Source organism: Salvia hispanica, chromosome 4 (genome assembly GCF_029641045.1).
Source record: "Salvia hispanica isolate PSC_SH4W2 chromosome 4, Shi_PSC_v1, whole genome shotgun sequence".
NCBI classification, from domain to species: Eukaryota; Viridiplantae; Streptophyta; class Magnoliopsida; order Lamiales; family Lamiaceae; genus Salvia; species Salvia hispanica.
In genome coordinates this window covers 43,998,940-44,060,764 of record NC_142695.1, presented here as the reverse complement: position 1 = coordinate 44,060,764, position 61,825 = coordinate 43,998,940, and the positions used below count along the sequence as shown (strand labels likewise).

General features: G+C 37.7%; 8 protein-coding genes and 1 pseudogene across 16 annotated transcripts; 4 read left to right on the top strand and 5 right to left on the bottom strand.

Annotated features, from left to right (window-relative positions):
* Nucleotides 1-19,293: 19,293 nt before the first annotated feature.
* LOC125194067 (uncharacterized) lies at nt 19,294-22,030 on the top strand. Its single transcript, XM_048092073.2, has 6 exons — nt 19,294-19,413; nt 20,211-20,561; nt 20,637-20,717; nt 21,079-21,159; nt 21,230-21,352; nt 21,433-22,030. Exons 2-6 carry the CDS (start codon nt 20,276-20,278, stop codon nt 21,477-21,479), a joined length of 618 nt encoding a protein of 205 aa, XP_047948030.1. The 5' UTR covers nt 19,294-19,413; nt 20,211-20,275; the 3' UTR covers nt 21,480-22,030.
* A 783-nt stretch (nt 22,031-22,813) lies between these two features.
* On the top strand, nt 22,814-25,806 carry LOC125191843 (G-type lectin S-receptor-like serine/threonine-protein kinase SD1-1; annotated as a pseudogene). The gene is made up of 7 exons (XR_016137821.1): nt 22,814-24,106; nt 24,188-24,322; nt 24,405-24,529; nt 24,641-24,851; nt 24,939-25,176; nt 25,241-25,391; nt 25,455-25,806. The product of XR_016137821.1 is annotated as a G-type lectin S-receptor-like serine/threonine-protein kinase SD1-1 (transcript).
* Nucleotides 25,807-26,402: 596 nt separating this feature from the next.
* Nucleotides 26,403-29,679, top strand: LOC125193875 (G-type lectin S-receptor-like serine/threonine-protein kinase At4g27290). 2 transcript variants are annotated; one of them, XM_089069712.1, is made up of 7 exons: nt 26,403-27,834; nt 27,921-28,064; nt 28,152-28,276; nt 28,356-28,566; nt 28,652-28,889; nt 28,968-29,118; nt 29,215-29,679. In XM_089069712.1, exons 1-7 carry the CDS (start codon nt 26,592-26,594, stop codon nt 29,512-29,514), a joined length of 2,412 nt encoding a protein of 803 aa, XP_088925838.1. In that variant the 5' UTR covers nt 26,403-26,591; the 3' UTR covers nt 29,515-29,679. The 2 variants fall into 2 exon arrangements, with proteins under 2 accessions (XP_088925838.1, XP_047947761.1); XM_048091804.2 differs by having other exon boundaries at nt 26,405-27,834; nt 28,646-28,889.
* A 2,467-nt stretch (nt 29,680-32,146) lies between these two features.
* Nucleotides 32,147-35,256, top strand: LOC125193873 (G-type lectin S-receptor-like serine/threonine-protein kinase At4g27290). 2 transcript variants are annotated; one of them, XM_048091802.2, is made up of 7 exons: nt 32,147-33,497; nt 33,583-33,714; nt 33,793-33,917; nt 33,997-34,207; nt 34,306-34,543; nt 34,623-34,773; nt 34,835-35,256. In XM_048091802.2, exons 1-7 carry the CDS (start codon nt 32,222-32,224, stop codon nt 35,150-35,152), a joined length of 2,451 nt encoding a protein of 816 aa, XP_047947759.1. In that variant the 5' UTR covers nt 32,147-32,221; the 3' UTR covers nt 35,153-35,256. The 2 variants fall into 2 exon arrangements, with proteins under 2 accessions (XP_047947759.1, XP_047947758.1); XM_048091801.2 differs by having other exon boundaries at nt 33,790-33,917.
* An 895-nt stretch (nt 35,257-36,151) lies between these two features.
* Nucleotides 36,152-42,828, bottom strand: LOC125193876 (putative sugar phosphate/phosphate translocator At1g06470). Of its 5 annotated transcripts, none has more exons than XM_048091805.2 (13): nt 42,685-42,828; nt 41,763-42,385; nt 41,508-41,674; nt 40,752-40,837; nt 40,094-40,143; nt 38,992-39,059; nt 38,582-38,682; nt 38,427-38,439; nt 37,971-38,155; nt 37,652-37,738; nt 37,219-37,313; nt 36,595-36,749; nt 36,152-36,506 (listed from the first exon to the last, which is right to left on the bottom strand). In XM_048091805.2, the coding sequence occupies exons 2-12, from the start codon at nt 42,023-42,025 to the stop codon at nt 36,611-36,613; spliced, it is 1,254 nt and encodes a 417-aa protein (XP_047947762.1). In that variant the 5' UTR covers nt 42,026-42,385; nt 42,685-42,828; the 3' UTR covers nt 36,152-36,506; nt 36,595-36,610. The 5 variants fall into 5 exon arrangements, 4 of the variants coding, with proteins under 4 accessions (XP_047947762.1, XP_047947764.1, XP_088926044.1 ...); XM_048091807.2 differs by having other exon boundaries at nt 41,790-42,385; XM_089069918.1 differs by having other exon boundaries at nt 41,763-42,400; nt 42,685-42,812.
* Nucleotides 42,829-43,160: 332 nt separating this feature from the next.
* LOC125192474 (heat stress transcription factor A-4c-like) lies at nt 43,161-45,909 on the bottom strand. Of its 2 annotated transcripts, XR_007171405.2 has the most exons (3): nt 45,169-45,909; nt 43,933-44,949; nt 43,161-43,398 (listed from the first exon to the last, which is right to left on the bottom strand). XR_007171405.2 is itself a non-coding variant. In XM_048090060.2 (2 exons), the coding sequence occupies exons 1-2, from the start codon at nt 45,382-45,384 to the stop codon at nt 44,014-44,016; spliced, it is 1,152 nt and encodes a 383-aa protein (XP_047946017.1). In that variant the 5' UTR covers nt 45,385-45,909; the 3' UTR covers nt 43,673-44,013. The 2 variants fall into 2 exon arrangements, 1 of the variants encoding a protein (XP_047946017.1); XM_048090060.2 differs by lacking the exon at nt 43,161-43,398 and having other exon boundaries at nt 43,673-44,949.
* Nucleotides 45,910-47,442: 1,533 nt separating this feature from the next.
* On the bottom strand, nt 47,443-51,509 carry LOC125192653 (Peptidase C13 family). The gene is made up of 11 exons (XM_048090275.2): nt 51,294-51,509; nt 50,837-50,878; nt 50,568-50,712; nt 50,055-50,284; nt 49,865-49,922; nt 49,613-49,690; nt 49,371-49,459; nt 49,165-49,246; nt 48,630-48,818; nt 48,376-48,524; nt 47,443-47,818 (listed from the first exon to the last, which is right to left on the bottom strand). The coding sequence occupies exons 1-10, from the start codon at nt 51,440-51,442 to the stop codon at nt 48,378-48,380; spliced, it is 1,209 nt and encodes a 402-aa protein (XP_047946232.1). The 5' UTR covers nt 51,443-51,509; the 3' UTR covers nt 47,443-47,818; nt 48,376-48,377.
* Nucleotides 51,510-52,512: 1,003 nt separating this feature from the next.
* Nucleotides 52,513-53,888, bottom strand: POR (C-CAP/cofactor C-like domain-containing protein). Its single transcript, XM_048095975.2, has one exon. The coding sequence runs from the start codon at nt 53,773-53,775 to the stop codon at nt 52,747-52,749; it is 1,029 nt and encodes a 342-aa protein (XP_047951932.1). The 5' UTR covers nt 53,776-53,888; the 3' UTR covers nt 52,513-52,746.
* An 842-nt stretch (nt 53,889-54,730) lies between these two features.
* On the bottom strand, nt 54,731-61,180 carry LOC125195785 (Leucine-rich repeat transmembrane protein kinase). The gene is made up of 25 exons (XM_089056725.1): nt 61,060-61,180; nt 60,841-60,978; nt 60,590-60,764; nt 59,765-59,836; nt 59,548-59,616; nt 59,382-59,453; nt 59,175-59,246; nt 58,999-59,070; nt 58,695-58,766; nt 58,524-58,595; nt 58,370-58,441; nt 58,218-58,289; nt 58,055-58,126; nt 57,880-57,945; nt 57,710-57,766; nt 57,584-57,622; nt 57,443-57,495; nt 56,984-57,375; nt 56,707-56,902; nt 56,484-56,627; nt 56,268-56,386; nt 55,980-56,190; nt 55,668-55,908; nt 55,441-55,591; nt 54,731-55,358 (listed from the first exon to the last, which is right to left on the bottom strand). Exons 2-25 carry the CDS (start codon nt 60,944-60,946, stop codon nt 55,014-55,016), a joined length of 3,012 nt encoding a protein of 1,003 aa, XP_088912851.1. The 5' UTR covers nt 60,947-60,978; nt 61,060-61,180; the 3' UTR covers nt 54,731-55,013.
* Nucleotides 61,181-61,825: the final 645 nt, after the last annotated feature.

The window sequence follows — 61,825 nt, the reverse complement described above, 5'->3', positions numbered from 1 at the left end:
TTGCAGGATAATAACAAGAAATACACCAGCCCCAATTAAGGCTCACGAGTACATACTCCATAAACCACCAAAAATGGCTAAAAAAGAGCCAAAGAGTTTCAGTTTTGACCTCTGCCAAAACCCCAACAAACTCCAATATATATATACACATACACCTCCCAATTAGTTTCACAACTCCACCACATATCAGTTTTCTCACAACATCGAGAGAGAGAGCTAGAGAGTGAGAGGAAGTTTGTTTAATTCCAGCAAGAAGAACTACAATCTCAGCTCTATCCAGAGAGGAGGTGTGGACTCAAGGCTTTGAGAGCTGAAGAATTCGAGTAACTGTCATTTTTTTAAGTGGTAATACAAATTCAATCCCTTCCTCCAAACAACTTTCCACAACATCATGTAGTAGAGAAAACAAGCATGCTCCCCTTAGTTCAAAATCAGAAACAAGTTAAACAATTTAAACTCTTTCCAGTAGGCAGAATTTCACAAGATCAAGGCTTGAACATATTGGATATTTTAGTGTAATTGGGTTAACTTGATTGATCAGTATTATCATAATGATACTTCATATAAGTATGGAAGTGCGGAATGCACGCTTATTTGAATTCATTATGATGGACGGGGGTCCGGGGGCAGCGCCCCTGGGTAGCGGGGTCCAAGGGGCAGAGCCCCTGGCTGGGGTCGAGCTGATGCACTGATCCAAGGGGCAGAGCCCAGGTCAGCTTGGAAATTTTTTATTTCCAACGAAGTTGCTGTATAAGAAATTCATCCGAAAATGTAATTTCTGAAATTCAAAGGACTAATTTGCAATTTTGGAAACTTTTTGAAAATTAGTTATTTTCAGTTTTTTTCCCAACAGATGCACTGGTTCATCAGCAGATGCACTGGTTCGTCTTCTTCAAAATCTGATCGATTCTTCTAGTTCTATTCTCTCTCGAATAACAACATATTATAGTTCTGAATCTTCTGAATTGTATCCGATCAAATATTTTGGTAGAACCATCGAAATTGATTTGATCTGAAAGTGATTTATCACGATTTTCAGATTATCCGTTTTTGTTCAATATTCTAAATCTCCCTAACAGAACACAAACGCCTTTAAATCACACAATTTCTGCCGGAAATTCAACAAATTAAGCTAAGTAATAGAAGAAGAAAAACTTAACTTAGGCCGATTAGTAGGCAGTTGGAAGCCGGGGCTTAAGGTCGAAAGGGGCCGAGCCTGCCTGAGCTATGACGGCAAGCTCAAGCTCCCGAGATAACAGCAGCGGCTCTGGCCATCGCGCATCGCGTGCAGCCGAGACCCGGAGGAGAGCTGTTGGCGACGGTGCTATGTGTCGGCGTGTGAGCAGCGTTGACACCGAGAAGCACTCGGAGACGACGACAGAGTGCGATGAGGACACTACGACGCCGGCGACAGAGCGCCGGCGATTGGGTGTCCCGACGTGACGGCAATTTCGCCGGAGAAGATGAAGCGGCGAGAGGGAGAAGGGAAACTAGGGTTCCTAAATTTGGGGATTTCTTTGTGTTGGAGTTTTTGATTTAGGATGTTTGAGGAGAAGAAACGAGAGAGATAGACGATGGGCATAGGTAGTGGTGGTGTTGGGCCACTAATTAAATTAAGCTTGGGCCTAGAATTTTAAGTGGAATGGGCCTCTTTTATTGTTTTGAGAACTAAGCCTACAGAATGACCTTATTGCTTGGGCTCGGTAACTAGTTTTATATGGGCTATGAACGAGTAATAAGATTTGAGTTTAATTATTTAATTCCCAGACCTTAGCTTAGAGCTCGAATAATTAAATGTCAAGAAATGGTACACTAATTAATTTTGGAATAATGAGTAGACCTTGGATTATTCCTTTTATGCTTGAATAATTTACATAGGAGGTAACGCTCTTCCGTTAAAAGGATAACTGGTAGACCTCCTGATACGATCATGGAAGCCGTGCGCCAAGGATTTCAACTACAGCTGGATTCAACCAGAAATCGTCCTATCGAGATGATATCCGAAAGCTATGAAACTACCACCATCGTCTTCTTCTTGGAAACAGCTTCGCGTCGGTATCTTGCACATCTCAATCAGAGTCCGAATGAGGGAGTTATGGTGGTTTTACAGAAGTCGCACAGAACTGGCGAGGGAGTCTAGAGAGAACACCCGGGCGGGTGTTTTGCACCCTGCAATTCACCCGACCGGGTGAATCACCCGATACTTAGTTTTTGAGGGCCTTTTTCCACATTTTGGGCCCTTAGTATAAATACCTTTTGGTGTCATTTTTCATTCTAGATTGAGATAAGATTGTGATTGAAGTTATCTCCCTAGTGAGTTTTTCCTCTTTGAGGAATGTATCCAATTCCTTCCTTGAAGGTTGCTTGTTTCAATTTCATAGATTGATTCAAGTAGAGGTATGCATCAATGGGGTGTATCCATTGAGTAGTGGATCCAAGGGGTGATAGAGCTATTGAAAGTTGTCTAGGGTTGTTTCCATCCTTTTGGTCAAGGTCGTATGGTCATAACACTTTTATCTCATCATTATACACATGTTTTCCATTCCTAATCTTCCATCCATTTTTGTTTAGATTCAATTTTTGTTGGTTGGATCTTTATTATCTTTTGCCTTGTGTTGATAAATTGAAAATCAATATCACAAAAATAGTTAGATCAAGCATCATTAAATGGGTAATCCTTGGGAAATGGATCATAAAATACATGGATCCTTATCATTTGGTATCTAGAGCCTAGTACCCACTAGGTGTTTGATCTATTGTTGCTTTGGGTTGGGTTATTTCCTTTTGTTCTTTGTTTTGACTCTGTTTTTGTTGGGATGATCGGATTGATCAATTGTGCCTAGATTAAGCGAAATTTGGTGTGTAAGATCTATGTTATCTTTCCTAGCTATCTGCAAAATTTCATCAAAAATTTCCTTCGTTTGCCTAGTTAACTGTGGAGATTAATATCATTGCCCTGTTTTGGCATAGTTGGGAAAAACCATACAAAACCTATCAAATTATCAAATCTGACTATATATGGCTATTTTTCCCTTGATCTAGAGTTGTTTGGTTATCTATCCACTAAAATTCATCCAAATGGGCGCGGGGATCAATACCAAAAAAATTCATAAAGATCAGCTAGATTTCAGCAAAAAGCTTCATCCCATGTCTTGTGTTCGTTAGTGTGTGTGTTTGCTCTAGGCCTAGTTTTCCTTGCTTTCATATGTTTAATCATTATTACTTTGGTATTTACTACTTGGTGTCCATATGTTCTTGAGGTGTATACCTTGATTGAGTTGTCCGGGCGCCAACTAGTAAGAATTAGATCGAGAGTGTGTGATACTAGCCCCACTATATTCTAAACCTACCGAGTGACATTGGTGAGTGACTTGGGGGGGTGTTGGGATACTACATTGGGGTGAGTTAGCTTCTTAAATATCTCTTTCTTAATTTTACTAATCTCTAAGACTAGTCCCTAGTCTTTGTTTTGTGTTTGTAGGAAACTTTGATGCCTCCTATGACTCGATCCAACAAAATGGTGGACATCCACGAGGAGGAAGTCGAGAAGGGCGCGGGCTCAAGTAATTCCAAACCCGAAGGGATCTAGTGAGCATGATGTCCCAAATGATGAAAGATTTTAGTCGTGATCTCAGATGAGAGAATGGGATGCCCGGATGGATGCCCGGAGGAAGGAGTTCGAGACCCGATGGAAATCCAATCAAAACACATTGGTTGGAGCCTTAAAGGAGGTTCGTGCATCAAGATCCGTCACTCCTAAAAGTGACCATCTACATCTCAAAGATTCTGGCATAGAACATGTAGTGTCGAGGGGTAATGGAGCCAATAGGCGGTTTGGAGGAGGAAATGAGGAGTATGGTCGTTTTGGGGTAGGAAACCAACATGGAGGGGTGGAGTCTTGTGGGGAAATTGAAGGAGGGAATATGGCAAATCGGGATGAGAATGGAGGCTATGGTAGATTTGGGATGGGCAATCAACAAGGGAAAGTTGGGCTCTATGGTGATGATAGAGGTGACTATGAATCAAGGTACCATGAAGATGGACTTGATAGGGGAAGTCGTAGGGAACGAGTTCCAAAGTCTCATAGAGAGTGGCATTTTAGGAGGGTGAGAGATCATGTTAGCCATAAGGGGTTTGAGAGGCCAATTGAAGAAGAAGTCTCATATAGAGCTCGATTGAGGCCTACCTACCTACATGGTGGTGTTGACACGAACCAAAGAGGTAACTCATCAAGTCAATTTGACTACATCTTCTTCTTCCCATTTCTCACATAAGCCTCATGATGTATATGGAAATGTCTCCTCTTCGATGAGCTTAAACCAAATTAGTAGAGAAAAACAACGAGAGAGAGAGAGAAAAGGCTTGAGAGTGAAAGTGAGTCTAAAAACCAAGAGAGCGTGATAAAAGACAAGAGTGTGTGGTTCAAAAGTCAAGAGAGAGTGGTGGGGGTGAGAGAAAAGAAAAATATCAAATGAGAGAAAACACACAAGCACAAGTGAGTAAAGGGTGCTTGTTAGATTCTAAGGCCAACCTTGGGTGGGCACCAAATGATCTTTTGCCTCTTGCCCTTGGTGAGGAAAATAAGCTCTTACCCACAAACACTTCTTCTATGTCTTTTTGTGTTGATGAATGTGTAGGAAATTTAATTAAAGACATGGAAGTGAAGTATCAAATTGCACATGGCTTGGAAAGTATGCCCCCGGAGAAGGACCAAGAGGAACAAGGGCAAGTTGATGAACTCCTTGCCCAAGGTTCAAGTGCACTATCCTTGTCTCCTTGTGATACTCCCTTGCATATGATTATACTAGAGAAGTCTCTTTGTGTTGATAGATTTGTTATTAATGACTTGTGTAAAGAGTGGTCTCATGAGCTTAAATCTTTAAATGCTAAATTTACCTTTGCACCATATATTGATCCTTTCTTGATAAGCCCAAGCATTGAGAGACATGGCATTTCTCTTATGGATTCTACCTTGAATGTTGGAGTGACTTCCTTTTATGCTAAGATTCCTAAACTTTCATTTGTTGGTAATTTTGAGCTTCATGAGTGTGCGACTGAGAATAGTAGGACCAAGAGGAGTGACATGGATAGTGACTTTAGAACTTGGTGTTTGCTATGTTTTCATTTCAAGGTGGTTAAACCCTTCAATGGGATTGGAGTGTTCTATAGCCGTTTTTTGAAGGATTTTTCCACTCATATGTCTCTTGAGGATGATGTTGTGAATATGAGCATAAAATTGCATTGTTCCCATAATTGTGTTCTTGTTTTTATATTGTTGGAGGAATTGTGTAAGGCATATTTTGATAAAAATCTTATGATGTGTACTATGACTTTACACAAGTTACATATGCATGATGCTGTGCTTATTATGATCCATGTGGAGCAAAAAGATTTATGGATACATTGTGCATATGCTTTTGACCACTTTTTGAAATTGTTGAAGCAAGTGAGTGAAATCCATTGTGATGAACTTTGTTTGTTGAATGGTAATCCTTCTTGCAAACTTGATGTGTGTTGTGATGAACCACCTCTATATTTTGACCAAGAGTTTGTCAATTTGTGGAAGAGAACTTATTTGAGTAAGAGTGTTGTGTTAATGATTGAAAATGATTGTCCATTGCATGAGTGTGAGAATAAAATTTTTATGCTTAAACCTCTCTTTATAACTTTCCATTTTGCACCATATGAGGACCCTTTCTTGTATATGCCTAGTCTTGTTGGGAATGCCAAATCTTTTGTCAAGATGTTCAAGAATTTGGAAATCATTTGTATGAGGATGGTCAAACCAAATAGAAACAAGGTGCTTGGGGCATGTGTGTTTTGGCATGTTGATTGCTTTTATTGCATGTCCATCAAACCATTCAATGGAGTTGGGATATTTTATGGTCTATTTGTGAAGAACTTTATATCTAATGGCTTTGTTTGGGACTACATTGTGAAGGAATGCCTATGTTTATTTGCACCCACATCTTGTACCTATATTGTGAGATTGTTTGAGTTTTGGTATGAAGGGTATCTTGATGAGTTTGTCTTGATTCCTTATGGGTGGGATTTGGACATGAAATGATTCATTAATTTGTGTTCTCATATTTATTGTGACTTGGCCTTGAGCTTGAGGAAACATGAATTTGGAGGTCCATACAACGTCTTTGGTGTAGTATTGTCTCTTAGAGCCGTTAGTGGTCTTAATCCTTTTCATCATACTTTGATATTTGATTTACTCTTTTTCCATTTCATAGGTGTGCGGAATCCGGATTTGAGGGCAAATCCTTTCCAAGAAGGGGAGAATGATATGACCATGAGTGCTAGACATCAAGTATTTTCACCTCGACGTGAGCCATGGATTGATTGGGGTCCAAGAAAGAGAGTAAAGACGTGCCAAGGATTCAATAAAGCTAGAGGGTCTCCCGAGGATAGGAGGAATAGAGAAGGCTTGGATTTGAGGACAAATCCTTTCCAAGAAGGGGAGGATGATACGATCATGGAAGCCGTGCGTCAAGGATTTCAACTACAGCTGGATTCAACCAGAAACCGTACTATCGAGATGATATCCAAAAGCTATGGAACTACCACCATCGTCTTCGTCTTGGAAACAGCTTCACGTGGGTATCTTGCACATCTCAATCGGAGTCTGAATGAGGGAGTTATGGTGGTTTTACAGAAGTCGCGCAGAACTGGCGAGGGAGTCTAGAGAGAACACCCGGGCGGGTGTTTTGCACCCTGCAATTCACCCGACCGGGTGAATCACCCGATACTTAGTTTTTGAGGGCCTTTTTCCACATTTTGGGCCCTTAGTATAAATACCTTTTGGTGTCATTTTTCATTCTAGATTGAGATAAGATTGTGATTGAAGTTATCTCCCTAGTGAGTTTTTCCTCTTTGAGGAATGTATCCAATTCCTTCCTTGAAGGTTGCTTGTTTCAATTTCATAGATTGATTCAAGTAGAGGTATGCATCAATGGGGTGTATCAATTGAGTAGTGGAGCCAAGAGGTGATAGAGCTATTGAAAGTTGCCTAGGGTTATTTCCATCCTTTTGGTCAAGGTCCTATGGTCATAACTCTTTTATCTCATCATTATACACATACTTTCCATTCCTAATCTTCCATCCATTCTTGTTTAGATTCAATTTTTGTTGGTTGGATCTTTATTATCTTTTGCCTTGTGTTGATAAATTGAAAATCAATATCACAAAAATAGTTAGATCAAGCATCATTAAATGGGTAATCCTTGGGAAATGGATCATAAAATACATGGATCCTTATCACCTCCGCATAAAATTAAATCGCATGATTTAATTAATGCTCAAGGACTTTTCTACGAAATAAGAAAAAGAATTAAATGATCATGCACTCAGGATGCATTCATGTTAAGTTCATTTGACTTCTTAAAGCCTAATTTATGTATACCTTATTTTTAATGGGACGTCGTCGCACGTCAAGTAAGACCAAGTCGAGGAACTTTCAATTAAGGAATTAAGCTCTGAGGTGGACATTCTTTTCAAAATGTGCTTTTAGTATGAAATGCGAATCTTTGCCTAAGTATGTTTGTCATGCCATGTTTTGTTTTACGATTACCTATCTGCTTGGCTACGCCAATCATGTTTAATTGAGTAGGGCAGCAAACCCTACTCGGACTAGTGCACTCTTATGGGGATCGTGAGCTAACTTTTAAGTTGGCCGGTCCAGTGACCGTCGTGGAATGTTGCCACATTCCCGGTTCACATACGTTCAGATATGGTACCTATGTTTATGTGATTACGCAATCAATTTTATGAGATGAAAGGAATTTAGTGACTCAGGCCTTTTAAAATGAAAACCCCGTGTTCACTCAACTATGGCTGACAAATTAAATGAAACTTATTTTGGCAATATGTCCACTGAGTATAAAATACTCAGCCGTGCATGTTTCTTTTCTAACGTGTAGATTGAGCGTGAACGAGAAGGGCGAAGGTGTTGAGCAACGGAAATAATGAGTAAACTTTACGATGTCCAAAGGAGTGTGTCTTCACACATACTTCTTTGTCTTGGTCTCTTCCGCTGCATTAGGATTTTGTACTAGGAGTCTATCTATGAACCTAGACCGCACTCTGACTTTATTTTGACCTTGTATCACTTTCGCCTATGAGACTCATGTTCTAAACTCGACTTATCATCTATGTTTACCCCATTTTATTACTTTTAAAGTGTTGTTTAGTCACGTTATAGCTGCGCTCACTATCACTAGTGAGTTGTGGTCGTGACAGGCACACATTTATCATAATTAAATGATCCAACTTCCTCATGGTTTACAAAGATGTAAGAGCATCTACAGGGGAAAGGTAAGTTGAGAAGGTATATTTCTCATTTACCTTCTCAAAAAGGTAATTATACCTTCTTAAAAAGTAATGGACTCCAAGGGAAGAAGGTAAATTAAAAAGGCAAACAAAAATAGTAACTTTTTACCTTTTCTTCCAAGAAGAGGTAAAGATACATTCTCAAAATGAAAGAAAGTATAATACCTCCCCAAATACCTTTTCGAGCATGAAATTTTATCAAGAAGAGGTAAATATGGTAGTTATTTCTGTTTACCTCCCCATTTACCCTTTTCCCTTGGAGATGCTCTAATAGTAGTTGTTTGTGGAGAAATGGTGGTTACGAGGTTGTATGTAGAGGTTCACATGTGTGATGCATCAACTTTGGGCTATAGGATAATAGGAAATTAAGTCCTAACTCTAGCTAATCGGATTGCACGAGTATGTTAATTAGGTAAGAAATCATAGGTCGAATCAGATAGATTGTACAAGATTGCTAAATTCTGTGAAAAAAATTGACTCTAGTTGCAAAGAATGTAAGCGGAATGGTGTTAGCCCAGTGTCATCGGATGATATTGTCTTACAAAATGCTGTTGAAAATATATACACCAACTTTTAGAGGAATAGATATTCCGCAATATCAAAATAATAAGAATGGGCTAAAATATGTATTACTAGAAGTATCTAACTCATGTTAACCGACTTAGCATATATTAATCTAGAATAGGTAATTGGGTACCAAAATATGTTTGTTGTTTTGTGTGCTCACCGATGTTGAATTCATATAAATAGGCATTCGGCTTCTTTGTAGCAATGCAAGAGAAAGTGAAGAACTGAGTTCTGTTGTGAGATGTGTCCCAGCGATGTGTCCTCGGATATCTAATGAGGTGGGTCCTATAAGAGTGTGTTTTGGGTTGTGTTCTCAAAGTATTATAGTGTGGTGTTTTGTTAGTGTTGTGTACACCACAATGTCGTGTATTTGCTGTTTCGTACGCCATTGTTTAGTACAATAAAATTCCTTTTGTGTAATTGATTTCGAAGTACCATTGATATCCAACAAATGCATGTTATCTTTGGTTATTATTGTGTTTTCTAAGTGGAAATCTAAATATTATCAAAGAATAGTCATATTTATAATGTCGAATTTCATGGTATAAGATACAATCTATTTTAAAAGTCTTCTTTTTTTATCCCGTATCGAGTTTTTAGTTGATGGTCATTATCCCACATCGAACTCTTACCCTAAACATTTCTTTTTTCTCACCTATAAAACGGTTCTAAGTTTCCTTTTATTTTTTTCATCGGCCAACTAAAATAGTCCTTATTTAAGGGTGTTTTTGACTTTGCTATTATTTGGTGAAGTGGTCAATCATAGATGGCGACGCGTGGGGCTACACACATCGTTCAGAGACATTCTTTACCAAAGGTAATGTGCTCAGTCCTTCTGTTTTTATTTCGATTTCTACCATTTATATCCGTTTTTTTTTCTATTGCTTTCTATTATTTATATCAATTTTCAGTGTTCACTAGGCTCTTTTTTGTTGCTTCATTTTTTCATGATTTACACTAATCTTTTCGTTTCGTTTGTTTATAATTTTTTATTAGTTTGCATTGTAAGATTTTGTTTTATCAAAGATCTTGATTTTCTAAGTTGGATAGTTGTTTGTATGTGACCCAACTGTTGGTAGGATTTAACTTAAGAATTTGAGGGGTTTGGATCACTAGCTGGGACTCCAAGCACAACATATACTGCTGCACAACAATTATTTTACTAATAAATTATAATATTACAATATTATATAAATATAATTTTTATATATTTAAAATACAGTAATTATTTTGTGTAACAGCATCCCCTTGGAGCCACAACACTGGATTTAAACCCATACTTTGAGATGGTGTAAATTCATTTTATTGGGGACCTAGATATGTGGTTTGGGGAAAGGGGAAATGATGTAACATTATATAATACATTGTGCATTCCAACAATTCACTCTACAATTAAATAAAATTAAGAAACAAAATAAAATGAGTAGTGTATAAAACCTGAACGTTATTTAATGTGATGAATAATTATGAGTGATACAACCTTCTGATGGGGTTTGGTGCCCCTTGCACAGCGGAAGACTTGTACAAAACAAATAAATCAGACGTAGGATCTATTTGACCGATTATGCGATTAATCAATTCACATGTCAGATAATTGCATGCCAGAACGCAAATAATTCATGCTCATAGAAAATAAATCCTAAACATGATTTCTACGGTTTAGAGTTACCGATTTGATTCTCCAAAGAATCGTCGATTGCTCGCGCCTTCTCCACGTGATGATCTCCAATACTAGACCACAGATCTTCTCTCTGGTTCCCGAACTGTATCTCGATATCAGGGTGGCTGATCTTATCAAAATACTAGGACTCGAATAAAGAAGACAGAAGAAATCCTTCTCCAATTAGGAGAGAAATTCGAACTCCTCTAGGTAGAGGGGAACGAAAATTATGAGTAATAATAATAATGATTTCTGTCTCCTTTATTCTCCTATTTATATTAAGTTCCTTTTGGGCCCAGACAGGGATCTATGGAAGGTTTTGGATATGGGCTCCCCCAATTAGCTTTTTACTAATTAAATTGAACCCACAATTTAATACAAGCTTATATTGGAATATTACGAGCAGCCACTACAGAAGTAATATTGAACTCTCCCCATCCAAATCCGAAATTACAAGTAATCCGGGTTTCCACTTTTATTATTTATTTCCCGCGCTTAAGATATAAATGTCCATTAATTAATTAATGTCTGCTATGGACTTAATTAATTAATATCTTATTAATTCCAAGAGTGGACTTAGCAAGAAACATTTATTTATTATTCATAGAGTAATAAAACTCCAACTGGCCAGTTTTCCGAATAATAAAACCCTGTTCGAGCTCCTCTTTAGGACATTATCAAACGAGACTCACGTCGCGCACGTTTCAACATAATAGCAATCCTAGCACCGCTAGATATTAATCACCACTACCCAATATATCAGGATTATTGGGTTGCGAAAAACCCGCACCATTTGATAAGTCAAAGTAGTGCATAATCAATACCGTATGCTCAATGCTAACATATGTAGATTAAGAAATAGTATTTTATCAAGACCTAGTCTTTCAGTAGATAGCATAAAGACACGTCTTGCTGTTAGATCCGTTCAGTGCTATACCACACCAATGTTATCTTATTTCAGTAAGGCTTAGAAATATGCGGACTGACATTGCAACCTTTTACGATAGGTAGCCAAAGCCTATCTAGGTTGTGAAATTCTTCTTTTTCTTTTGCAAAGCATTGCATAGATCTGACCGTGTTACCTTAAAGTGGACGACGCCCACAACCGGTCTACTAAGCAAAAGACTTAGACTTTGTTTACTTCTTATGCATTTAAATGTTTTTAAAACATCTTATAAATGCACAAGCAAACACAATGTAATAATAATAATAGTGATTCTATTCGTGCGAGACTGCTCGAATAATACTGAATCGGGTTAAAAGTGGATTGTAAAGTTTTACGTATACAAGCAAGATTCTATTCGCGCGAAACTTGCTCGAAACATGCTTTTCAGTATACCAAACCTAACAATCTCCCACTTATACTCAAAACATGCTTTCGAGTATACCCACTGCCAAAAACTCTTGATTTCAGTAGTTTTCGTTTTCAACTTTATTAATTTCTCACTAAAATTCATTTTCTCACTAAGTTTATCACTAAAATTCAATTTCTCGGTGCGAAAAATAATGAATCGTCCAGCATTCTTCAAGTTTTACGTGCCTTGGCTTGGTGAAGAAAGCTAGGTACTCTTTTTCTATTAATTTAGTTCTCTAGTCTCGATTATACCTTTTTCACTTTAAAAAATTAAGTATATAATATGTGTTTACCGTGTTTTGCTATTAGATGGCGTTTTTGTTGTTATAATCGTTGATTTCAATTTTTTTGTTTCTGTTTTGTGTGGCCTTTCCGTGTTGAGAGTTTATTAAAAATCATAAAGAGTTTACTCTGTAATTGAATTTTCTGTTCCGTACGGATTCTGATGTATCAAGTGTTTATATGGAATAATATTAATCTACTTAGCTACTGATTTTTATGCATACAGAAAATCCCTCCAAGGTTTATTCAATCTCTTCCAGGAAACTGGCCAAAGAATTGGTCACTTCGAGACCGTTATAACAATTTGTGGAATGGGAAAGTGGAAATGATTGGCGGTGATTGGTACTTTAAAGATGGTTGGGCAAAATTTATTGATGATAATAAGATAAAAGGAGGGGATATGTTTATCTATGAGTATTTCTCTCATGGTTTACTTGACTTCAAAATCCATAGAGGCAATGGTTGCATGGCAGAAGGTGCTGGGAGTCGGATTACCAAGAATATTGAAGAGCAGCCTAGTATAAAGATAGAATCAGATGATGGCGTTGTAAATCATACACCTGATTGTGGTCCTATCGGTGAAGGACAATCACATGAAAATTATGGTAAAATTTCTTAGTTGGTTTCTTTTCTTCAGATTTTCAGTCTGTCCATCAATCTTAACCTTCTATTCGAATCAGATGATAATGATGATCATGAATCCTCGCATATGCCGCTGCCTGTGCCGCCTGTGCAGGTACAGGTACCCCCTGTACCTGTACCCCCGCCCGAAGAAGAGAATTCAAGGGATGGTCATATAAATATTCAAGGGGAGTGGGTCGCGGATGGTAAAGCTGTCCATACGTTTTATTTTCTTATAGCATTTCCAATGTTTTTTACGCAAAAGTATACCGTTCCCACTGTCATGAATACGTGTTCAAATGTGAAACAAAGATTGTGTTTAATTTCATCCAAAATGTGATGTTTAAGTTTGTGAAGTTTAAAAACTGTGTCAAATTTGCAATTTGGAATACATATTTGTAATCCTTCTGCCCAATCAGGTGCTGACGCCAGTTCTAGCATAACAACCAGTCGCCGCGACTGGTACGATGCTGAGCTCATGAAAAATGGGTTCATTCCACCGCGCCAGAATCCTTATTTCGTGACCAAAAAACGAAGAGGCAGAGCTTATGAACTTGTAAGCATACACAACACATTTGTTTAGTATTTTGATAGAATCTACCATTTATTGATCAACATGTTGCTACTACAGTGATAGTTTATACCTCTGGATGTGATCAAACGCTTCAACCTGAGACACCCTGAGAACGTGACGCTCAGAGACCCAAATGGAAGGCAGTTTTACGCCAAACGCAAGATGTGGACGGACGGGAGGATGTTATACTCCGGAGGCTGGAGAATCCTTTGTATTCAGAACATGGTGGAAGACGAAGACTCGTGCATCTGCGAGTTCTTGTATAATGCCGACGATCTATGCATTAGCGCAAGCTTCTTTCCCCCAAAATAGCAGCAATAATGCTTGAATGGAGCGGTTTAGATTCGTATTGAGGAGTTCACATTTGTATATGATTTTAGGGAGTATGGTTTGTTGTTTCAAATCAATAGTTAGTCCAATCAATAAAATGGTGTGATTTTAGCACCAACAATGTTTCCAAGTCTAATGGTGTTGCAGTCCCTTCACTAAGTGTCACACAAAAAAAAATATTTGAAACATTTTATTCTGTTTTATAATTTCAATTATCAATATGCACATTGGATAGACTTACTGAATTGGTGATCAGTATATAGTAAATGCATCTTAATAAAAACTGAACAGTATTAATAAGAGATTACTGTACATTAAACTCCAATCTTTGAACATTATTGCAAATTCAAATCAAACTTTTAAATTGCCTCAGTTGAATTGAAATTTGTTTAGAAAATTGTGGTGTATGTAGAAAATGAGGGTAGTGTGCATCTAGAAATCCTCTTTCAACTCCGAATGTCCAGTAGAAGAATGTTCGTTAAGTCTCTAGGAAAGTCCAAAATATGCATTTATAGCTGCATTCCATTCCAATTTGCAAGAAAATCGACATGAGTACCAATGTCTGTTTATGACATGCTGTAATGCCCCCTTCCCTAGTGAACAAGGAATGCTACTAAATATACTAAAATACGAATTTTCTCCTGAAAAAAATTCCAGATATTAAATGGGAATTAAAAAAAAAGAGCAATTTTGACAACTTAAAAGAGAAAACATCATTGACAATTTATTTATTGTTTGGTTCATATATAAAACATTGTCTTTTACACAGTGACAACCAAAAGCACAAAGCTTGAAGTCAAATCCACAAAAATTAACTTAGGAAGTGAGATAATCAAAAAGAGGAATTCAATTTCTACCTTAAATTGAAGGAACTTGAGTTTGGGGAAACAAAGCTTCAACTTTGAAATCTATTAATGGAGGTTAGAGAAGATGGAGAGGAAGAAGCTATGAGCAAGAAGGCTTCTTGGTTTGATGCTGTATGTTGGTGTGTAGATGTGTGCGTGAGTTGTGCAATAGAGTATTTGTGTTGAGAGTGTTTTTCATGTGAAAGGAGAAGTGTGTAGTGTGTAGTGTGTTCTAGAAGGGCCGGTGTGTGTGTGTTTGTTTAGAAATAAGATAACTATTTTATTTTCAATTTCTTAAATTTAAAACTAACACACAAACACACAAGCAATATTAATTTATGAAAGACATTATTCAAAGCCTACTGTGCTTAATTTCATTTCAAACTTTCTACGATGATTTGTTTCATCTATGGTTCAAAAATAAATATTTAGACCTTACTTATTTGCACTTTATACGATGATTTGTTTCATCTATGGTTCAAAAATAAATATTTAGACCTTACTTATTTGCTTCAGCGCATCCGTCTAATTCGGACAATATGTAAAACATTTAAAATTAATTCATTACTTTAAAAACTTCAATAGCAAATTCTCATTTAGACATTTAAATTATTTGAAAAATATCTTTGAAAAATAAAAAAAAATTATACTCCCTCCGTCCCAAGGAAGATGACCCCTTCTTGGTACGGTACGGGATTTTATGCATGCTAATTTTAAAGTGTTGAAAAAGGGAGAGAGAAAGTTGTTGGGTGTTTAAAAATAGGAAAGATGAATAAAATAAGAGTGCTAAAGGTTGTTGATGTTTAAAAGTAGGAGATATACAAAAAGTAAGAGAGAGAAAAGGTTCTTGGGTGTTCAAAAGTAGGAAAGATAGATGAATAAAGTAAGAAAGGAAAAAGATAATTGAATATTTTAAATATTTCCTAAATAAGAAAGGAGTCATCTTGGTTGAGACAGACGAAAAAGGAAAGTGAGTCATCTTCGCTGGGACAGAGTGAGTATCATTAAACTTCTATCATATTTATTATTATTATTATTATTATTATTATTTATATTTTATTTTTAATTTTTTTGTATAAGATACAGGATATTACACATGCTTCACACTCACCTCTCATTGTCGATCACCAACTCCATCAGTTTCGTGTTGGCGCCAATTCCTTCAATCAGTGGCTCTTCGAACGTCGGATGGATGTGTTGCTCGTCTTGTTGGTCTTGGTTTGTTGAGCCCCCTATCATATTATGAGTATTTTTAATGAGTTTTAAGTTTTGTTAATGGCGTGAAACTCTCAGTAGACCATTCTAGACTATAAATAGGCTTGTAAGCATGTCATTTTTAAAACATATTTAATGATAATCAAAAATTAACATTGACTTTGTGGATTGAATTCTCTTTCGTAAAGTATTTCATCTATTTATAACTTATCAAAATACATTGAGCAAGGTCTTGTGGCGTACAATGCCGAGGTTCTGGGTTGATCATATAGTTGGTCAAGGTTTTCATGCTATTGGAGTGATTCGATTCTAGAGAGGCTGTTGCAAACACTTATACGTGAGATTTTTTAATCAATATAATTAACGAGTCTCTTGACATATCTAATTCATATCTTTTGGTATTAGAGTCATCTAGTATTTATCTATCATTAACCTATATCTTTCATTCATTTATTTCTTTTTATCCTTCATACATTAAAAAATTATTAAAGAAAAAAAATACAATAACTTAATCTTCATTCATATTTGTTGCTTAAAATAAAAGCCAAAAAAGGAGAAAAAAAATTAAAGAAAGATTTCCATTATTCTATTATTGCCTTAAAAAATTATATCCAGTGTCTTCTGAATTTCACAACAATACGTCGAAACCTCTTCGAATCTATGATGAAAATCCAGATTTACGGTGAAAATGAACCCTCTTCAAGGATTATTGCCAGAATTACCCCTTTTTCCCTTTTGTAATTTGATTGAGCTTTTCCTTTATCCGTTTCATCAAGATTTAACTTTTCTCTTCACTATCTTGCAAGTTTGTTTGACATAAGTTAAAGGAAAACGAAAATGCTGAATATCATATTATTACTCAGTACCAAAATTAGCCTAGAGAGTTTGGTATTATCCATTTTATTGATTCATTCTTTTGATTATAACAATTTGTACTTTATCTTCTGTTTTCTGACGTTTGTGTTGTGTTATTTAGTTTGTTGCAATTAGTCTCAGTCATGTTTAATTCATTATTGCTATTTGATTTTTTTATTTTTTTTTGGAGATTCTAGTGAAATTTGTTCTAGAAAATGCCAGTAAATGGTTGGTATAAGCATAAATGGCAGATTATTTAATTCTTGATTTTCTATGGTCGTGTTATGTTAATATCCAAATCCTTGAATCCATCTGCAACCTTAGTTATGATCCAACTTCCTCTATGTTTAATTATTTGATGTAGGTTGTGAAAATTAAATGGATAATACTATTTAGTTATATTTTATTAGTCGCAGCAAGCTTGAATCGAATAAGGAAATAAGTTTTTGCGAATTAGGTATGAGCTTGGAGGGAGTGAGCATCAACTCATGTAACATCTCTCCCAAAGTGAAACAATGATGAAGCATACAACTCTCATTCATTTTCACAAACTATAACTACATAAGTAATAGTATTACATTTTAACTCTGTGTCCATATGTTTATTCACTCAGGTAACAGCGAGGACACAAAGATGAAAGAACTCTTAGTTGTTTGTGGAGTAAGAGCTACATGTCTAAATATAGTTTAGTGGAGAAATGGTGATTATGGGGCTATGTTTAGGTTCACATGCATGATGCATCAACCTTGGGATATAGATAGATGGATGTCAAGGATAATTAGGAAATTCCTACTCTAATCAGATTGCACGAGCACGAGTATTTTATAAAAGAAAATCATAGGTCGTATGAGGTTGATACTACATAACATGTACAAGGTTGCTAATTTTAAAAGTAAAGGGAGTCATAGTAGATTCTATGAAAAGGGAGAATCTAGTTGCACATAATACAAGTGGAATGGACAGTTACATTAGAGGAGATCGTCTTACAAAATGCTATAGTTGTCTCCACTAACTTCTAGAGGAGCCGAGAAAGACAAGATGTTAGGGAACATAACTATTAGAGAAATAAATATTTTGCAATATTAAAATAATTAGAATGGCTAGAATATGTATAACTAGAACTATGTATCTCATGTTAACCGACTTACCATAAATTAATCTAGAATAGGTAGTTAGGTACCAAAATATTTCGGTGTTTTTGTGTGGTCTCCGATGTTGAATTCTTATAAATAGGCATTAGGATTTTTTTGTAGCAATGCTATAGAGAGTAAAGAACTGAAAATAAGTGAGTGTTAGAGTCAGAGAGTATAGTGGTGTGTCCTCAGGTATCTAATGAGGTGTGTCATCCAAGAGTGTGTTTTTAGTTGTTTCCTCAAAAGTATTGTAATGTGGTCTTGTGCAAACCATCATGTCGTGTATTTGGTGTTTTGTACACCATTGTTGAGTATAATAAATTTCCTTTTGTGTTATCGATTCTGTAGTACGATGGATAACCAACAACAAATGTATGTTATCTTTGGTAGTTATTATGTATTCTAAGTGGAAATCTAACTATTATCGGAGATAGTCACATTTTTAATGTCAAATTTCATAGTGGAAGATACAATCTTTTTAGTTTATAGTCATTGTCTCACTACCCAAGATACTTATTATTTCTCACCTATAATCTTTATCCCACATCGAACTCTTACCCGTAATACTTCTTTTTTTCACCTATAAAATGGTTCTAAGTTTCCTTTTATTTGTTCTATCGTGGTCAATCATAGAGGGCGTGTGGGGCTACACACATCGTTCAGAGACATTCATTACCAAAGGTAACGTGTTATTTTCTTCTGTGTTTTTCTTTTGCTTTCTACCATTAATATCAATTTCGGTGTTCAGTGCGCTCATTTTTTTTTGCTTCATTTTTTCATAATTTACACTAATCTATTCGAGTCGTTTGTTTTATTCAATATTAATGAATCGTACTCCTTCCGTCCCAAGGTAGTTGAGTCGTATTCCTCTTCTTTTTTTTTGTCCCAAGGTAGCTGAGTTTTTTTTGGCAAAAGTTCTATCCTCTCTCATACTTTACTCTCTCTCTCTTCCTCTCTACTTTTAAACCTTCAACACCTCAATTACCTCAATTTTCTTAATTCCTGAGCTCAAAAGAAATGTTTTTACTACCTTGGGACGGAGGGGGTATAATTTTTTTTTTTAATTTGCATTGTTAGATTTTGTTCCACCAAAGGATCTTTGTTTTGTAAGTTGGATAGTCGTGTGTGTCCCAACTGTTGGTAGAATTTTACTTAAGTACTATACCTGAGATGGTGTAAGTCAATTTTATTCGGGGAACTATATGGAGTATATTGTTTATTCCGACAATTCACTCAATGATAAAATAAAATTAAGAAACAAAATTAAATGAAATGTTGTAATAGTAATAAGAGTGCTTGTAACATATAATTATACTAAGTTGGTTTGCACTATTTTGGTGAAATATAGTACTACATGAAAACTTCTGCACTTAAAAGTGTTCTGAACTCCAATATCTTGCATTGAATGTCATATTTTTTTCAGTTATGAATTCGGTCAAATCCTAATTTCATCTCAGTTCTGTTGATTTTTAACTGATTTCTTCTCATTTCTATTGATTTCAACAGTTTTCATTCTTAATTTCATCAAATTTGACTGTACTCGTCTTTGTGGAGAACTAAAGTTCAATTTCTCGGTGCGAAAAATGGTGAATCGTCCAGCATTCTTCAAGTTTTACGTGCCTTGGCTTGGTGATGAAAATCAGGTAATTTTTTTCTATTAATCAGTTCTAGTCTCGTTTTTGTTGTTATATTCGTTGATTTCAATCTCTCTGTTTCTGGAGGTTTAGCATGACAGAGTGATAAATTATTGAAACTCATAGAGATTTACGGTAATTATTCATGTCCATGTTTTGTGTGGCATTTCCATGTTAAGAGTTGAAATGCTTCCTTTGTGCTCGATATTGTGCCCTTCAATAGCTACTAGATTATAAGCTATTGCTTCTGTTTTGAATGGAGGGCTGCTCGTCCAACCCGGAAATTATATCAATGGCTGCATTATAACTCTGTTCACTACCTTTCAGTTTGTTTGCAGCTCCGCGTTCCAATTCAACTTCAAGCTCCTTAATGCTCATCTCTATAGACGATTGCTAAACATTTTTTTGTTTTTTTTTTTTTCACTCAATTGGTAGAGAGACATGTGCCATATGTTTCCAATCACGAGCTACTTTTTCGTAGGCCATGTTAACATATCCAGCATGCTTTGTTGCCACACAGTGATATTTAACTTTGCAATATCATTTTACGTGTTTGATGGGCTTGATAAATATATTGCTATAGTTAAACATATTAAATTTTGATCTTTATAGAGCAGTAATATCCTTTTTTATTATAATAATAATAAAGAAAACAATATTAACTACCTAAGACATGTTTGGTTGACAATGGAAATAGTTTACTTTGTAATAGTATTTTCCTTTCTGTTCTGATGTATCAAGTGTTTATTTGGAATAATATTAATCAACTTGGTTGCTGATTTTTATGTTTATTCAATCTCTTCCAGGAAACTGGCCAAAGAATTGGTCACTTCGAGACCGTTACAACAATTTGTGGGAAGTGAAAGTGGAAATGAATGGCGGTGATTGGTACTTTAAAGATGGTTGGGCAAAACTTGCTGAAGATAATAAGATAAAAGGAGGGGATATGTTTATCTATGAGTATTTCTCTCATGGTTTACTTGACTTCAAAATTCATGGAGGCAATGGTTGCATGACAGAAGGTGTTGGGGGTCGGATTACTAGGAATATTGAAGAGCAGGCGAGTATAAAGATAGAACTAGATGATGGCATTGTAAATCATACTGATAAACCTGATAATGTTCCTATCGGTGAAGGACACACACATGAGAATTATGGTAAAGTTTCTTAGTTGGTTTTTTTCCTTCAGATTTTCTGTTTGTCCATCAATCTGAGCCTTCTATTCGAATCAGACGATAATGACAATCAAGATTGCACGCCTATAGAAGAGAATCCAAGGGATGAGTATATTCAAGGGGAGCGAGTGACGGAGGGTAAAGCTGTCCTTATTTTTTATTTTGTTGAGATCTTATTGTGTTTCCGATATTTTTTATGCAAAAGTATACCGTGCCCACTGCCATGAATGTGTTCAAATGTCAAACAAAGTCAGCCACATCCGAAACTCGTGTTTAACTTCGTCAGAAATGTGATGTTAAAATTTTGAAGTTTAAAACCGTGTCAAATTAGCAATTTGGAGTACATATATGTGATATTTGGTACATTTAACTCTGTTATCTGAATATTTTGTAGTATTGTTGCTCTTGGTTTATTGACCCTTCTTTAGTCAGCCTTCCAGTCTGAACCTGCTGCCAATGAGTTTTAGATGCACTGATGATGACAGTTGTCTCTCTACAGTTAAAGAAGCGAATCACCGAGATGCTCACACCGTAGATGAGGATACAAGAGACGATGCTCCATTGGAGCTAGCGAGGGATGGTAAGTTCAATAAATTGTTTTGTTCAGTTTACGTGGCTAGTTGCTTTATTGATCCTTCTGCCCAACTCAGGTACGGCCAGTTCTAGCAAACGTATCAGAAGAACCTACGATTGGTACGGTTTAGAGCTCGTCAATGCCGGGTTCATTACACCATCCCCGAATCCTTATTTCGTACAGAGGATTTACTCACTTAGTAAGCATACACAACACATTTGTTTAGTATTTTGATAGAATCTACAATTTTTGACCAACATATTGCTACTACAATGATAGTATATACCAAAGGATGTGATCAAAAGCTTCAATCTGAAACTCCCTGAGAATGTGACGCTCCTCGACCCAAAAGGAAGACAGTTTTCTGCCAAGCGCATGATGTGGAAGGACGGGAGGACGTTCTACACCGAAGGCTGGAAAAGCCTTTGTGAAGTGAACGAGGTGGAAGAGAAAGACTCGTGCATTTGCGAGTTCTTGTATAACGCTGATGATCTATGCATCAGTGTAAGCTTCTTTCCTCCAAAATAGCAGCAAGGAGTGGATTAGATTAGAATTGGGGAGTTCACATTCCTATAGTTTCAGGGGTTCTTTTATGCATTTGAGATTATTGTTGGGATATGATTTTTTATGCATTTTTATAACTTTGATATTTTTCTCAATTGTTCTGGTGGGAAGTTGCTTGGTGCAAGAGCTGCTCGGGGAAGGCTTGTTTGGCTGAGAGCCACTTGGCCAAGCCTTCCTTAGGGGTGTTACGTAATATCAACACCAGGGAAGTGGAATTTACTCCATCGTCATAGACTATTCAATTGTATTCCGGCCGAGAGTAGTCGCGTGATTATCTAGTAATAAAATGTCATTACTTCTGTCTTCAACGTCATGTTAAACAAACTCAGACTCTGCACATAATCGTTTCATCCCAGACACGAGCTCCTACAAAAAAGCCATGAATTACAACCCCATTCACCTTAATCTTCAAGGTTTAATTACAATGTTCTGCTCTTGTTTGTAAAGTTAAATCTCACGGTTTATGTAATAAAAACAGTAGTAGTTGTATAAGTATTCATACTGAAAGTGGAAATAAGATTTTTTTTTTTATCATAAATAAGAGGGATAGTTAAAGCCTAAAGGAACAATTACAATATACAACTTCGTACCAGTAAATGCATTTGGATTGGTCACCATGACTCAACAAATTGAGATGGTCAACCTTGTCTCCTTAATATTGGTTAGTCAATATATATCAAAATTCATAATTCCAAGTAACCATGATTTATTAAGACAAATATATGCCCAAGCGAAGAATGAGTCTTTATTTTCATTAACGAAGAATCATAAATAGTGTAAATAGTTGTTAGCTTTATACAAATAATTAAAAAGATAAATCTATTCCAAAAAAGGAATGGATGAATTCTTATGGTAATGGAGTGACTGAAAGGAAAGCTGTTTATAATATTTTTGAAAGAAAACCATTGATGGAGTTGAAGCACTGATCACGACATTTTATTTGACACTAATAAATTTTCATCATGGATGGAATATATATTAGTCGAGAAAATTAAAAATTCAATAGTCAAAAATCAAAATAACTGATTATGAAAATGGAGGGAAAGGCGATTCAACGCAGCAAGTCTCCGTCTCCACTACCGTTTCAGGGAGTAAGCAAACTTGGAATTTTTTGCATTTCCCAATTTAAACATCATCTCTCTCTCTCTCTCTCTCTAGATGGCTATCAAAATCCTCTTCGCCGCTCTCTACCTCTCAATTAACTTGAAACAGAGTAATGGAGCTTCTACACTTTCTGCAGGCCAATCTCTTGTTGATGATGGACACGTACTAACTTCTCCATCTCAAGTATTCGAGCTCGGATTCTTCTCTCCGGGCTCATTCACACCCACATTTTTGGGCATACGGTACACAGCTACACCAGACGTCGTCGTTTGGGTTGCAAACAGGCAACATCCCCTCATCGCCCCAAACGGAGTCCTAACTCTATCCAAAAACGCCAATCTCATTCTCACCTCACCACAAGGTATAACCCTATGGTCTTCTTCAAATTCCTCCACACCACTATCAAATCCACTTCTGCACCTCACCGATTACGGAAACCTAGTAATCCAAGTAAATTCCGAGATATTATACCCTCTTGCCGGGGATGAAGCTGCTGCAGGAAACGGAAACCCCCAATGTGAATGTTCTGACGTCGTGGAAGAGCGACAACGATCCCTCCTCTGGAGAATTCATTTCCGGGATTGTGAATGGTGGATTGTCGCAGATAATCACGATGAAGGGGAAGGAGAGAAGGTACAGAGCCATTTACTGGGACGGGCATTTCCCGGGATTTCCGGATTCAGTCGACGCGACGTGGAATGCGGAGATTGGTTCCAGCGGGGGTAAGGTGCTTTCAATTTTTCAGCCATTGAAACAATCAGTTCATACCAGGTTGATCATCAACAGCTCTGGATCATTTCAACGCTTCGTGATGGATGAGCGGGGAGGAGGCTGGATTCTGATGATCACATCGCCTCGTGACTCGTGTGATAACTACGGGTGGTGTGGTGTTAACGGCGTGTGCAGGATTTACAAGACGCCCGAGTGTGAGTGCCTGCGAGGTTTCAAGCCAAAATCCGACAAGGAATGGAGGTTTTTGATTGGAGAAGTGGATGCAGTCGAAATCCTCCCTTGGATTGCCATAAGGAAGATGGCTTTCTGAAGATTCAAGGGTTCAAGTTTCCTGACTCGTTGAGTTTTCAACTGAACACGAGCATGAGCATTGAAGAATGCCGTGATCAATGCTTGAAGAACTGTAACTGCACAGCTTATGCTGATCCATACTTCAGAAATGAGACCAACTGTTTGATGTGGTTTGGGGATTTGATTGATATAAGGGAGCAGCAGGCTGTAGATGCCCGTGATGGCCCGAGCGTCTATATTCGTGTGGCTGCTACAGAACTAGGTAAAATGGAACATTTCTTATTTAGGAATTGCATAATTCTTGGTGAAATATGGAATGTAACAGTTTATTTCTTTTTAAAAGATAATTTGACAGATTCGGCTAAGAAGGTGAAGGGATTTGCAAAGACTAAGTTCATACTTATAGGTGTTTTTACCACTATGCTTGTCTTGGTTTCATGTCTTGGAGGCTTACTTACATGGAGATGCAGGAAACGAGGTTATATTGCTAATCCTTTTACATGGATGGAAGAAGACAACTTTTTCTAGATTCTGAAGCAAATTTGTTGCTCTTTTGACAGATTACAGAAAGGCCAGCGAGGAACTAGAGTTACCTTTATTCGATTTGGCAACCATCGTAGCAGCCACAAATAACTTTTCAGGAGAGAACATGCTTGGAGAAGGTGGTTTTGGGCCTGTGTACAAGGTGAAGTGGCATTTGAGAGATACGTATGCATATATGAGTGACTTTGTGTGCGTATTTAACTTCCACAAAAAGATATGTGTACAAGATTCTATTCATGACTCGATATTGCAGGGAAACCTGTCAGCAGAGCAAATAGTTGCAGTGAAAAGAATGTCGAGATATTCTGGACAAGGTGATGAAGAGTTCAAGAATGAAATCATTTTGATCTCGAACCTCCAACACAGGAATCTGGTCAGAATCTTGGGATGTTGCATTGAAGGGGAGGAGAAGATGCTAGTCTACGAGTACATGTTGAACAAAAGCTTGGACTATTACATTTTTGGTTTGAACATTTTTCTTATGTTTTCCGCACATTGAAGCCAAATTAATTATAAGAAAATGCACCACTGACAGTCTTCACCCCTTGCAGATCAGGAAAGGGGGATGTTGTTAGATTGGCCAAGGAGGTTTGAAATCATCATGGGGATTGCAAGGGGCCTTATGTATCTCCATCATGATTCAAGGCTCAAAATCATCCACAGGGACCTGAAAACAAGCAATATCTTGTTAGACGAGAGCTTGAATGCCAAGATTTCAGATTTCGGTATAGCAAGAATGTTTGCAGGTGATCAAACGGCAGCAAGAACAAAAAGAGTTGTTGGGACATAGTAAGTTTCACACACACATATAACTCTGTCTTATAGATTCCTAATGCGTAGAATCTGATTGCAGCGGCTACATGGCTCCGGAGTATGCATTTGATGGGAAATTCTCCATGAAGTCGGATGTATTCAGCATGGGTGTGGTGATATTGGAGATAGTGAGTGGGAAAAGGAACAGAGGCTTTAAGTGCGCCTTGGGGTATCAAAACCTTTTGGAGCAGGTAAATTAAGCATAACCATATAGCTATGATCAAATTTAGCAATGCTGATAAAACTGGATGTAGGCATGGTTAGTTTGGAAGGAAAATAGGGAGTTGGAGCTGATGGATCCATGCTACAACAAGTCACATGTGGAATGGCAAGTGAGGAGGAGCATTCAAGATGCGTTCAGAAGGCAGCAGAGGAGAGGCCGATGATGCCGTCTGTGGTTCTCATGTTGAGCTCAGAAGATACAGTGCTGCCTCTGCCCAAGAGGCCTACATTTTTCATGCAGAATGAGCCCAGCAATGAGAAGAACAAGTGTAATAGTAGTACAGTAACCATAAGTGAAGTACAAGGAAGGTAGGTAGGTAGAGAGTCAAACCCCAATTTATATTTGGGCCTTGTATTCCATATTGATCATGACATATAATTAATGCTGTAAAGTTGATAATTGATTATAAGAAAATGAGATGTGAATGTGTGATGCCTCCTTAGCTATTGACCATTGACTATAATCGTCAATTTCTGAACCCAGTAGTCAGAAGTGGGCAAACATTGTCGTCCGCCGTCCGTCGTCTGCAATTAGCTATTAATTCATGATTAAAAGTTGTTAATTAAAATTTATGCATCAAATAAATAAGTACACCAAATTCTAGAGGGTTCAAATTAAAACGGAAAGTTGCAAGTTAGATAGAATAGAACAACCACTTGTATTGTTATTTGTTTATCTTCTTCTGTTTATCGAGGGTGGTTATATTTTTGCTGGGTATCAAACACACTATTCGAACACGAAAGATCAATCCCTTCGATTGTTCTTGTTTTGCCAGCAAAGATTCTAGAAGGCTACATAAATTTTCAACAGTCAGGCCCCACGGTTGAAAATTCTTGCAAAATTCCATTTAATGACAAAGCAATGGCTCTACATCTACCTACTTTGGCAACTTGAGCACTATTTGTCAATCTAAACTTTGTGGTTAGTTTAGTTTGCTATATTAAAAGTCACAATTTTCGATAATGGGAACTAAAGTTTCTGTAGAATAATCTTGTAATCCAATCACAAATTCACAATCAATTACTCATTACTGACTAGGTCAATGGCAACAAACACAAGTTTTCTCCCCACCAAAAGGTTGCATCCAGCAGTTGCATCAAGAAAATATTTTTGCTTAAACTTCATGACTTACACAAAATAAGCCTCCATTTCCATTCCCTCTCTGCAAATGGAGTTCCTCTATGCAGCTCTCTACCTCTTAACCATCTCCACATTCACTTTTGCAGATGACAAACTTTCTTCAAACCAAACTCTTGGTGATGGAGACTTCTTAACCTCTCCATCCCAAACATTCGAGCTCGGATTCTTCTCTCCGGGCTCATCCACCTCCAGATTCTTGGGAATACGGTACAAGGCCACACCAGACATCGTAGTCTGGGTTGCAAACAGACAAAATCCGATCACCGGCCTCAACGGAGTTCTAACTTTATCTGCAACCGGCAATCTGATCCTCACCTCAGCTCAAGGTCCACCCATTTGGTCTTCCAATTCCTCCACAGCGGAATCAAATCCAGTTTTGCAGCTCCTGAATTCTGGAAACCTTGTTGTTGGCCTTAATTCGTCGTATATTTGGCAGAGCTTCGATCATCCAGGCGACACTAGGCTGCCGGGAATGACACTAGTGCAAGACATTAGCACTGGAGATGGTAAATATTTGACCTCATGGAAAAGTGTTGACGATCCATCCATGGGAGAGTTTAGTTACAAAATACAAAACCTAGGATTATCTCAAACTATAATTGCCAAAGGGAAGGAGATCTTAAACAGGGTTGTGTTTTGGAATGGGAACTTTGTTGGATATCCAACTTCACAAGATCCAGCTTGGAGGGTTGAAGTGGTAACCAACAAGGGTAGGCTGGTCTCAGTTCATCAGCCTTATTATGATTCAGTTCATGCCAGATTAACCATGAATTACTCGGGTTTTCTCCAGCGATACGTGATGAACGAGAGGAAAGATGGCTGGATTCTCATGATTGCACTCCCTCATGATCTGTGTGACGGTTATGATGTGTGTGGTAGCAATGGCATCTGCAAGATTTACAAGAATCCAGTGTGCCAGTGTCTGAGGGGGTTCCACCCTGTATCTGAGAGCGAATGGAGCGTGTTCGAGTGGAGAGGAGGGTGCACCAGGAATCGGTCACTGGATTGCCAGACAGAAGAGGGGTTTCTTGAGGTTAAAGGAATCAAGTTCCCTGATTCACTCAATTTTCAGTTGAACACTAGCATGTCTAGTGAGGAATGCCGCGATGAATGCTTCAAGAACTGCAACTGCACGGCCTATGCTGATCCATTCTTCAGCAATGGGAGCAGCTGCATGATGTGGTTTGGGGACTTGATTGATATGAGGGAGTACACTACAGAATCTGGTCCTGCACCGAGCATCTACATTCGCGTGCCTATCTCAGACCTTGGTAAATGAATCTTTTTATTAGGCTAAGGTTGTCTTTGTATATAGCAAGACATGCTTTTATGCTTGACTACTTATAACATTTGACAGATAATGAGGGGAATGGATTATCAAGGAAGACAATCATAGTTATAGCTACTGTTTCTACTTTGGCGATGCTTATCTTGGGCGTGGCTGTTTGGGGCATATTTATGAGGATCAGGCGCAAGAGACGAGGTTACATCCAACGACTAGGTTACATCACTAAACCTTTCTATTAATGAGAGCAAGCATTATTCCAAACATCGTAAGATGCTTATGATTTATGAACTCTTTCAACAGATTCTAAAATGGCAGCTGAGGAATTAGAGTTACCTATCTTTGACTTGGCAACCATTGAAGCAGCCACAGATAGTTTCTCGGAACAGAACCTGATCGGCCAAGGTGGATTTGGTCCTGTTTACAAGGTAAAAGCACCACTTATGTACTGATAGATATATATAAAGAATTTAGGCAAACTTTCTATATTGAATCTGGTTGTTGCAGGGAAACCTTTCATCAGGAGTAGTAATCGCAGTGAAAAGGATGTCGAAGATTTCTGGACAAGGCCACGAAGAATTTACTACTGAAATCAACTTGATTGCAAAGCTTCAGCACAGGAACCTTGTAAGGATTTTGGGATGCTGCGTTGAAGGGGAGGAAAAAATGCTGATCTACGAGTACATGATAAACAGAAGCTTGGATCATTTCATTTTTGGTTCGATCATCATTCCCTTTGACACCTATAACCTTAGCACATAATCCGACATGTATTCTTACACTGACTCACTTAACAGCTGCAGATCAGCGAAGAAGGGTGCTGCTGAATTGGCCAAAGCGGTTTGAGATCATCATGGGGATTGCAAGAGGCCTTCTCTACCTCCACCACGATTCCAGGCTCAACGTCATCCACAGGGACCTGAAAACAAGCAACATTTTGTTAGATGAGAACCTAAACGCGAAGATTTCAGACTTTGGTTTAGCAAGAATGTTTGAAGGAGATCAAACGATATCAACAACAACAAGAGTAGTTGGAACATAGTATGCATTTTATACACATATGTGCATATGCAGTCTTTTCTTCTAGAGTCTAACTAATGTGTGACAACCTCGTTGCAGTGGTTACATGGCTCCAGAGTACGCGTTTGATGGAAAGTTCTCCATCAAGTCGGATATATACAGCTTGGGGGTAATGATCTTGGAGATCGTCAGTGGACAGAAGAACAGAGGCTTCAAGCATCCATCCTGCTACAAGAACCTTCTAGAACAGGTAAATATTTTCTCATCAATGAAACTGCATAGATTCAGACATACACAAACACACTATGCCATAGGATATGAACATAAGCTTCATAAACTGTGACAGGCATGGCATTTTTGTAAGGAGGGGAGGGAATTGGAAATGATGGATCCGTGCTACAAAAATTCGTATGTGGAATCCCAGGTGAAGAGATGCATTCAAGTCGGGTCATTGTGCGTACAGAATGTGGCAGAGGAGAGGCCAATGATGCCGGCTGTGGTGCTCATGCTGAGTACTGAGGACGCGGTCTTGCCTCAGCCAAGGAAGCCCGGGTTTTTCTTGCACGGGGACTCCAGTTTATCGCATAGCAATGCCTCAGGAAGTACTGGCGGCGCAGTGACCATAACTGACATAGAAGCCAGGTAGTTACTTGAAGGAGGAGGAAATGCAGCATTGTGATTTGTGAGGTACAGCAAACCAAATTTTGTATACTTGTGTTTATTGGAGTGTTGGGAGGATCTTCAGATGTATGAATATCAGATTACTACATCATTCTATTCGAATATGATGAATCACTTTTTCAGACTTAAATCTCGAAAAATGGTAGACTAATTACTCAATAACATTAGCCCTGCCTCTATACATAGAGAAAATATTACTATAACTGGACTATTGCAATCAAGTTATAATATGCAGTTAAGCTATAATCAATTCAACAAATTAGGTAGTACTGCCTAACTAAGGTCCCATAATAGACATTCAATACATAGGGTGTCCGTAGGTATTGCCACGCCCTCTATGAATCACATCTTAGAGCCTTTTGATCCTGATATTGAAGCGTCCTGCTGCCGAAGAAAAGCTAAGAATAAGATGAGTGATAGACCTAAACCACAAATGCAGCTCGAGATGCTTCAGCAACAGCTGCAACTACTTCAACATTAGTTGGCAGATGAAGCCGTTGAGAAGCAAGGAAATGTGGAGACGTCATTGTTGATATGTTCACACATGACAATATTGTAGGCCCTCCATTAAACCAAGAGTCAGCGCCAACACATTTGAGCTAAAGCTGGGTTTCATCAAAACATCAAGGTTATTAGACATCTATCTTAGTTATTATATGGAGTAAGGGGAGCTTCAGCACCCTGGTTAATGTTTTTTTTAATGATTTTAATCTTAGTAATTAAGGCTTGGTTGTTCAATCTCTGCCCCTATCGTCATCCAAAAATCTCAAATTAATCTCCACTCAACCTATTTTCCTCATTCGCATTTTATTACCATTGATTTCAGTGCCGAGTATATGACTTTGAGTTATAATTTTGATATTTTGAAAAGATTATGTATGAACTGTGTTTTGTGACATTATTGAACAAATTAGGCTAGGATAAATTTTCCTAACAAAATGAAAAATCAAATACCTAGGCAGTAAACTTAAATGCTGTTCAAATTATGGTATTCATATTAATTTTCGCATGGACAATTATGTTCCTCAAGAAAATAGACATTCGTGATTTGATAAAGAAGAAAACAGTTATCAATAATTTATTTCTCATTAATGACTTTGTATTATATCATAAAAAAATCCTATTACCCATCATGTAGTTGGCAGTAGCCTTTATTGAGCATGGATTCAATCATCTAAGATAATATTTTTAAGTTGTAATTTGACTGAAAAAAAAACAATAAATATTATTTGACTGTTTCTCGAGTCCTAGACAACAATTTATTGAGAAAATGATACGGAGTATATCAATAAACAATTTAATGTTGACTTCCAAATAAGAGTAGCAAAACATAACTCTGTCACAATATAACATCTGCGGTCAAGTTAATTGTTGGCAATTGAAACTAAAAATTAATATATTAAAATTATCTCACATTGGTGTACAGAGAGAACTGAATCAGTATATAAGTTTAATGGCTTTTCTCCTATCACTAATTAATTTTAGGATGGAACCCATTGATTTTCTATCATTGATGATTTTTTACTTCTATTTTAGTCGCAATTTGTGCAATGCATAGGACATAACTCCAACTCAAACTCAAAATTAAAACTTGAACTTAAAATTCAATAATTAAGGAAGAAAGATCTTACCATTTGAGTTACGCTCCATAGTATTAAATTCCTATAACATTCGAATTATTCCATTCGTACCCTGAATTGACAGTAATTTCTTTTTCATTCATTTCCAATTAATTGACTTGTTTTTTTACTATTACTTTTTGGCAATAAACACTTAAGCACTCCCAATGGGTCGGCGTTAAATCCGGCGAAAAATCGCCGATTATCGCCGGATTATCACCGGGCGTTGGGGAGAATTCGGCGATAATTCAGCGTTAATTCTACTGAATTAACGCCAACTCCCGGATTATCGCCGGATTATCGCCGACCACTGTGGGTGATAATCCGGAGATAAAAATAGTTTTTTTTTTTTTAATTCCCCCCCTATAAATTTAAAATTTAATAATTAATTTAAAATAATTTCCCCCCTATTTTTTTTTTTCGTCGTTGTAATTTTTTACTCGTGTTTAATACAACGAACTTTATTACTATTATTTGTCTTGTATTATAAATTAGCTAGCTTTTATTATATACAAAAATAAAACAATTAAATTAGTAATGATGTAAAAATGAAATGTTGAGTTAGGGAGAAATAAGGGAGAAACCATTGGAACAGTTGGCTAAAAGTTGGCTAAAAACTGGAGATAAATTTTGGTGCTGATGTGACGCTGATGTGGCAGGAGTTAGGGAGAAATAAGGGAGTTTTTAGCCGAACCATTGGGAATTGGGAGTCGTATCAAGTGAAATTGGGTTAATTAATAGTGGGAGTAATATACTAACTAGTAACGACGAATTCACGTGGAACTTGAGTATAGTGTATAATTATTAATTATCGTTACCTGTATTTGGTGAAGAAAGAATATGAAAGTTAGTAGTAAAAGCTTATCCGGAGTAGATTTCCTTTTGTGGACATTGGATAAATAAATTCCATGAAAAGTAGAAAATCTTTATTTAATGAAATTCATATTCAATAATTGCGACGGCATATATTGGGGACAGAGACGGCTCTGTTTCAATTGCAGCTCATGCAAAACACACAAAAAAAAGGTCTTAATTCGCTCTGAGAGTAGAGAAATGGAGCAGTCTTTCCAAATCCTCTGCGCCGCTCTCTCCATCTTCGCCATTTTCAATTCCTCTCCCACAGCTGCTATTGCTACACTCTCTCCCGGCCAAACTCTCTCGGACGCTCAAGTTCTATCTTCTCCCGCCCAAATTTTCGAGCTAGGATTCTTCACTCCCGCCAATTCCACTTCCACCGCCAAATTTTTGGGGATATGGTACAGAGCTACACCGGACGTCGTCGTTTGGGTCGCAAACAGACAAAATCCGATCACCACCTCACCCGGAGCTCTAACTCTCTCCAAAAACGCCAATCTGATTCTCTCCTCAGCACAAGGTGCAATCGCATGGTCTTCCAATTCCTCCACCCCCGCCGCATCGAGGCCGATTCTCCGCCTCTTCGACACCGGAAACCTCGTCCTCGCTGATAATTCCACCAACATATGGACGAGCTTTGATTACCCTAGCGACACCAGGCTTCCGGGGATGAAGATGGTGGACGATTCCGACGCAGGATTGGACAAGTATCTCACATCGTGGAAAAGCTACGGCGATCCGTCGCTCGGCGAGTTCATTTACACGATCGAGAACCACGGATTGCCTCAAATGAGTATTCTCACGGGGAAGGAGAAGAAGTACCGGACAGGTCCGTGGAATGGACGGAATTTCACCGGACTTCCATTCATACGCGATCCAGCTTTTGGTGCTGAAATTGTTAACGGAAGGTTAGTCTCCTACTCCGATGCTTACAACAGCTCGATTTACATGAGACTGGTGATGGATCCGTCGGGATTGCTCCAGCGTTACATCATGAATGAAGAGAGAGACGGATGGATCCTTGCTTTCTCTGTGCCGAGCGAAACTTGCAGTAATTATGGTTGGTGTGGTGTTAATACGGTTTGTAAACCTAATAAATCGCCTGTGTGTGAGTGTTTGAATGGATTCGCGCCTAAATCTGAGAGGGAATGGAGCTCGGCTGCATGGACGAGTGGATGTGGTAGAATTCCTCCGTTGGATTGCCGGAAGGAGGATGGATTCATGAGGGTTGATCGTGTCAAGTTCCCCGATACGTTAAGTTTTCGTGTGGACAATAGCATGAGCATTGGTGATTGCCATGAGGAATGCTTGAGAAACTGCAACTGCTCGGCTTATGCTGATCCTTACTTGAGCTTGAGCAATGAGAGGAATGAGTGTTTGATGTGGTTCGGGGACTTGGTTGATGTCATGGAGTTCACCGGAGAAGTTAGTACTGGGCCAAGCATCTACATTCGCGTGCCTAAAACCACGCTAGGTAACTGGTTTTTATGTAGTTTTTGTGACTGGTAGATCAGGAATGGGGTTTTAGTGAAATGATAATGCTTTACTCTTTGTTGTAGAAAATATGAGAGGTTGGAATGATAGGAAACGTTCTAAGAAGCTTGTGTTTGTTGCAACGGGTGCTAGTTTAGGGATGCTTTTGTTGATCTTGTGCTTTGGAGGCTTCATTTTAAGGAGGAGGAGGAGACGAGGTAATGTTTTATTGTGATCCTTTCAGTTATACAAGAACTATGTAAGAATCTTAAACGTATGTTTACTACTTGCAGCAGCATTTAAGAATGAGAATGAGGATTTGGAATTACCTTTGTTTGGATCGAAAACCATTGCAGCAGCTACTAACAATTTTTCGGATGAAAATTTGATTGGAGAAGGCGGTTTTGGTCCTGTTTATAAGGTAAATGCTCTGCTTTCAGCTGGACAGAGAGATAGGATTGCTCGGATTAATGAAATTATTTATTTCTTTGGTGTTTCAGGGAAACTTGTCAGATGAGCTAGCAATCGCAGTGAAAAGAATGTCGAGTGCTTCTGGGCAAGGGCCTCAAGAGTTCAAAAATGAAGTTATTTTGATTGCTAAACTCCAACACAGAAACCTTGTGAGGATTTTGGGATGTTGCGTTGAAGGAGAGGAGAAGATGTTGATATATGAGTACATGCACAACAAAAGCTTGGATTATTTCATTTTTGGTTTGTTCCAACTTTTATTTATTTGTTTTTCCTTGTCATTGAATCCTAAAAGTATGTCTATTTATCTTAGACTGAATGTCTTCACTAACTGATTGCAGATGAGAACAGCCGTGCAGTGCTGACTTGGCAGATGCGGTTTGATATTATTATGGGGATTGCGCGAGGTCTACTATACCTTCACCATGATTCGAGGCTCAAAATCATCCACAGGGATCTGAAAACGAGCAATATCTTGTTGGATGAGAACTTGAATGCGAAGATTTCAGACTTTGGATTAGCTAGAATGTTCGAAGGTGATCAAGTGATGGCAAGAACAAAGAGAGTCGTTGGGACATAGTGAGTTCCATTTTATTTACAAGCTTATATAGTATGCAAAAAAAAAAATGAATTTCGTGCTAAAGGAAGCTGATTGCAGTGGCTACATGGCTCCAGAGTACGCCTTCGATGGAAAGTTCTCTGTGAAGTCGGATGTATTCAGCCTCGGAGTAGTAATATTGGAGATAGTGAGTGGGAAAAAGAATAGAGGATTCAAGCATCCTTGTTGCTATCAGAACCTTCTGGAGCAGGTGAAATATAGATTCCCTTTGATTTTCATATGCTCAATGCTGAGAATTGGTTTGATGACAGGCATGGCTACTTTGGAAGGAAAATAGGGAGCTGGAGCTGATGGATCCATGCTATTCTAGTTCTTGTGTGGAATGGCAAGTGAAGAGGTGCATTCAAGTGGGGTTATTATGCGTTCAGAACGCAGCAGAGGAGAGGCCGATGATGCCGTCTGTGGTAGTCATGTTGAGCTGTGAGGATACAGTTTTGGCCGAGCCGAAGAAACCTGGGTTTTTCTTGAACACGAGCCCTAGTTTCTCGGAGAGGAATACATCTGGAAGTGAGGAAGGTAGAAGTAGAAGTGCTTCTTCCATGACTATTACTGAAGTAGAAGGCAGATAGTTGTTGAGAGTTGAAACTGATTTGCTTTAAAAAATTGGTGTTTTCTATAGCAAATAAACAACAAGCTTTGACTGAGGTTCCCAATTAACTCCTTGTCCATTTGACGGCGCAGTTTCAAAACCGCATAGTAAACAACGTAACATTGATATTTGACTTTATAAAATTTGTTGTAATAGAAAAAAATAAAAGCACACGATAACGCATAAAATCGGATCCTGGAGTGGAGATCTGTATTAATTATAAAAATAAACACGTTAACAGACACAATCAGATCATGGCGACCTGTTTGAATAAAAAAAGATTAAAACACTCGTTAACACACAAACTCAGATCGTGGAGACGTTCGCAACACAAGTCAAGCTTTTTTAGCTCATTTTATAATAAAATAGGTTTAATTTAGTTTTTTCCTAATTCACGATTATGAGACCTAGTTAGGTGGCCGCATGGACTCGTCCTAACCGAGTCGCCTCAGTCGAAAATAACTAAGGTTTCTCATTTGACTTATTTTGCTTGTTACCAACTAGTAGAGTTGTCAAGTAGATCAATCCAACTCAGTTTAGCCCAGGCTCGACGGGGCCTGACTCAATCCAGGCCCATGACTGAATAGAGTCCGGATGGATTGGTCATTTTATGCGTAGCAAAATAATGAGTGTCTGATACTCGGCATTGGACACTTATCTTTGGTATGCATTCAAATTAGAATCATGTGTACAATTTCTAACCATATGCACCAAAGAAACTTATTCAAAAAAATAAAATTTGTGAAATTGTTTCTTGCGATGAGAATGTGGAGAAAGTACAAAATGAGATACAAATGGTGAAATGTAGATCAAAAATCTGGGCATTTTCGTGCGAAATCATAAAACTGGCCAAAAATAATTAAAATTAATTATTGATAATCTATTACGTTGCAGTAGCTAAATAATTTAATTTTTTACTCTAAATCAAATAGCTGATATATCACGTAGATTTCTTCAACAGTGTAGAAAGAGATCATAGTTCCAAAAAAAGATGAAGTGTATCTGTTGTTGACCATACATTACATTACATGTAGTCTAAGAAATTTCCATGTGAAGAAAAGTGAGGATCTCAGACAAAACTGGCAACATTGTGTACTCACATTGTTTCATCCATCCTTTCAACAACTTAACCAGCTATCCATGTTGCCAAAACTAGTCAGCAGCTTCTAAACACAAGAACAACGCAGAGCATCCAAACATGATCTCTAGGTATCAAAACATGCTCACTCAACTCAACAATCTAAATGACGCCACATTTCCTTGTACCTGTTGCCAGACGCAATTGCCAGCTTCCCATTTAGGTAAAACCTACTGCCGAAATGGAATTCGTGTTGCTGTGTAAAATGAAGAACAAAGTTTAGTCTGAGGTGAAATAATTTGTGACCTAATGAATATCATTAACATGCCTGGATGAGAACTCACTGGCTTAGTCGTGAATTTATTCGTCAGAATGTGAACTTGGGCTTGTAAGAGGGCTGCTTTCTTCTTCATCCACGTCCTCAATGATAGTATACTTGGATGTCGAACCATCTGTTGGCGAACCACCATGCCTCTTGCTCTTGTGCAACTTCTGGTATCTGAAATTTTTGAAACTAGACTGTTAAGCGCGGATTTTGCACTGCAACAATTCTACCTACTGATTAAGTTAAAGATCTAATGTGAAGCTAATAATGGCATAATCAGGTTATATGAACATTATGCCAAATATGTGGGAAAGCTATATTTGAATGGGCACTGTCATCACCGATCATCTAATTAACCTGAACTCGTGAGGAATGAGTAATACTAGTATAATATACTCCAGTATATCAAAACAGAAAGCCACCTAGAAACCTGTTCTATAAAATTGTTCATTTCCTATGATAGACAACTTCTAAAGTATATCATGACACCAATCTTTCAAACTATGATTATCAGACCTTGCTATACACCACGATGTTTGAAAAAGTGATCTGTTTCCCAAAAGTTTGCTATCAGAGCCAAATTAAGCATACACATGTTTTTTATTGAATAGTTTAGTGAATAAAGTTAAGCTTGCTTGCTTACTTGTACCAGTTGAATAAGCTGACACCAAACATGATTGTTGTGAGGCCATACCCTTTCAACCATGTGAATTCATCATGAAAATAGAACACAGCCACCTAAAAGAAATATCAAAGGTTACTAAAGGACATTTAATTTACTCAATGAAGCAATAGTATTTAAGAAGTCTTGGCAACCAACATATGGAAAGGGCCTCAGATACTGTTAATCCCAAATAGGATGATTACAATAGCTACGATTCAAACTACAGTTTGGATTGTGCAAACTGACAGACGGACCAAGTCAATAATTTTAACCCACTTATCTCATCAATTATGCAACTGATATATCCTCTAGATACTGCACTATACAGGGAAAGGCTATATTGTTATAATGATTGTCATATAAACATTAGCATGTTCTTGAAGTTAAGCCGCATATATATTTGCTATCTTACCAAAATAGTAACAGCTTCCTTCACAACCCCTGCTACTGTCACTGTTACTGCACTAGTCACTGAGATGAGAATATATTCCGTCAATACCTGCAATTAAAGAAAGAAATCAAATCAAGCTATAAGAACAGCAGAACAAGAAAAGTTAAAGGTTTCAAATCAACTTTTAGTTCTGTTGTTCTTTAATTGTATTCATCATGGAGAAAAAACAGGATTTCTCAGTTGTTTGACATATCAAAATATCAACAGATCTGAAGAGACAAACCAAAAACCAACATGAACCCCGGGGCACCAGATCAAGCTATTAAACCATAGATCCTACCATGAAAAAAGCCAGTGTTCCGCCAAACAGCATCAGCAAACAACTTTTGACAATATTCCACGAGCTGTTGAAGTAATTGCTCTCTCTGAAATCTTGCCAAGGATCCAGCAATAGAGAAAGCAGACCAGTTCCAATTGCCATAATTGGTGTCACGTAGCTCATCAAAGTAAGAGGATTTTTAAGGCCTGAAGTAAGAGGAGGGAAGGAATCATCCAAATATGTCGAAATGAGTTGGACAAGTAATAAGCTAAAAGATAAATTAGTGTTGATGTAAGTAAACACAAATTAAGCTATTAAGCTTTAAAACTAGAGCTTAGTCCTAATTTGTAAAACCTTAATCAATTTCTTTGGGAGGACATAGAATGCATCTCTTACATTCTATTATTCTATGGAAGTTTATAGCTACTATATAGATAGAATTTTGAGGTAAAAACCCTGGCTTCAAATGACACTCACCATATGATTCTTTCTTCAGGTTGTTTTGATATCAGCACATCATCCAATTGAGACGAGCCAAGAAAAAAAATCAAGTATTTACTATTAAATGTATAAGAGCAAAATTAAGTTTGGAAAAAAAATATGACAGGAGTAGCAATGCACTGTTCTTGTACCTGGAGAAGAATCTGTGTCATTGTCCATCGGAACCCTGACATGACAGCAGCAAGCATCACAAATACAAAACCCCAAAAATCAAATTCTGTCTCCTTAGCAACTGCAGTATGGAACAAAACAAATCAAATGTAAAAACTAAATTAAGAGATTCATCATGGATTAGCTTCATCAGTTTTAATTGCATTTATATTTTTCATTATTGAGCTGTTTTTTGTTGATTTTAGACTCCCTATTAAGATTTTCCACCAATTTGGGTGGATAATTTTGAATCTTCATCCTCTGTTGATGTATAGCACGTGCTTGGATTTATGTCTACTGCACATTTTAGAACATATTTTCCAATATTCAACAGAATCTTCCAACCAAGATGCACATATTCACCTGTAGGGATAAAGAGTAAACTACTTGCCTGTTAATAGTATCCCAACAGAAATGACAAACATTATGCCAAACAGTTTCACGCTTGGAGACTCCAATCTTCACAGAACATTGATCGAGTCAGCAACAAGGTTAAAGAATCTAATATATACATATATATGTAAAAACATTTACTCAAGTGAATTACATAGAGTATATGCATTGGAAAATATATAGTACTACTACTTTGTATATATTGAGTTTGACAAAGGACCTGGTTATCTTTTTGAAAGTAAGGCTGGAGTCAGGACCTTCTTCATAGTTAAGAATAACTCAATGTGTGTGTCTTGTTCAGTCATTCAGGCACTCTCATTTCTGATATTTATTAAAGCTTAACTCAAGCATAGTATATATTCTTACTCCCTCCGTTCCCTCATAGTTGAGTCATTTTTCCATTTTGGGAAGTTCCCTCATAGTTGAGTCATTTCCATATGTAATAATTAACACTTTTTCTCACTCTTACTTTATTCTCTCTACTTTATTCACTTTCTACTCTATTCTCTCTCTTACTTTTTTATCTATCTACTTAACACATTAAACATTGCTTTCTTAAACTCTGTGCCGAAAAGTTTCGCCTCAACTATGAGGGAATCTCATAACGGAGGGAGTACTTTTTTACCAGAAATTTACATTCCAGCTTTTTTCAAAATCAACATTTTCAAAAGACTTCATGATACTTAACACTTCTCTCACTTCTTCGTGCCTCACCAAACCAGTTCTAGTTTAGCTTGATACATAACAATCTTTTAAGCACTGAAAATAGGTGTACACTGCAGAGAGTATGGCTTATTTTAGTTATAATGAACACTTCACCCTCCGTCTCATAAGGTGCTCACTCTTAATGGGAGCGGGTTTTAATAAAAGTTGGGTAGTGTTGGTTGAGTGGAGAAAGGGTCCCTTTTGTTATTGTTGTTGAAGGATAAAGGGTGTGGGCCATCCTTTGTTTTGTTGTAAGTAAATAAGGTGAAAAGATGGAATAAAAATATAACGGGTGGTTTCTAAAAAAAGGAATGAGCACACTCTTGTGGGACGGAAGGAATATAAAACAGTCCTCTTTTGAATTGCAATGCAAAGTACTATTTATTTGAAGATACCTGAAAGCAAAGGCAAAAACTAGGAGAAATACCGGCGATGCTGATTTACACTGCAAACAAAAGTAGCTGATTTAGTCATCTACGGCTCAAGAGATAGTATAAAGAACACGGTGACAAAACAGAATAGTTCTTGTAGTTACTAAGTCAGAGACTAAGGCCACAGTCCATTAAATCAAAATGGCAAGACTAATTGAGTAACAAAAAGAAGAGAAAGCATGGACTTCAGGAAAAAAGATAGCGACATAAACATTACATAATATTGTTTACATAAAAAAGTAGTAGCCTCCAAATTGAATGGTAAGATTATATGGAACATACTTGTACAGTTTTCGGAGTCATTTCAGTCTCTTTGGGACAGCCAGATCTGATATTTAACATCCTTCTTCATCCTTTTAGTGTTCTTTTAGTAAAATTCTAGTACTGTAACTTAGTCATGGATATATCAAATGTCTTTCTTGGATATTGTCCGCTTAACTTTTCTATTGTTCCCAAATTTCATTTCCTTACTTACACACTTAGATTTACAATATTTGAACCAAGATTGGACATAGCAAATTCACAAGGCCTCGGTTCTAAACCTCAGAGATATTTCACAATTAACAATATCAAATAGCTAACGCACAAGTCAATAAGAAACAGTTGAAGAAGAATAACCAACCATTGTGGCAAATGTGACGGAAATGAAAACCAGGGATGCATTGCTCAGATTAACATCCATTGCAGTGCTGAGGGCTGTTGGTACAACTGTGAAATGCAAAGGCCATCTGTAGCATTAGTTGTTAAATAAGTTAATTATACGAGCAAATTCAATAGGATAAGAAAAAAAAAATACTCCCTCCATCCAACAAAACCCACTCACAGCACTTTTTTACCAGCTAAGTCCTTATTTCATTCACGTCACGTTTTACCAACTACGTCAACTAAATTATTAAAATCCTTGCCGGTCAAAAGGTGGCAAATTGGTGGTGGACGAAGTAAGTAATACTAATATTTTGTTGTTACAAACCAAATATTCCGATTAAGATTGAAAATGAAAGGGCCGGAAAAAGTTTCCTCTCAGCTAGTTAGGCCCAAACTAATAACCAGTAAGAGCAGTGGGACATTTAAAAGAAGTAGCCTCAAGAAAGGGTGAACTACAATAAAATTGACAAGATGAAAAACAGTTGAGCTGGATTAGGTCCATACATTTCATTGCTAATGTGTCCAGTAGTTAGAAAAAATGATGGAACATAAAAGATTTCGTTAAACATGAACAGAATATATGAAACACAGCTACAAAAACATTGGCAATTCGGAACTTTTCCATATAAATGATAGTAGAACTATGAGAGTCTCCATGATGCTAACAAATAGTGAATGCATATGTGTAGATTCTGTGAACATAAAAGTTGGTGAATGTCACAAGACTCCCTACCTCTTGCAAAATAATCACTCCAAGACATAACAGAGGAGTGAAACCTTTCAGGCCAAAACCAGGTAATGGCCGTTGAGAGAGCTGCTTGCATGACAAAGTGAATGGTGTTCATCAACAGTGGCGCAGGGAATTTCCCCAAATCATCCCCTAATAACGTCTTATTGTACCTGTTCACGAACAAGAATTACAATAAATAACAAAACATAATAATCTGCAGAGTCTATGAAGTGACTGATTCAGAATGAAAAAACTTACAGTGTCAAGAATGTACTGATTGCGTACCAGGCCAGTATTAGAAACAAAGTTTTCACCACATCAGAAACAGAAACCGGGTTCTCTGTATCTCTCTTTGACAGGCTATGGTAGTCCACGTGATTTAGGCTGTTGTCGCTATTTGTATGTAGTCTTCTATTGACCGTGTGACCATTTTCAATATCGTGTAAATCACTACCAAAGGGTGACCTATTGTGTCCATCACCACTGCTGGGAGATCGATTATGCACATCACCAAGCTCCATTCTTGGTTGAAGTTACTTCCACAGAATCTGTAACACTCTTAAGATTTCCTTCTCTGAACCATGTTGATGAACCACGGGCAACCCACAACCAATCTCCTATTAAGATACATCCTCATCTAATTGAGCTGACCATGTGATTATTCACACCAACTTTATGCATCAAACTGTCACCTCCCTTTTCTCAACCCTTTTACTGAATTCTATGTGATGGCTTGCACAAAAGTATCCGTTGGAGGCTACTTTTGAAGATGAATTTTTCGAAAAAAACAAAGACAAAAAGGGAAGCCCCAATTCGAACCAGCTCCAACTTGCTTGCCCACAGAAATCTCAGCTCATTTGATCTCAGACCTATATATATTACTACACAAAAAAGGCCTAGAAAAATTCAGCTGTGTTCCAGTGGATCAAATGCAAAAAATAAAACTAGATTCCACCAATTAAAACCCGGAAAATAATGCCCTAAATTGGATGTTGCATTGAACAAAATACGAAACGCATTAACAATTATGAAATGAAGGCAAAAAGGTAAAAATTTAACATTCGTACCGTGGAAAATGCAAATTCTGTATAAGATAATTACAGAAACGGAGATCCATGCGAAACGGAAAATTGCGTCATGCAAAGATAAATTTGTGATTAAGAGGGAGAAGGGAATTTACCGAAGACATGAATTCTTCCTGATTCATGCACAAAATAGTGAATCCCTTGTTTTCTTGATTTTGTGTGAATTAGTTGCTGCCGAATGCTTTGTCATCATGTGAATTCTGTCGTTGGTTTAACCGTCAACTAATTCCGGTTCCAAATCCCAATATTTTGATTATTATAATCTATTGTGTTAACTAATTTCTGGTCCCAAAATTCCAATAATTTTTTATCGATTATATTTCATTAATGAGTATGAGCAATTACTACATTGGTCACTCATGTTTTCTACTTATTTGATTTCTATAACCGAAAGGCATACTTTTTTCATGAAAACCTATGTGCGCTATTTATTTTTTGAGAATTTGTACATAAATATGAAATGCATTCAATGGTTCAATGCGTTTCTCATGCATCCATGTTATCGATTGCAGCCGATGGTTTCGCCTTTCCGTCCGTATCATTTTCATTACACACAAGCCACAACTTCAAATTTGGATTAAATTATTCCACGAGTATAAATTATTTCATTCCATCATAAACTTCATGTCAAAATGTTAATCTTTAAAAAATAACCCTGAAATTCCAGCAAAAAAAAAGAATTATGCACTAATCATGAGAGCCAATATCTGGAAATCTCCCAAGAGCTCGGTGGAGCAGTCATCTCTAGGTTCCAGCGAGTCTTCCACATAACACCAGACACTAGCAAGCAAAGGCTCTTCTCAGTATTGCTGCATCAGGAATTATGTTCAGTTAGTGCAAGTATAGAAACTGTGAAATCCTCAACAGGGCAGGGAGATCATGTTTTCCATGAAATCGACAACTTGAGAGGACAATAAGAAGCATGTGCAGATTGCAGAAAACATAACTGCATTATGGCAAGAGTCAGAAGATATATGGAGTACAAATTTACACTCCCTTCATGAACCAAAATCTAATTCAAGAAACTTCTCATATTGTAATTGTATAATTAGACCTCTGATTCCATATTCAGACTACGAAAGATGAGTAAAAGATCATGACAAGCATAAAAAAAATTAAAAACTTTTTTCGTTATACAGAATCTACCAAAAGAGAGAACAAATAGCATGCTCCCCAATGATTTTACACTTCTACATCTAATGAAGCACATCAGACCCGGAATTCTCCATCAAAACGACACGAAAAGCATAAGAAAACAATCCAAAACAATTAACATCAATATTGAGATTTATGCATCTATATGTAGGTAGGTACCACACCTCCTCAAACTCAAGCAATAATACCTAAAGTTAGTATATGACACGTGGCAGCTTTGTTCCTCAGCACTCAAGTTAGCTGGCTTTCGCTCATCACTAGGATGCTTCTCAAGATCCACAATCTTCCTCTGATTTCACTTCTTGTGCTGTAGAAGAACCAGGAGCCTCGGTCAGAAACTGCTGCCAGAAGACGTCGTTTAGACCAGCTGCCACAGATGGGATGGCGCCATCCTGCTCTTGATCTTTTGGCATTCGATTAACAGCAGTCTTGGTTGGGCTCATGTTCACATCAATCCCTAGTGGCTTTAGCCTGGAGTCAAGATCAATGCAGATTGAAGATATCTCAGGGCTGCCTAGATAAGTCGAGGATGCAGCCAGCTCCGGGGAGGAATTGCAATCTCGTGAAGTTGATGCTGACATGTGGCAACCGCGCGAGGCATTATCAGAATCTCCAGATGATGCTGTGATGACAGGCGAACGCGTGGGGTGCAGCCTAAAGTCATGAAAGCCTTCAGCTGGAGCCTCAACTCCATGGATGAACTTCTCCCAAAAATTTAGGGATGAATCTATTTCCTCAACTTGTTCCAAGTTCATGAATGGAAGAGACAAAGCACCTGAATTTTCTAGGCTTTCGCCTTGCAAGAAATGCAAGGCCGTGGACCTTCTTTTCTTGCTCTGAAACCCCGGCTGTTCCATGGTGCTCGGCTTCTCCAACAGCTGAGCTAGGCTGATCATCAACTGACGCTGCCTGTGGTCAATGTTCTGCAATATCTGCCGTAAGGAATTGAGCTGATGCTCGTATCCTTGACTCTCGTGCCTACGCCTCTCTACTTCCGACTGAAGCATAACCTTTTCTCCTTTTAGCTGCTGAATCTCTTTCTCAAAATGCTCCCGTTCTGAATCAGTTAGTGGAGCCACATTTCCTTGACCTGAATGACTATGGATCGGCTTTCGCCTGTATATATTCTTCAAAAGATGTTTCTGCCCTCGGATAAACTCGTCATTTGCAAACTCCCATTGATCAGGATCAGTCTTTCTAAAACCCTGCAAATTTCAAGAAAATGTTAGGCCTATATAGTGAAGAATCCAACTAGATCAAACTACCTAAATCAATCTACAATCTGTATCATTCTTCAATCAGATCAGTTTCATATACTTGCTTTCTTCAAAGCAACCAAACAAGCTCTACGCAAAATAACTCAACACAAACAACACACAGCCTAATGGAACAACAAATGAAGCGAAGAGCGAGAAATGTCTTACATATGTATTCAATTGCCTAATGAAGCTGGAGAAATTGTTGTGCTTGAAATACTTAGGCAGCAAATCTCTAGCAAACTCAGGTGGATTCCAAACAACAAAACTATGGCCAGTTAGACTCCAAGATACAACAGAATTTGTCATTGGATCATCCACCATCTCATAAGTCTTCACCAGAAATGGCGCCGGCGACCAAGAACTGCCATTTGATCCATCCATCACTAATGATCAAAACTACAAACCTATAAACACGACACCCTTGACTGAATCTTTCCAAAGAGCTCAATATAAATGCTTCTTTTTCCAACTTCAGATTTCCTTCACTCATTCAAGACTTAGACTTCAACAAACAGACAAATCAATACCCACATAAAATTCAACTCAAAGAACCAATCTTTCTTGATTGATTGATGAACAGAACACAATAAAATCCAGCAGAAAAGAACAGACTTTTTCAAAACCCTTTTGATTATCACACGTGGTTGATCGATTACAAGTGAAAAATCTTGAAAACAGACAAACCAACAGCTAGTTAAGAAAACAGTGGTTTCTTGGATAAACCCCGAATGAAAGAGCTATAGCCTATATATATGTAGACAAAGCAGAGTGAATCATAATCGTCGGTGTTGGAGCCTTTGACGATAGGGGCTGAGGAGTGTGGGGATTGACTTTCAACAGCCCGGCAGAAAAAAGATTATTCGAAATTTGGGGAAAAGGGAGTTGTAATAAATTGTTTAAGATTGTTTCTTCCACAAGGAAATGATTATAACTACATGGGCCACGGGGATTGAGTTGAATTTTCTAAAGATTCTTGTAGCATTTTTGTTTTTATTGAAAAAAGCAGAGATTGTTGAATTCAGCATTGGTGGGTAAACGGTAAACCGAGACGCAGTCGTTGCTTTGTCTTTATTGACTAGAATCAATTACTCTTTGCTTCATCACTCGTATGAACTCCTACGACTGCAATCTATACAATTTTTTTTTTAAATGCAAAGGAATTGAATAAAAAATAAATAAAATGTAAATCTTATTCTTATATAAGTGTAAATAAAACGAGTTAAAAGTACTACTAGTATATTGTTTATATAATAAATGAAATATATAAAATATTCCACTTCATTAATTAAGCAAATTACCTTCGAAAAGTATTCCAGAGATTAATTTCATGAGTATTCCCTTTTAATTCAATACTTCTGATTAATTAAAAAAAAGTACTCATTCTTTCTCCACTTGGGACCAATTAGATCTATACTATTTATTAATTGCGTGCATGCATATGTACTTAATTGATTTTAATATTTACATTCTATACTGTACTAAATTTCCAGCTAGTTGGTTTTGTCCAATGCAAATAGGTCAGTCACTCTTTCTCCCTACCACGTCAGCAGCACTAAAAATCCACCTACCACATCAGATTTAGGTCAGTCATAGACTAGCCATAGGCTACCTATAATAAAAATAATTCAAAATATACTACATTTATCGAATTAAAATTACGATTAAATTACTGAATTAAATTTACAAGACATATAAGGGAAAATTCATTAATTTTATTTAAATAAAAAAAAGTACATTAACTAAAAATCAAAAAAATTGCATAATAAAAAAAAAATCTGGGCTTCCACACACGAGCCACCGCCCCACTCTACTCCTCACTAATTTATTAAAAAAATACATTAAAAAATGTTAGTATGCCTTGAATCTATTATAGTTTGCCGCTAGCCGAACGGTATGACATGTTTCTGTTTTAGGTCTTAATTTTGTATTGGGCTAGTTGTTGTTGTCCATCGCTAGATGTTGCTCTTGTACAGAAACTTAGAGATAGAGAAAATCGCGTTTATATAGTTTTTCAAAAATTTAAAAAAAAAAGAATTAAAAAAAAAATTAAAAAATAGCGCTGGCCGATCAGCACGCCACAATGGCGGCCAGCGCATCGCCATCGGCTAGCCCACGCCGAAATTTTGGCCGATTTCCCGCTGGCCTACTCCAATGGTTCGGCTAGCCAACCGGCTATCGACGCGAATCGGCTAGCCGACATTGGAGATGCTCTTAAAATAAGTAGGAGTACTATCCGCAGTTCAATTCTTATGGCTGTCCCAGTTCACACTTGTGTTTTATAAAAATATCCAGTATTGAATAAAAAATATTCTTTCAATTCATAATCCCACCAATCTTATATAGGTTGTCCTTGTCCCAACAAAATATAGCTCTTAATTTATTTTTCAATATTTTACCTGAGAACTCATCTCCTATTTCATTTCATCAAAATCCAATACATACGTGGACGGTGGAACACACTACACCAGATTTAAACACAATAACTCAACAGTTACAATGTACATATACATCAACAGTTTTGGATAACCATCAAATTTAAAATCCACAACTGCTCTTCTTCAGTATAAATGACTCTAACAAGTGGTGTTAGTATACAAACTTCACATAACTTTCTTTGAGTGTTAGAAGAAGAAGAAAGCAGCAGCTCTGATTCATATGCATGGCCATGATCCACAAGCCTTTAGCCAGCTTGACGACTCCAAACTCGGTGTCACTTTTCAAGAGTTGAATTCAGTTCTCCACTTGAACCTTGTTGAAAGCAATTTCTCGCAGCACCTGTTAGATCGTGTTTCTAGTTTTGCTCCTCTACACTACCCTGTATTTCCAATTATAGGAGGATCAAATTGCATATTGGAGTAATAAGACATCACTGAACTGAATTCAAGAAAGAGTAAGGGTGAGCAAATGAATTCAAGAACATTGAAAACCAACTAAAAAGGAAAGTGAGTCATCTTCATTGGGAAAAAGATTGGGACAGAGGGAGTATTTTTAGTATTTTTTCAAAGGCTGGAGAAAAAAATATAAATATAGGCCAAATTATACAAGCAGCACTTGTCTGTGAAAAAAAGGTATATGATGTACAGAGGCAACATAACAGAAATACCACACATGGAAAATGTACAAGTCAATCGTGTTAAATAAGAAGATAGAACAGGATTTATCAAGAATAATTATGGGAGTATAGCATCCAGAATCCTGATGAGACCACCGAGATTCATAACCAAGCTATGCTGTAACATTTGAGCAACAATCAACACGCTGAATAAAGCAAGCAGGACTTATGTCGAGCTTAGATGAGATATAAAAGTGGTGCAATATGGCATTCAAAGAAAATGTTCCCTGAACGGGTGGTCGGTATATGGTGTTTCTTACCTTCAGTGCGAAAGCCAAGATGAAAGGGCAACAATTGGGAACATCAATGCTACACCACAGTTAACTAAATTATCTATTTGTGTAATCTTTTCCATCCGGCCCAGAATTGTATTCCAAGTGTGTGTAAATGGGCAACCAACTTGTTTAGCCTGCAACACAAATCCCTCCTTTTCAGTAAAATTATGGTGGTAAAACAATAAGAGTAAAATTCAGCCTTCGTGCACCAGTAAGTATGTAGATTGTAGAGGTCTCACATTTAGTTTAGAGTCAGCCAATTCTTCTAGAATGTCTGAATCTTCTAATGCTCGTCGGTTACCCCCACCAGATTGATCCGAAGGCATCTCAGTTTTAGATTTCCTGTAGTATCGGTTTGAGAAGGCCCGATAAGGTGAATCCGTTTGGATGGTTTCCATGACAGAACCAAAGAAGTTGGTCACTGGTACCTACATCAGCAGGTGGGGCAAAAAAAGTTATTTGAATGTCTATAATAGCATTTTGACCACAAAGATACTTGTCCTCGTAGGCTGTCATGCATAATTCATCTAATTTTAGATAGTAAGAGGGTGGGGGCATATTCTGAAAAATCCAAATCAAGATTTATATACACCAAATCCTGCAAGTTCCTCTAAGGACTTTTATAATTTAAACTTGTAGATTAGAAAAAGGCCACCATAACAAATATACAGCATTCAACATGCACGTTAAATGAAGATGGAATAATATCACACTCGATGCTAGTAAAACCAAAAGAACAAACACATAGAAAACCAGTATCTATATTCTATATACCTCCTCCAATCGTCGTTGGTATAAATCAGTTCGATAATATGCAGTTGACATCAGTGTATTTGGATTGTACGAAGTGAAAAGACTGCAAAATGAAGTGGGTCAACCCAAAAGTTATTATCAGTAGTGGAGACATCATAGGCCAAACTGGAATTTCATCCTAAAGCAAAAAATCCAAAATAAGAAGGTCCTGCAAAATTGGTGTATACCTGCTCAATGAGGCATTGTCATACATATTTAACCTCTCAAAGAAGGCAAGAGTATAAAATGTAAATCGGTCTACAACAGATACACCAACCTGCAAGAAGAAACAGTATAAAAGTCAAAACCAATAAATCCTGAAGAAGGTACATTTACTACCCAAGGAATAAAAAGTAATAGCAATATAACATCTCCTAGAAATACCAATACCATCCCTTAAGCATGATGCCAGTAAAATATCAATACTTACGTCAGAGTCCAAGTGATGTGAATATGAATTCTCTCCTTTCTTGCTACTTCCAATAGCCAAAACACCAGGTGATTGTAGCTGCCGAACATTAAACAGACCCATTAGTATACGAACTACAACTAGGATAGCTAGAAAGTCGATGTTCACTCATAGTGCTTACAAAAAGAGATAAGTTGCAACACTCTATAGAAAACACACACACACACACACACACAAGATCAAAAGGCAACACTTTCCGAAACAATAACTCACCTGGGAAAATAGAGTGGCTGCCTGGCAAGTATCTACCATTATCAGCAGCTCTTTAAATCTGGAAGCCATAACAGAAACAAGCAGATGATTTATGCAACTCCATTTTCTCCAGTTCTTGGCCATGTTGTGAAAGCAAATAATTGGAATAAATGTGACTTAAATACTCCTTAGTTATATGATATCAGGATACCTGCGCTTTTCCTTCATTTGTTTCACTGCATCAGCTAAATCATGGCTTTGAAGCTCCTCTGAGTCTTGAAATTTTAGAAACTCATCCCCACCATGCCCAGTCATGTAAAGAAGTATATGACTTCCTTCATCACTTAGTAGTCGTTTTGACCTTGGAACTGCTGTTTCATGGCGCCCAGTCAATATTCGTAAAAAGTTTTCGACAGTCACTTCATAACCTCGGTAGTCTACCTAATATTTGCAAAACATTTTCAGAATAAGCAATCGTATCATTTTGCAGAGCGGAAAGATCGAAATGTTAAAGTGAAACAGTCTGTATTGCATACTCTTCTTATGACAGTGTTCATGGAAAAGCAAACAAGTTCTGCAATGCATAAATGAAAAATGAACGTTTATCTTTTAAGTTTCCCTGAAATGTCTTAGAGTTAATAACAATTCATGTCATAACATGTGACTGCTTCTTAGTCCCATAAAATAGAGTAGAAGGGTTTACACACTAAAAGTTTGAGCCCACCTCAACATTGTCTCCATACAAGTTGAGTCGGTGGTTTTCATTGTTGAAGACCTGGGCAGGATACTTGTTCCGAGCATTGCAAGCCATATCATCAGCCAGCATGAGAATTATCCTCTCATCTGGAATTCCTAATCGTTTCACCGTTCTAAACACGAAGAGTTTATAAGCCAAAATCATTTACTACTATATAATTTGTTTCCTAACACGTTAGTAGTAACAAATAAAAAACCAACACACACACATTGGGATGAAGAATAGATCCTGCTTACCTGTATAAGGATAAAGTATTGGCCATATGCCTATAATTAAACCTGAAAGATAAATTTTGGGAAAAATTGAATTAAATGCTGGTTACACGAACAAGCTGAAATAACAACAATGTAGAATCACTACTATAATAGTTCAACAGCATAGATAATAAATCTAGCATTCGATTTGCTTTACACTCAAAATTAAAAACAGTAATTCGGTCATACAGTAAACATTTATGGTTGCCACGAAGAAAGTCGTTGTCTTTTCTTATCAACTGATCTACCAACAACATGTTCCCTATCAAAAGATCATTCCTTTACGAATTTTTACAAAACAAACCATACAGTAAGAGCTCCAATAACTCGCCTACTATTTCTAAGGTTCCTTCATAACAAAATTCTCCAGAAATTTTCAGCAATTCAGCCAAAATCGAATAAATCGGGATAAAGGTGGAGTACAAGAAAAGTACAATACCAGAAGCGGGAGGTACAGACAAGAATAGCCCAATTGTTGGTGTGCATCGTGGTAGAAGAAGAACCGGACGCACTTGAGGCGATTGCATTGTAGAGGAAGAGTAGAAGGATCGAAATCGTCAAGGGCTTGAATTTGAATGATGTCGCCATTTGAGGTGCAGTTCGAAAAATATTTTCCGAAGCCTTGTATACGACTCCTATGTTCTTGTGTAATTAACCCTCTAAACCTATCATATTACACAGTACTTTTATACTCCGTCCACCATTAAATGTCTTATTTTTCCTTTTTCTCTTCCGTCCACTAATAAATTTCTCATTTTACTTTTAATATATTTAGTAAATGGACTTTACATATAAAATCAATATATAAAATAGGTCTCACATTCCAATAACTTTTCTACCAACTTTACTACTCGTTTAAAGTCAAACTCCTTTAAAGTCAAACAATTTCCGATCAAATATGAGACATTTAATGACAGGATACTCCTACTTGCAATTAAAAATATAAATTATTTTCACTTATTCGTCTCTTAAAATTAGATTATATTATAAAAAAATAGAATACCCTTCTTTTCTTTCACTTATTTATTTATTTTCTTTTGGGAGAAAAAATTACAACAAGTGGTACTTAGAAAGAGGTTGTAATTTCTACCCAAAAAAAATGAAAGAGGTGGTAATTTTCGAATGGAATTTATCTAAAACGTGATGGAGATTACTTTTTACCTCTACAAATGGCCGATTAAAAACATGTAACAAGGGGAAATCAAGTCGAAATTCATTAAGACCGAAACACGAACTGAAATTTATCTCAACTATTTATACAATTGATTAGTAGTAAAACACATGCTACTGCAGAATTGATGAATCTCAATCACTTGCTTGATTCACAAAGTTTCACACTCTATTGAGGAAGAATCGGAACTCAGGCCATTTGGACATGTTTTGCCGCACACAGTGGTAAACCTGGATGCTACAAGTGATGAGGTTACAAAACTCCACAAAATCTGGGAAGATACACATTAGAGGGATTTTCCACCATGCCCTCTTTATTTGATGTACAAAATCAGCGAACCACTGACAAATTGTAAGCCTACACGTATGGCTATATTTTGCCCAGAACCTGCCGATTGTCCTAATGAGTAATCAAATTTACTTGAGACATTGTTGGCTTCATAGATGGGGACAGGCAAAAATTCACATAGCGGTATAAATTAGGCCAGTTGGTAAAAAGTATCTTGAATGCAAAAATGGGAAGCACACAAACCTTGTTGCATAAAAATACAAGCTTCATCTTTTCTCACAAGATTGAAGACTGATCTGCGAATAAAATCAAATGGACACAGAAGTGCCTCTTTTAGATTAAAACTAAATGGGAGTGATTAAAAACACCAAACTCTCATCCACACAATACCCCACCAAAACGTAGAGAAATTATTGATTTTTTTTCTGTATTTTCAGGAAATGTTCACCATCCCCACTCGAGCATCTTCTGGCAAAACAGACCAATTTGGAGATTGCAGTGCCCTCAACCATCGAAAATCATCCACGTTCGCCCAATTCCCGGTCTCCTCGTCAAGATTTGCCTCTGCCAAATCCTCCTCTATCCCTCTGTAACTCAAGCAATACGGCGCGAACCTAACGCCATTACTGTCCTCGATTATAGGTCTGCTCCTCACCCGAAGATAGAAGCTGCAGTTCTTAGCATTATGAATCCTAATCTGATGCGAGGCCAGCACGAACACACACCCTTCCGCTCCCTCGATCAAAACCGAACCCATCACCGCCCCAACATACACCTTACACTTCACCACATTATCCACAAACAATGCCCTCAGACACCCCTTCAATCTCACCTCACAATCCCTCAAATTCGACAGCGTGAACTCCCCATTTCGGCCATCCACCTCGCCTCTCTTGAATTCCATCTCCAATTTCTCTTTATCCTTGTTCCTGAACCCGGGAGCACCGCTCGAATCCATAAACCCTAACTTTCCCAATTTGGGGATGATCTTACTGCCCTCCACTTCAGAAACGACTTCACCCTTCTGATCTGCGCTCTTCTTCGATGATTTATTCTTGAAGGAGAATTTCTTCTTCGGAGCGACGGCCGCGGAGGCGTCATCTAGGGTTTGCCTGAGTTGGGCGATGGCGGTGAGGGAATTGCGGACTTCGTAGGGCGGGAGCAAGTAGGAATGCTCCGCGACCAGCTTCTCGAGGGCAGAGATTTCGAGGGAGATAGCCTCAAGCTCGGCCTTTTCAGGCGGGTTGGGTTGCGTTCGGATCCGGGAGATTTGGGCGTCGATTGAGAGCTTCGATTGCGAGAACTGGGAGAGGAACGACTGTGTGGATCCGGATGAGTTGGAGTCGGGCTTTGCCGTGGCGCGGGACTGGTGGCGGTTCGCCAAACGCTCCAGCATCGCTGCGTGCTTCTGCTGGAGGGCGGCGGCGGCAGAATCATGCGACGGTTGCTCGTTGTCTTCCATTTCGCGTGCCGGAAACTAGTCCGCAGCTCTTGCCAAAAATTTGTTTTTTTTTTCCTTCTAAAATTGAACTCGAAATGTACCTATCAAATTATTTGCGCTTAATTGTTGTATTTGTGTATAATTCACTATAAAAATTTTAAGGGCATAAATAGAGGGTCATTAGAGTGCCACCATATTTCACAAGTGACAATCTACCATTAATTCTAGCCCTTGGATCTATAAGATGGATCTTAGGATTGAATTGATGAAATAGAGTTTGGATTGCAGTTTTATGTTTAGTCAATTGTCAAAAATTTAAATCAAAAATAAATTTGGTAATATTTAAACTGCAATATTTATAGAGTAATATTGCAATATGATAAAGTGAAAGACCATTACGAATTATCAGACACGTAACAACGCTATATTCATAGAGTAACACTACAATCGGGTAAGGTAAAAAACTTACGAATTTTGCACACGTAATACTGCAATATTCATAGAGTAAAACTACAATATTCATAAAGTGAGATTGCAAGCTGATAACTGACTGAAAATAAAGAATACCAATTTTGCAATTCAACGTTTTTATCTTCCAATTAAATTAAAATAGGCTGCCATGTGGCAGCTTAAAAAACACACGATCTTTAAATCTGACGGTCTAAATTAGTGACATGGTGTTACTATAAAAAGTACTATTATATCATATTAATACATCCCTATAAACAGATGCACACTACAGCCATACAAATAATAAATCAAATTATAAATCATACTAATGCTCAATCATAATCATAATCATAATCATAATTATATTCGAAGTGTGCCTCTATCACTCTTTGTTTATATTCGAAGTTTGCCTCTTTCACTCTTTGTGCGTCTTTTAATTATATTCGAAGTGTGACTCTTTGTGCTTCTTTTAATAATATTCGAAGTTATATTCGAAGTGTGCCTCTTTTAATGATGCACGTCCGGATAATCAAAATGGTAATGTACAAAAGCTACAAATTGTAATTTACAAAAATGTGCACAAGCAGCAAATATTGTGACTAGTCCTATTTGTGTTACTAGATGTTTCAACTATTGCACCAGTATAAAATAGTTAGTACTACTACTATGGAGTCAATACACTGTCGAATACATAAACCCAAGAAAGCAGACAAAACACAAGACATTCTAATTCTATATACACAGTTGGTTGGGAAAATTATAATACTAGTACTAATTACTAGGTGTAGCTGCTGCCTGCTGCATCATAATCAGCTTCCGGGATCCACAACTCTATCTTGATTTGAAAGGGAAGAATCAGAAGCATCTGTGGACATGCTAAGGCTCACACTAGGATGCTGCCAGAAGTGGTTTCTTATGGCCTTGTACTTGGAGTCTGCCGTCGAGAATCCCGGGTCGGACAGCAAATCCTGCACAGCTGTCCGACCCTCCAGCATGCTCACCACTTGCGACATGGTCGGCCTCAGGGTTGGGGCAGCGTTCGTGCACAGAAGAGCCACATTCAGCACCACCATTGCCTCTTCCGACGAGTATGCTGATCCCAAATCCGGGTCGACTAGCTCTAGTAGACTGCCCCTCTCTTGGAGAACATAAGCCTGATCCACAGAGTGATTGACTAAGGACGTTGTTTCGTTTTCTATGCAATCATTAAACATAGAAAAAAGATGGATGATATACCCAGTCAAGAAGGTATACGAAGTCTTCCTTGGGCCTGTAGTTGGTGTTGCTTTTACCACTGACTATTTCCAGCGCCACCACGCCGAAACTGTAGACGTCTGCCTTGTTCGTGAGGTAGCCACGCATCGCGTATTCTGGTGCCATGTAACCACTGCAATGTGCAAGCTCTCAGTATGCATAAAAGGAATCATACTATTAGAAGAACACATCAACATTCAAAAACTTACATAGTCCCAGCAATCCTCGTACTAATGTGAGTCTTATCATCCTCGTTCAGCTTTGCCAGCCCAAAATCAGATATCTTTGCGTTCAGATCCTTGTCCAGCAATACGTTGCTTGTTTTGATGTCGCGGTGGACTATCTTCACCATTGAGTCCTCGTGCAGATAAGCCAAACCTCTAGCTATGCCGAGGCAGATTTTCCTCCTTGTGGGCCAATCCAGCAGGTGCTTCTGAGCCGCGCCCTTCCCTGTAAGAAACGAGGATGAGGAGTTTGTCCGGTCGCATCATAATCTTGGTTGATTGGAAGACGAGGCTCACCAAAAAGAGCACGAGAGACGCAGTTGTTTTCCATGTACTCATACACCAGCATCAGGTGATTCCCTTCGACACAGCAACCGTAAAGCTTCACGAGATTCGGATGCTGCAACGCAGATATCATTCCTATCTCGTTAACGAATTCCCGCGTTCCCTGTTTGGACTTTGAGGATAGCTGCTTTACAGCAATTATGGTTCCATCTGACAGCAGCCCCTGTCGAGGAGAGGAGGAGCTGGTTTATGTTTCAGACGAAACGAGAGATCACAGTGAATGCTGGAAAATAAGAGTACCTTGAAAACGGAACCAAAACCGCCCTCGCCAATCTTGTTGGCTGGATCAAAGTTATTTGTCGCGGATTTGATCTGTCGTAGTGTGAAGATACCAGTTTGTAGATCGAGGCCTCTAAGCTCTTCTCATGAAGCAATAATAAGTTCGACTTAACTCACATGTTTCACATTAAAAGAAGTGAAATTATGTAGTCCAGTTTTTTAAGAAAACAATACTACCTTTATCTGTAGTGGATTTGCCTCCTAAATAGCCTTTCTTGTGCAAGAAGCCTAGAACCAAAGCTAGAAGGCAAACACTTCCAGCAATTGTTCCAGCCAACAAAGTTGAACTGATCCTTTTGTGATGAACCGGGGGTCTGAAGTCTGCAGCAAAATAAGAGATCAACATCCTCTAATTCGGTTCCTTTAGTAGACGCTGTTGACATAAGAGTCGATAACATACTAGGATCGACTGATATGGCTGATATCAGAGGGCCATAAGTTCCTCGAAAGGGGATGCCTGTAGTCCCTCTTCCTGCCCAGTAAAGATGGATTTTGAGAGTGTGGCTCGTCACAGAGACGGTGAAATTTTTTATAATGGGCTTTCCTGGTCCACCAGCCGCCTCTGCAATGTTAAAATCCTTCAAAACCAGCTTCCCCTGCATTCATTCGTGGTGGTGCATATTCATAAAACTTCCATCTTTGTAAAGATAATGTCAATGCCATATATATGCACTTACCTGCAAGTACACATCAAATATCCTCCTCCCAAGGCTGTTGAATGAAGTGTCGTTTGTAAAAGCAATCTCCGCGAAATGGAGTGTCACTGTGTAGTTCCCGTTCAGGAGGCAAAGGCCATAGTAGGTCAGGGAGAGGGGAGATACGCGTGCAGTTGTGTAAAGCTCTGATACTGGCGGGGCGGTGTTGTAAAGCGTGGAAACATTCGTGACAACATAGTTATCAGAGTCGAGATCATCATCCATGAAGTTCCCCGTGCTGCTAAACGCCCAGTTCTGCGCCTGCCCCATGTAGAACATTGAAGCACCTCTAGCTTCCGAATCAGCTTTGTATGTGGTGCCATTTGCAATATCTACATCCTTGCCACCACAATTGATGCGCAACGAGTAATTCTCTGTAGGTCGATAGATTCATATGATTAACTATAGCTCTCATATAGTCGAGAAAAAAAAAATACTTGCCTTGATTTTTTGTATCAGAACAAGGAAACTCTTGCTTCATACATGGATGCACACTGCAAAGGTATAAAAATCGAGATTATTGACATGGTTCTGGAAAGCTATTGGTTTTTAAAAGATTTGATAAAAACAGATGCAGCTTACAATTTATCAGAGTGTGTTGACAGGCTCTCCACCAGGTTTCTGATGTAAATTAGCAGAAGATGTTAGGATGTCATGCAAAACAAAAATCATAGAAAGATCAAGAAGGAATTTGATGAAGATACTCACACACTCCCTCTCGGGCATTCGATTGGTCCAGATGTGAAATTATTATACGAGAGATCACTGCACGTGAAATAGCTTGATTAGTATGAGAAGCAATGTAACTAATGTAGCAATATGAGAAAGTAGATAGCAACTGAAATGAAACAAATGTGCACTTGATGTGAAGCACTCACGCATTCTTGTTTCTCTGTAAAATCCAATCTGGAATTCGTCCTGTGAGTCTATTTCTCGTCAGGAACCTAGCAAAACAAATGGGGATGGTTGAGCCTCAATTTGCCCGTGAAGTAAGGAATAAAGGGTGCATCAGTCGAAATAGAAAAGAACTCAAAAAGAATAAGAAGTACTTACATAAAATCAATTTTTGTAAGCTGATCAAATGATTCAGGAATTTCTCCAGTCAAATCATTGAAACTGAGGTCCCTGCGTTGCCAAACGCAATACAATATTTCAGTTCATAACAACGAGAAGAGTCGATCAGGCAGCAAGATATGCTTATAGTAGTAATACTCACAGATTTTTCAATTTTTCCATGGTTCCAATATATGGAGGGATCTCTCCATGTAACAAGCAACTTCTGAGTATCCTATATAGAAGAATCGAGTTGAGTGATCGTAGATCAAAGCACAATATCATCAAGATTGAGGGGAAATGTTTAAAACTCACAGCACTTTCATGGATTTCATTTTGCTTAGTTGGGGAAAAGTTGATTCCCCACCTGTTAAATCACTAATCCTCCTGAAAGTCGAAAAATGAAGGGAAAGATTAATGCACTCATACATGAAGAAAGAATTGAGTGAAACAATGTTTAGTCACTCACAAGTCACTTAAGCTCGTTAGGGAAGATATGGAAGAAGGAATCGGGCCCTCGAGAGAGCAACCTTGCATGTGCCTGCAAAAGTTAACCACGGAGATCTTGCTCTTTTACATTTCTTCAAAGTTAACTATCATGCAATTCAGAACTAGGAAAGTAGCTACTGCAGCAACTTACAGCTTTTGAACATCTTTCCAGCTGTTGATATACTCGGGGATCTTTCCTGTGAAGTTATTGTCACTAATCCTCCTAAAATAAGGCATCGACACTCGTCACACTCAGAAACAACTATATTTAAAAGAATCGAACAAGCCAACTTTGAATAACTGTATATAAATGCTGAAATTTAACGAATAGAAATGTACCATTGCCAATAACTAACTGTTAAAGTAGAATCACAGGACTTTTTCATTCACTAAACGCAAGTGCTATTGTTCAGCTCAAACCAAAGGAAATTTGAAAACAATATAAGTGGACTCACATGTCAAGTAGTGAGGTCAGTTTGGCCAATGCCGTTGGTAAAGCTCCTGTGAATGCATTTGAAGATAACACACTGAAAAAAGAGGCGTAAATATAAGCAGAACAACTAACTAAAATATGGAAGCTGGAAGCAGATATCAGTTAGTGGAATCCAAAACGAGTGAAAAAAAGGCTTACAGCTTTTGTAAATTGACCAATTGTCCAATATCTGAAGGAACGGGTCCAGAAAGCTGGTTCCCTTCAAGACTCCTGCGCATGAAATCCTCAAGATCAGTTTGAAACAGATTTTAATGAAAAATGTTAATGTAAACGAAAACACCATAGCAATTCAAGAATTACTGGAAGATCTTAGGGAAAATATATTAGAAGAGAATCGTGTCATACAGGTTGACGAGGGAGGTCATCTTGGTAATAACCTTTGGAAATGGACCAGACAATCTATTTCCCATAAAGGAGCTGCAAATTCGAACCAAAAAATTAAGCATATACGAATACGAGATACATTTTCCTAAGAGTTGAAGTATTATCAAAGAGGAGCCGGGAGAGTTACAGATCAGCCAAGGTCAATGTTGCCCACTGAGAAGGTATGGAGCCATTGAAGTAATTCCTACTAAGATCCCTGCACAATAAAAGAAGGAAAGATTTTAGTCGAGAAGTAACCCCATCACTAATTAAAGCAACAAGTTGAATTAGGAATTTTTTTCAAGCATACACAGATCAAAATGCAGTTCTAGACTAGTTGGATGTGAGCTAGTGATGAAACTCACAAGCGTTTAAGATGGTGAAACTTGAAAAACTCTGATGGCACACCTCCTGTTAAATTCTGTGCTTTCAAAGCTCTGCAGCAGCATAGCACAGCAAAATAAGAATTTTTTATGAACCAACATACAATGCAGAATCAGCAGAAATCATTATGTACTATGCATGATATGGCAGTTTTTAAAACTAGAAAACCATTGTTAGTTGATAAGCATTTTAATTCTTTGTCCCATCAAATCTATCTCCTATATCAGCATTGAATTTTCAAGAACTTGCAAACCAAATAGCAAGATCATTTTTTTTCACTATCAAAGTTTCATAATTTTGACACCAAGCAGCCAATCAAAACTCCCCAGTTTTCATCAGTTTCAAGTTACATTCACTTGGTCAACAACTCAGTCCACACTACACAGACACACTCAATAAACTCCACGCTGCTTTAGAAAATAAAAAATACAGTAAAACATGTTTTACATTCATTAAATGGAAATGGACCCTCAGCCCACCAATGACAGCTGGATAAGTAAGTAAACAGTAAGAAAGTCAACTGCCGACTCATCAGGCGTTGACTGACACTTTTTCGGTCAACACGTTTTTCTATGACCTCCCCTAGATCTCCTGCGGTGTAATACTTTCACACACTCTCACAAACACACACACAGATTGCATTTGTAAATTTGTATTGTATGCATGAAAATTCAAACAACTAACAAGAAAAATTTCCATGTATATAGCTCCTTCTCCAACCACAGAGACAGACAGTCCCCAATAGTTAACAAGCAGATGTAAAAAAGCAAACTTGAGAGAGAGAGAGAGAGAGAAAGAGAGAATACATGCTAACAATATGGCAAGTAGACATCTGATGAAAAGAGCAATCACAAGTGACAGAGCTCTCAAAGCCTTTCACTGTGACAGGCATACTCCAATTCCCTTCTCCACTGCAGGGATCTGTGCTGAAGTCCCAGTCTTTTTTCCCCAATCTTTTCGCTATCTCTTTCAAAGCCCTCACTGCAATCCAATAAACCACTCAAAAAATACTAAATTTTTTTCTGGGCTCCCCCAAAATCGTGTTGGTTGAGATTACCTTCATTTTGGTGGAGCTGCTGCTTGGGTGCTGAGCTGCACAAAGTGGTGGAGGCAAAGGCAATCAAGATGAAGCAGAAAAGTTTGAAATATCTGGTTTTCCCCATTATTACGAAGTGAGTAGCAATAAAAATCTAATCTGCATGGAATAGTGAAGCTTCAGCTTCCGTTACTAACTAGAAACTCAACCAATAGTGGAATTGAAGGAGTAATTTAATACATGTAAGACGCATCTATATATAGACAGAGAGAGGCAATTGAATTGCGCCGGGAGAGAGAAAGAGAGGTGTAGAATAGAAAGCAGTGATGGTGGTGTTGGATTGGAATTTTATATTGTCAGCTAGCTCTTGCATTTCTACTTTTTAATACTCCATTTGTCTTCATCGAAGAATTCTCTTTGTTCCATCACAATCAACCCGACCGTATGTGTATGGCTTTATTTTAGGGAGGGTGGAGGTCACTGTTCCAAGCCTCAAATAACATTAGATTACATTTAAGCATCGGGTTTAAGTAAAGTTGAAGTATGATTTAAATTAGTAATGAATCTTTTAAGATACTGCATCGTATAAATACTTTGAGATACGAGTATAAAAAGGTGGAAATTCATTAAATAAAGTAGAGATGATTAATCAGTTATCAATTTCGGTTAGTGGTAATGAAATATTCAAATATCAATATTAACCGACGACCAATATAAATATCAATATCAATATCAATATGCTAATAAATGAAAAAATAGATAAATAATAAATAAACAAATATAATATTTGTAAATTTTTTATTGGAAATACATATAGCAAAGTTAATGCATTCCCCTAACATTGCTTGCAATTATTCTGCGAGATTTGATTTGGATAAACTCGTACTCTATATCTATATGGAGTGATGATTTAGAGACATAATATCTCCAAAACATAATATTCCTATGTCAATTTGACATAAGCCAAATTATAATATAGACTAATATACCCTTATTTTCAAACTAA

What these genes read in the sequence shown, in the direction of transcription:
- LOC125194067 (XM_048092073.2), top strand. Translation starts at nt 20,276, where the DNA reads ATGAATGGCGGTGATTGGTACTTTAAAGATGGTTGGGCAAAACTTGCT. An exon ending in ATTGGAGCTAGCGAGGGATG is followed by an intron (nt 21,160 to 21,229) that starts GTAAGTTCAATA and finishes TGCCCAACTCAG; the next exon opens with GTACGGCCAGTTCTAGCAAA. An exon ending in ACAGAGGATTTACTCACTTA is followed by an intron (nt 21,353 to 21,432) that starts GTAAGCATACAC and finishes CTACAATGATAG; the next exon opens with TATATACCAAAGGATGTGAT.
- LOC125193875 (XM_048091804.2), top strand. Translation starts at nt 26,592, where the DNA reads ATGGAGTTCCTCTATGCAGCTCTCTACCTCTTAACCATCTCCACATTC. An exon ending in ACAAGAGTAGTTGGAACATA is followed by an intron (nt 28,890 to 28,967) that starts GTATGCATTTTA and finishes ACCTCGTTGCAG; the next exon opens with TGGTTACATGGCTCCAGAGT. An exon ending in ACAAGAACCTTCTAGAACAG is followed by an intron (nt 29,119 to 29,214) that starts GTAAATATTTTC and finishes AAACTGTGACAG; the next exon opens with GCATGGCATTTTTGTAAGGA.
- LOC125193873 (XM_048091801.2), top strand. Translation starts at nt 32,222, where the DNA reads ATGGAGCAGTCTTTCCAAATCCTCTGCGCCGCTCTCTCCATCTTCGCC. An exon ending in AAGGAGGAGGAGGAGACGAG is followed by an intron (nt 33,715 to 33,789) that starts GTAATGTTTTAT and finishes TACTACTTGCAG; the next exon opens with CAGCATTTAAGAATGAGAAT. An exon ending in AAGAGAGTCGTTGGGACATA is followed by an intron (nt 34,544 to 34,622) that starts GTGAGTTCCATT and finishes AGCTGATTGCAG; the next exon opens with TGGCTACATGGCTCCAGAGT.
- LOC125193876 (XM_048091805.2), bottom strand. Translation starts at nt 42,025, where the DNA reads ATGGAGCTTGGTGATGTGCATAATCGATCTCCCAGCAGTGGTGATGGA. An exon ending in GTTTTTGCCTTTGCTTTCAG is followed by an intron (nt 39,060 to 40,093) that starts GTATCTTCAAAT and finishes TGTTCTGTGAAG; the next exon opens with ATTGGAGTCTCCAAGCGTGA. An exon ending in GAACACTGGCTTTTTTCATG is followed by an intron (nt 37,739 to 37,970) that starts GTAGGATCTATG and finishes CTTTAATTGCAG; the next exon opens with GTATTGACGGAATATATTCT.
- LOC125192474 (XM_048090060.2), bottom strand. Translation starts at nt 45,384, where the DNA reads ATGGATGGATCAAATGGCAGTTCTTGGTCGCCGGCGCCATTTCTGGTG. An exon ending in TTAGGCAATTGAATACATAT is followed by an intron (nt 44,950 to 45,168) that starts GTAAGACATTTC and finishes TGAAATTTGCAG; the next exon opens with GGTTTTAGAAAGACTGATCC.
- LOC125192653 (XM_048090275.2), bottom strand. Translation starts at nt 51,442, where the DNA reads ATGGCGACATCATTCAAATTCAAGCCCTTGACGATTTCGATCCTTCTA. An exon ending in GTCTGTACCTCCCGCTTCTG is followed by an intron (nt 50,879 to 51,293) that starts GTATTGTACTTT and finishes TTTATCTTTCAG; the next exon opens with GTTTAATTATAGGCATATGG. An exon ending in CAAATGAAGGAAAAGCGCAG is followed by an intron (nt 49,923 to 50,054) that starts GTATCCTGATAT and finishes TATGGCTTCCAG; the next exon opens with ATTTAAAGAGCTGCTGATAA.
- POR (XM_048095975.2), bottom strand. Translation starts at nt 53,775, where the DNA reads ATGGAAGACAACGAGCAACCGTCGCATGATTCTGCCGCCGCCGCCCTC.
- LOC125195785 (XM_089056725.1), bottom strand. Translation starts at nt 60,946, where the DNA reads ATGGGGAAAACCAGATATTTCAAACTTTTCTGCTTCATCTTGATTGCC. An exon ending in TATTTGATGTGTACTTGCAG is followed by an intron (nt 56,903 to 56,983) that starts GTAAGTGCATAT and finishes GAATGAATGCAG; the next exon opens with GGGAAGCTGGTTTTGAAGGA. An exon ending in TCGTATACCTTCTTGACTGG is followed by an intron (nt 55,359 to 55,440) that starts GTATATCATCCA and finishes TCTGTGGATCAG; the next exon opens with GCTTATGTTCTCCAAGAGAG.